General features: G+C 47.3%; 2 protein-coding genes across 2 annotated transcripts; one reads left to right on the top strand and one right to left on the bottom strand.

Moving 5' to 3' along the window:
- Nucleotides 1–20986: 20986 nt before the first annotated feature.
- TSR2 (TSR2 ribosome maturation factor) lies at nt 20987–26225 on the top strand. Its single transcript, XM_045796248.2, has 5 exons — nt 20987–21135; nt 21299–21389; nt 24113–24204; nt 24776–24946; nt 25176–26225. Exons 1-5 carry the CDS (start codon nt 21055–21057, stop codon nt 25308–25310), a joined length of 570 nt encoding a protein of 189 aa, XP_045652204.2. The 5' UTR covers nt 20987–21054; the 3' UTR covers nt 25311–26225.
- On the bottom strand, nt 26186–66919 carry FGD1 (FYVE, RhoGEF and PH domain containing 1). Its single transcript, XM_045796247.2, has 18 exons — nt 65925–66919; nt 48886–49059; nt 48401–48578; nt 47836–48274; nt 46440–46529; nt 45581–45729; nt 44071–44227; nt 43827–43965; nt 35049–35107; nt 34767–34913; nt 34307–34399; nt 34065–34144; nt 30574–30604; nt 29959–30060; nt 29461–29586; nt 29122–29283; nt 27656–27799; nt 26186–27117 (listed from the first exon to the last, which is right to left on the bottom strand). Exons 1-18 carry the CDS (start codon nt 66229–66231, stop codon nt 26812–26814), a joined length of 2883 nt encoding a protein of 960 aa, XP_045652203.1. The 5' UTR covers nt 66232–66919; the 3' UTR covers nt 26186–26811.
- Between the last annotated feature and the right edge of the window lie 3758 nt (nt 66920–70677).

Raw genomic sequence — 70677 nt, 5'->3', positions numbered from 1 at the left:
CTGCTTTTCTAAGAGCAGCTTTAAGGTCTACCAAATATGTAGGTTCAGACTCATTCCAGCCCTGAACAACTACCCCAAGGGAGTGGTAGGGGTGGTTATGGGGGGTTTCTCTTCCCATGGAAAGAAGCTGTAGGCCCTAGGAAGCTTTGACCCCAAGAAAAAATAACAGCCAATAGGCTGCTCTACCCAAGGAGTCCAGGAGCAATTGTACATTCGTGTAAATTGTGAGAAATGAGGATATTAATCCCTCCTTAATGTTATAAGGTTGTTGTGAGGATCAAATATATGTTCAAAGTAGCAAGACTGGGCCTGGTACTTAATAGGTGCTCAGAAAACCTAGGCTCTAGTCCTAGTTCCTCCACAGACGCACCAAGAGATCTTAGACAAATCTCTTTCACTTTCTGAGACTCAGTTTCCTCATTTGTACAATGGATATAATATTCCCTGTAAAGACAGAACTGATGGAGCAGATAAAATGAAAGCCTGGATGTGAAGGAAGCTCTTTGCTGGCTGTGAGGTAACTGGTGACTTCATGATTTTGCAGCCCTTCTTTCCCTCCTCAATGTCCCACTAGTGCAGTTCTCATCCTTTGCCAGAACTTCTGAAAAAGCCTTCCAGCTAGTTCACCTCACCTTTGGTCTCCAGTTTTCCTGAATCTCAGTTCTAGGTATGTCTGCCCTTGTTCCAGGACTTGCATTGGATCCCTAAAGTCCACCAGATTTGAACAGAGAGGTGACAGCTAGGTGCCCTGCAAGCCCTGCCAAGGACTTGGATGTGGGAGAAATGAGATTACCCTAAGAAAGTTGAGTGGAGTGGTATTCAGAAAATGGTGATCGGGGCGTCTGGGTGGCGCAGTCGTTAGGCGTCTGCCTTCAGCTCAGGGCGTGATCCTGGCGTTATGGGATGGAGCCCCACATCAGGCTCCTCTGCTATGAGCCTGCTTCTTCCTCTCCCACTCCCCCTGCTTGTGTTCCCTCTCTCGCTGGCTGTGTCTATCTCTGTCAAATAAATAAATAAATAAATAAATAAATAAATAAATAAATAAATAAATAAATAAATAAATAAAGTGGTGATCATTCTGTCAGGGAGGTTAGAGAAGCTAGTTCCCACTACTTTTCTTTACTCTTTCTTGTCTTCCTCTATTTCTGTCTGTACTTCCCTTAGTCTTTCTCTGACTTTTTCTCCTTCTTGGCCCCCCTATGTGTTGCCCTTTCTCTTCTCTGTGATTCAAATTTCTGCTTTTCTGTTTCTTTGTCTCTCTCTTTTCCTTCCCTTCAATGGGTTGGCCTTTGGGTCAGTCTAATGCTCCACCCACCCCTTAGCAATCTTTCTTGTGACCACCCAACCCCCTCTCTACACTCCTCCCTCCTCCTAGGTTTAATGATGAGCAACTTCCAAGACTCTGGAGTTTCTGCAGCTGTTCAAAGCCACTGGGGCCTCCCACCTCCCAGGGCTGAATAAGGCTGACCCTCAGGAGGTTGCAGAGGGGGAGGAGAAGCAGGAAAAAGGGGGTGTTGTTTACACTTGTAGTCTTCTTTTTTGCCATTCATTTTGGGGGGGGCTGAAACAAATAAGGAATTTAAAACTCTCCTTTTGTGTTGCCTCTGATACAATTAATGATGGTCAGAGTTGGTTTGACTTTCTAGGAAAAAAAAAAACAACTCTTCTAAGAAACCACATCATTGAAATGCTAGGTTTGCCTGAACCACAGCATCTGATAAGACAATAAAACCAGAAAAGGCTTTTAAAACTAATTTAACCCACACACAAATGTAATTCTAGGGAAGAATCAATAGTCTAGTGGATCATCTTTCCTGTGACTCCTTGGAGAAGCTTAAAGAGATTTTCAATCAATGGTGTGGATAGTGAATAAGATGTTCTTTTTGAAATAAATTGAGTTGAATTAAAGATGAAGATTAGATAAGTAATAGCCAAGGTGGTGCTTGATCTTGGCAAACATTCTAAGATTCTTCTCCAGCAGCTGCTGTTTAGCAAACACGGATCTAATGAAAGCAATACATAATGGGAGGCAGCCAAGTGCCTACACAAATTCATCAGGGCTATGAACACATCTGAAGGAAAAATGGTTCCACGGACAACCACGCCCAGCCCTGAAAAGGAAAGATGCTGAAATTGGAAAAGTGCGTCCAATGGACAGTAGTCCTGTCCGGAGGAGAGAGAGTGGGGATATTGCATGTTGATTTGTGGTTGCCCAGACACACTTTTTCCCCTTCCTTTGTTGTCTTTGGGGAATTCTCTCTGACCAACTGTAGCAGGCTCTGTCAGTTAGCTCCCTCTTCCAGGCTGTCAGGGCTCTGCTTTGGTTCCATGGGCCCACTCTTACCCTGTGTGACTCAGGACTAAGTCCTGATTGATTTAAGCCAATGGTTCTGAAGGTGTACTATGGGACTCCTAGGGATCCCCAAGACTTTTTCATACTGCAAGGTCAAAACCCTTTTCATTATGTTCTTTTCCTTTTTCATTCTCATTACTTTACAAGTATATGATGGAGTTTTCTAGAGGTTACATGACATATCATGATGTCATCACTCTGACAGTGAATAGAATGTGTCTTTGTGTATTCTTGTATTTTCTAGAATTTTCTAAGGTTTAACATAAATATATGTGTTTTTACAGATTAACTCAGTTTACTCTCAGTACTTCTACTGTGCTGTTACTAACTATAATCTCTGCAACCTCATTATCATCCAATACACCACTACTTTTATTTTTAATTTTTTTTTAGTATATGCTCTTTTTCTCTTTTAAAGTTTTTTTTAAAGTAATCTCTACACCCAGTGGGGCTCAAACTTACAACCCCGAGCTCAAGAGTCACATACTCTTCCCACTGAACCAGCCAGGCACCCCTCATTACTTTTATAAATCCCAAAGTTTTCTTGCATCTACATGGAAACACACAAGAAGTTAGTACATTTTGTTGTTTTGTTTTGCAACCATATTTTTTAAATTTCTCAGTCTGAATTTTTAATATTATAAAAGTTGTCAACTATTGCTCATATACACAAAAGCTTTTTGAGGTCCTCAATAATTTTTAAGTGTATACAGATGTCCTGAAGCCAAGAACTTTGAAAACAGTTGGTTTAAGCCAATCATAGGGTTCCCATTCCTCTTCCCAGAAAATGGTTAAAGAAGGAGAATGTAGGGGCGCCTGGGTAGCACAGTCGTTAAAGCGTCTGCCTTCGGCTCAGGGCGTGATCCTGGCGATCCGGGATCGAGTCCCACATCAGGCTCTTCCGCTATGAGCCTGCTTCTTCCTCTCCCACTCCCCCTGCTGTGTTCCCTCTCTCGCTGGCTGTCTCTCTCTGTCACATAAATAAATAAAATCTTAAAGAAGGAGAATGTGACACTGTCCTGACTCATGGGACAGAAATGGAGGTCCTCTATGGGGTGGTTTTATAGGAAAGGTTTCCTTGATCTGAAAAGGAAACACATGAAGAAGCAACCATTCCTTGGTTTGTCTTTTAATATTGTCCTGTACGGAAGTGCTGCAGGGACTCAGCAGCCAGCAAGGCAAGGTAGCCTCTAAGAACAAAATCAATGCACTGAGTTTCGCATAATGGTGAGGTAGAAAGGACTGGGTCCTTGAGGTACTGAATTAACCAACCCAGAGGTCTACCCCAGTCATTTTAGGACTTCTTGTTTTGTGAAATAATATATTGCCTCTTTTCTCCCTAATGTGTTGAGGGGAGTAGGCTTATAAACTAAGCTTAGCCAACCTGATGCTACCTTTGAATCATGAGCAAAGGGTACAAGGATGGAAGGAAGAGTGTGAAGTTGTTCATTTCGCTTAGCATTCCTGCAGTCCCTGTCCCCCTTCTCAGCCTGGTCCTCCTGGAGAGCATGAATTCTACAAGCACAGACATGATTCTATTGTTCACAACCAACAACCTTAACAGAGATGCAGGATCAGAGACAGGAATATACCAATCACTAGGAGGTACTGTCTGTTTCATTTTGTTTCATCAGGCAAGTATCACTCAAGACTCTTAATCTCTCTTGGCACTGGTTCTCTGCTGAATCAGGCAGCCACTCCATAAATTAATTAAATGGCATGTGTTTCGTGGAGTAATTGAGTATACTGTTTGCTTGTGTCACCCAGCTCTGAGTTGGATCAGCTTTGTGTGTTCCTTCAAAGTCAGGTTTCTGGATCCACATAGCTGAGGTTCACAGGCCTTGGATTATAGGAGGTAAGGAGCTTGAACCAGCAATGACTAGGTCATTCATTCAGTCAGCAGATGTTTACTGAATATCTAACTGCTCTAGGAGAGGGGTACAGCAGTAAACAAAATAGACACAATCCCTGTCCTTGTGGAGCTGACATTCTAGTTGAAGACACAGACTTTAAACAATGGATTATATAAGTATTTAAGTGCAATCAACATAAGGGAGGAAAAGTACAGGGTGCTTTGAGAATGTCCAGTTGGAGGTTCAGCTGGTCTATAGTGTCAGGAAAGGTTTGCTCCGAGAAAGGGACATTTGACATTAGGCAATAGGGTAGGGGAAGTGCGCCAGGAAAGAGAACCACGTCTTGTCAAAGTCCACAGGTGGTACATGTGGGGAAGAGAAGAAACTCCTGGTTGTTTGGGACACAAAGTAAGGGGAACAATGGGCCAAATGAGGCTAGACAGGTGGCAGAAGCCAGAAGTGACTTTGTAGGCCAGCCCTTCTTTTTTTATTTTTAATTGTGGTAAAATGCATAAAACATAAAATTTGCCATCTTAGGCGTACCCAGCTGGCTCAGTTGGAAGAGCATGTGGCTGTTGATCTCAGGGTTGTGAGTTAGCCCCAAGTTGGATGCAGCGGTTACTCAAAAAATAAAAAATAAAAACTTTTTTAAAAATGTACCATCTTAACCGTTTTTATGTATATGGTTTAGTGGCATAAACTACATTCACATTATTGTGCTACCATCACCACCATTCATCTCCAGAACTCTTTTCCTCTTGCAAAGCTGAAACTCCGTACCCATTAAACAATAACTTCTCATTTTCCTCCTCTCTCCAGTCCTGGGCAACCACCATTCTACATTCTGTCTCTATGAATTTGCCTGTTCTAGGTACCTCAGAGAAGAGTAATCAAACAGCATTTGTCTTTTTATGACAGGCTTATCTCACTTAGCATAATGTCCTCAATGTTCATCCATGTTGTAGCATGTTCCAGAATTTCCTTGGGTCAGCCATTCTTTTTTTTTAATGATTTTTTATTATATTATGTTAGTCACCATACAGTACATCCCCGGTTTCCGATGTAAGTGGGTCAGCCATTCTTAAACTGTAATTCTGCTGCTCTTTGGACCTACTTTGATTAGTAAGGTTGTAGACCATATTAAAATCTCAGGATACAATCTTGAAATCTTAATCTTTGTGCTTTTCTTTTTTTTTGCCTTACCTTTCCTAGCTCTTCCACCAGGAGACAAGAGCATCCATGTTTGTATTGGTTTCCTAGAGCTGCCATAACAAAATAATACATACTGAATGGCTTGAAACAACAGATATTTATCCTCTCACAGCTCAGGAGGACAGAAGTTCAAAATCAAGGTATTGGCAACGTTAGTTCCTTCAGGAGGCTCTAAGGAAGAATCTGATCCATGCCTCTCTCCTAGTTTCTGGTGGTTGCTGGCAATCCTTGGTGTTCCTTGGTTCCTAGATCCATCATTCCAATCTCTGCCTCCATCTTCACATGGCCTTCTCCCTGTGTGTTTGTCTTCTGTGTCTTTGTGTTCAAAATTCCCTCTTCTAATAAGGCCACCAATCATTGGATTTAAGGTCCAACCTAATACAGGATGACCTCATTTTAACTTGATTATATCTATAAAGATAGTATTTTCAAATGAGGTCATATTCGTAGGTTCTGAGTGCACATAATTTTGTAGGGAGGACCATTCAATGCAGTACATTATTGCCTCAAAGGGAATTTGGAATTAGAATTGTTAGAGAAGAAACATAAAGAGAAAGAGGTAGAGAATGTTCAGTTTTTTGTTTTGCTCCTAATTTAGGCTTTTGTGCAAAGATAATGCATTTTGACTCTGTGCAAAAGAGAAATCCTTAATTAGAGCAGAACATATTATAATAAAGATTGAAAAGAGAAGACAGGAAAATAGAGGCCACCTTGTAGGGTTCTCCCCTACCAGATGCCCAATACTACTTGACAGTCACTTAATCTGGTCTGGGGGAGGAAAGAGTAGTGGCAGTGACCTTAGAGGAGGTTAAGAGGTCTAAGAAGAAAGGATTGAATGGGAGGGGGACCATGAAGAAAAGCAGGCACAGGGTAAAAACAGTGTCAAGAACTGTTGGTGGCAGCTCAGGGAAGCCCCAGTGAAAAATGACTGCTCCTGATGTATGTAGCAATGGGAGTGGCTATGGCACCTCGCAGGGCAATGCAAAGTAGCAGAAAATGGGCCCAGAAATCTGGGCCAGAATAAATGAGATTCTGCCAAGAATCTTCCGAGATATCGGGGGAGATACTGGATTTTCTAAGTGGATAGAATTTCAGCCATTTTATAAGAACGTTAAAGAACTAGGAGACCATATCAGGCTGTACTTTGTGGGTACATCTAGGCAGAAGGCATTTAGATGACTTTTAGATTTGGCCAGTATCATTGCCTGTCTTGAAGCCCCACAACACCCCATCATATTCATTCATTCAACAAATGTTTGTTGAGCATCTACCATGTGCTAGGTTCTGGGGTTGCAGGCATAAATAAGACAGGCAAAATCCCTGCCCTTCTTGGTATTTTCTGGTTGGGAAGAAAGACGCTGAACAAATAATTACATAAAAATGCAGGTAGACTTATGAATAGCTTTAGAACTCTTGAGGTGCAAGTAGAGTCATATCTTTTGCATTTCTCCAAAATAAATGAAAACAGGCTTGAGCCTTCATGGGCTAGATTAGCAAAAAATTTAATACCACCCGTTTTGGCTCTTCTCTTCCTCTGGCTTACCCGGAAGGATAAGTCCACAAAGGACTAGACCATAGTCCACAAAGGAGGTTGGCCTGATGTCTATGCCTCAGCAGAGAAAAGTCTCCACTGCCATGCATGACATTGTGCCTCAGTGCCACAATGTATCGCTACTGAACACTGGTCTGTTTCCAACTGGTACTGCTGGTCTACTCCAGAGCAAAGCTTTGCTGATGCCACCTTCCAGCACAGGTCACTATGGTCCTTCAAATATTCCCCAAATTGCAATTCTAAGTAACCATTGTTTCTGGGCTTACACTTAGCTCTTCTTGGAGACCTCACTGCCTCAGAGGCACAGGGTTCAGATTGAATCAGGTATTCGCCCATCACAGAACCTTCTTCTTTCCATTCTCTAGGGATTTATCCCAGGCCTTGGAAGCCTTTCCTTTTCAAGCCCCTGAAATTCCCTTTCATAGGCAAAGTGACTTCATTGCCTGCAAGGAAGAACCAGATCTAATGAACACACAAAGCTTTATTAACCCTTCCTGGGGGGGGGGAATACCTTCCAAACCTCACCCTCCCAAAGAAGACCAAGGTGAGATGGATATTTGTTTGGTTCTTGGCTACCCAGCATTTGTTCCCCATTCTTTTGGTAATAGCACCTTGATTTGAGAAATTTAAATGATCACTTCTCCCACTGGATATAGTCTGGCAGGTCAACCATAGTACATGCCCTCCTCCATTGAGGGAAGGGCAGATGACCCAAACTAGACCAGCTGGATCTTGACTGAGACAGGCTTCTCTGAACTCTAATTTGCATATGAATCACCTGGGAGTCTTGCAGGTTCTGAGTCAGTGAGGCCTGAAATCCTGCATTTTTTAAAACCTCCCAGATGATGCCAACAGATCGACCCTTGGAGCAAAAAGAGAGCAGAGTGGGCAAGTGGCTGGAATACCTTCATCCAGATGCAGCAAACCTTAAAAGACTATCAGTCTAGAGCTGCTCTGGATCCGGTCCTCCTTTCTAGAGGAAGGAAGGAGAGGGAAAGCCGGAGGGAGGGAAATAGAATGGGAGGGAAGTAGGGAGGGAGAGTGAGAGCAATTTCCTTTCAACGCCCAACTGGGTCAAAGTACCATTGTCTCTCCCCACAGCCAGCACCAAGTCTTCAGCCTTTAAGTGCTGCTGATGTCATCAAAGACATTCTATTTTGTGAGCCCCTTTGGGAGACTATAAAGGCTCTTGGGCATCTTCAAGGTGGTTGAAAGTTTCTTTGTCCAGCAAAAACTGGAAGAAATCTTTGGGAAACTAAGAGCATAGATGCATGATTGTTCATCTAGCTTTACTGCTTTGGTAAAGAAAGAAGGTCTGCACATCACTAAGATTCTTCGTATTGATGTCAGAGTCTCCATTAATAATCGTTTTGGTCCATTAAGTTGCTGGAAGGCCATGTTTAAAAGATTCGGCATTACAAAATGCAGTAGCTTATCAAAGGGTATGTGGCAGAAGGGAGATATGGTTAAGGGGTGATCTGAACTCCATGTCCCAAGCTTACTGTTCTCACAATTCAGATACACAGCTTCAAGACAAAGTACGAGCTTCTCAGTGTGTACCCAAGATATTGCTACCAGCTCATAAGGACAATTCAGAAAGTTCCTCCTTAAAAGAAAAATAAATAAATAAAAACAGCCTTAACTTCTCCATGAGGGTTAATCTTTGAATAAAACCTTCAAATGAAGCCCTGGTTCCCAGAAATGGAATGAATGCCTAAGGACATAGGCATTATTGTGGATGAGGCCCAGCAGCTGGGAATTCCAGGAACTGTTCAGCTCTGGTTTCTCCCTGGCAAGGTAACAGGACACTCTTATGGGATTTCCATTTAGGGTCATATTTGGTATGGAGCAGATTCCATAGTGAAGGAAGCAAAAAATATGGGTGAGTTTTGCTTATTTGCATTGTTCTCACAATCAATAGTTTCAGCTTGCCCAGTATTTTGCCCAAATGACTCTGTCTCTAAGGCTCCAGTAATTTTCTGACAGTGAATGGTATAAAGTATTATGTCGACTCAAACTTTGGTTTACAATAGGCTTATTATTCCATATCACATAGTAATTTATTAGAGTCTACCCATAAAGAGCATAACTTGAATCTGTAAGATTGCATTCATTAGTATTCAGAAAGCTATTTGAGGGTCTCCCCTCAAAATCATTCTTATAAAGTTAGCAGAAGGCCAGCCCAACTTCATCTCTCCACTTATAAATGTGGATTTTGATCAGGATTCTTTGGCTGCAAGTAACAGAAAGTAAGAGAAACTCACAGGATTGAAAGGAAGGCTGGACAGACAAAAGCCCTTTAGGGAACTTGCTAATAGCAGAAAATTATGAACAGGTTCCCCAGGTACCACTCCTGGAAGAAATGAATGAACACCAATCATTTTCCCCATCTTTGCACTGCTAGATACAAAGCCCCAACATCCCAATAGAAAAATAAGCAAGGGATATGAACAGACCATTCACAGATAAGGAAATGTGCAGGAATGAGTGTGAGAGTACACTGTGAAAGACATTAGATGACCAGAGGTGGTCCCTACCCACAGGAGGTCACATACACTATCAGCCTGTGCTCCCTAGGGCAGGGCCCAGGTCCCACTTCCCTCTCCAGGGATCCCCATCAAATGCTTTGCACTAAGTAGTTCTTTTAATCCTCACGACAGCCCTGTAATGTAAGTATGATTATGTATCATTCGTCCAATGAGGAAACTGAGGCTCAGAGAAGGGAGGTGGCCGGCTTTAGGTTGTCTACCTAGGAGATGGCAGAGCTAATGACCTCACAGTGGTCATTTCCCCTACACATGCTGCCTTGGCTGCTGTATACGGTGTGCAGTTTATGCATGTATGAGAATACCCAATCTAGAGGCTAAGTGGGGACTGGGCTGAAAGCTAACCTGTGATCCACTCAACAAGGCAGCTACCCCTTTGTGAACTTGTGCCTATCCAGTGGAAGGGGCTCATCTTTGTAATTTGTCCAGCCAGGAGAGTGCCTCTTTCACCACATTCAGAGAACAATACTGTATGGGCTAGTAGCAGCCTTACCTGTTGCATCTCCCTGGGGTAGGTTGTGGAGGTGATGGGTAGGGGTGGCTGGGAAGGATGAGACAACATAGGATGAGAGGATATTAGCTTGAGAGAGACTGAGGGAAACAAGATGAAACGTTGCAGGACACCCAGATAGGTACTCAGGGTAGGAGATTATGTATGAAAAAGGACAAGTTAGGGGCATATCCTCTCCCTGGGAATTTACTCAGGCCTGTGCAAGCTTCTTGGTTCAATCAAGGGGCTTGATTTAAGGGTCGTCGAATCTATGGAGCTCTACCTTAGGATCTCAGTTGGAGGGCTCCATTTGGGGGGGGCCTCAGTTTGTGAGGCTCTTCTGGATGGCTAGGTCCTAGATGTAGATGACCCATCCACCATACTGCCCTATCTCTGACCTCCTCATTTCCAACCTTCCTCTCCAGCCACCTCAGCCTCCCAATTTCATAGTCACAGTCTAACCCTTATCCTCAGCAAAAATGGAACCTCCTCTCCAAATCTTGAGTTCAAACATACCACCATCTAATCATCCTTTCCTGGTCCTCTAGCTGATTTACTTTCATACCTATCTTGCATAAGAATTCTTCAAACACATCTCAACCTCTGATGCTTTTACCCCACCACCTTTTCACTGCCCTGCACTCCCCTTGTGCTCTCACTTCCTTCCTTACCTAGTGTGGTAGGCAGAACTCTAAGATGGTCCCCATGATGTCTACCTCCTGGTATTATACCCTGTATAATCCCTTTCCCTGGAGTATGAGCAAGACTTGTGACTTGCTTCTAACCAATAGAATATGGCAAAGGTGATGGGAGATATCTCTATCTATCTATCTATCTATCTATCTATCTATCTATCTATCTGGCTTCATCTTGCTACCATACAAGGAACTCAACTGCTGGCCTTGAAGAGGCAAGCTGCTATGTCGTGAACTGCCTATGGAGAGGGCCACATGGAAAGAAACTTTGGGCAGACCCTAGGATCCGAGAACCTCAGTTCTATAACCACACAGAACTGAATTCTGCCAACAACCATGTGAGATTGGAAGAGAATATGAAATAATATGTGGCTTCATATGAGACCTCAGCTCTGGCCAAAATCTTGATTGCAGCCTGTGAGACCCTGAGCAGAGAACCCAGGTAAGCTGTTCCTGGACTTCTCACACATGGAAACTGTGACATAATAACTGTGTGTTATTTTAAGTTGCAAAGTTTGTGGTAATTTGTTATATAGAAATAGAAAACTAATACACTCAGCTTAGATTTCATTATCCATCATTATAATCACTCCCTTGCAATCATCCTTACTATTCTAGCCCTTGCGGCCAACAGACCCTAAAGCAACTCCCAGTAACCTCCACTACCTGGTGTTCATTGCCCTGTGTAATCTCTTCCCCTTGACTGTAAGCAGAATCTGTGACTTGCTTCTAGCCAATAGAATACGACAAAGGTGGTGGGATGTCACTCCCATAAGACTGCATCTTAGCATATTAGAATTAAAGACACTCTCGCTAGCTTTGAAGAAGTAAGTTGCCTTGTTGTGAAAGGGCCTGTAGAGAGGATCATGTGGCAAGGAACTTGGCTTCTAGCAGCTGAGAGACATCCCTGCCTGAAAGCTAGCAAGAAAGTGAGGACCTCAGTCTTATACCTTCAAGAATGTAAATTCTTCCAACAGCCTGAGGGAGCCTGGAAGCAGATGTTTTCCCTAGTTCAAGCCTCTGATGAGACTGCAGTTTTAGTTGATATCTGTATCACAGCCTGATGAAACCCTAGGGAAGACCCCGCTAATTTATTCCTAAGACTTCTGATATAAAGAAATTGTGAGGTAATAAATGTATTTTGTTTTAAGCCTCTAAATTTGTGATGATTTGTTCTGTAGCACAGAAAACTAATACAGCCCTTCCCTCCCATCTTAAACACTTGCCTGGCCAAACACAACCCAGGTTAGTCACAATGCCCCACCTACTCTGTATCTGAATGGCTGAATGTTATTAGAGAAAACCAAAAACCACACAACAAGTCAATTAATTTCACTCTAAATCATTGATTGCAGACCTCAAATGGGCATTAACAGCATAGCAATTCTGCTATGCTCACTTTCCCCACTCTCAGAGATTACTATTTTGTACCTTCTCTGCTCCTCCCAAACCTCCCACATTCCAGCCTCTGTTCTCACCTTCAGTTTGTTGGTTTCACATCACCTTCCATTAAGAAGATAGCTGCATTCAAATGGAAATTCCCTTATCTCACCACCAGATATGCAATCCTCTATACACCTTACTTCTTTTTCTTCTGACTTGTCATGTGAAGGAACTATCCCTCTTCATATCAAAGACCAGTCACTCCACTTCTGCTTTACCCTCCTTTTGCCTACTCAAGGTCTTTACTCCTTCAGTTACTCCCATCCCTCCTGTATTACCAGGTTCTCCTCTTTTGGGCCATCCCCATTAGTGCATGAATGTGCTCTGTCATCTACCAGTATTTTTAAAAAGAGTTCTCCTTGAATTCCATGAGCCCCCCCGCCCCGTTACTGCCTATTTCTCTCTTCCTTTCATACCAAAACTTCTCAAGACATGGATTACACATTCCTGTCCCCACTTCACCTCCTATTCACTTTTCAACTAACTCTAGTCTAGTTTTGTACCACTCCATGAAACCTGCTCTTTGTCAAAGTCACGAAAGACTTAATGTTGTCAAATCCAACAGATGGGTACTTGTCTTTGCTCATCCTAATTGTGTTCTCAGTAGCATCTGACGTGGCCGGTCAACCAGTTCCTCCTTCTTGAAACATATCTATGTCTTCTCATCCTCCCTTGCTGGCCTCTAAATGTTGATGCTCTGAGCTTGTAGACCCATTGTTCCCTTGTTAACTCCACTTGAATATCTAATAGGCACCTCAAATTAAACATGTCTAAAACATAAATCTTGATATTTTCCCCAAGTCTGTTCCTCCCACCACCTTCCTCTATCTCAGTACAACTACCAGTTACTAAATCAGAAAACTGAGAATCATGCCTTTCCCTCACTTCCTCCGCACTTGATAGTACTTATGGAGTAGTGTGGGTTTTATCTCTAAAACTTGTCTTGAATTTGTCTACCCGTCTCTGTCTCCACTATCACTAACCTACACCAAACTACCATTGTCTCTTATCTGAACTATTGCAATAACTTTCTGACGGTCTCTTGCTTCCACTTTTGCTTCTCTATAATTCATTTTCCACCCAGTAGCCAGAGTAGTCTTTCAAAAAGCTAAATCATATCGTTTTTATTCCCCCACATAGAAATTTTTCTATTGCATTTTTTAAAAAATTCAAATTTCTTGCCATGGACTAACAAGGCCCTTGCTGGTGTCACACACCTCACCTCCTGTACCTCTTTTCCTCTCATACTAAGTTCCATTATCTTTGTCTTTGTGCTTGTTACCTTTTTCTGGAACCATCTTCTTCTGGCCTTCTCTCTCCTCCTTATGAAAACAATTTAAATGTTACATCCTCAAAAGTGTTTTTCCTGACCACCATATTAAAAACTGTTCCTCCCTCCCCTGTTACCCTACTTGAATGTAAGCTCTGTGAAAGCAGAGCCTTGTTAGCTCAGAGTTTAGTGTAGTGCCTGGCACATACTCAGCACTCAATCAATATTTGGTGAATGAGTGAGTGAACGAATGAATGAATGAGGCACTGAGGATTTAACTGCAATGTACTTCATTTTTTAAAGTATTTTATTTATTTAATTGAGAGAGAGACAGAGACAGAGATAAGGAGAGAGGGCACAAGCTGGGAAGAGAGGGAAAAGCAGGCTCCTCGCTGAGCTGGAAGCCCGATGCAGGGCTCGAGCCCACCTGAGCTAAAGGCAGATGCTTAACTGACTGAGCCACCCAGGTGCCCCGGTGCAATGTACTTCAATGTGAGGACTGAGATTGGCATGAAAGACAAAATACACCGGATAATTAAGGGGATATTTTTATTCAGCCTATTGTAATAGAGACCATGCACTAATGAGAAATGTCTTAAAGGAAAGAGAGGGAGACTGAAATTTCATGGGGGCAAGTAGACAAGGGTGGACAGTTTAGGAGTCTTACAGAGTGATTGGGAAGAATAAGGGTAGGTCTTATCTGAGTCACTGAGGAAAGGGGGAGCTGAGTCTTATCTCAGAATATGTGGAAGCAGGGAAGTCCTTGGTAGTTAGCCCTTTCTGAGAGCACAAAGCGTGGAGGAGTTTTGGACCATGGCTGTTTTTCAGGAACACAAGGCTCAAATAAGTTACAACATTTTCACTGGTTGTCTCAATTTTAGTACAGGACCTTGATCTGAAGATTTCAATCTGTGGAATCAATTTGGGGGCCTAGCCTAGGCCCTCACTTTGAGGGCCTATATTTGGGTTCAATATGAACAGCCTGAGTGGACCACCTAGCACTATCATTGGAGGTGATTTTGGAGTCAGCCTGGGGGACTTGTCCTGGGACCTCAGTTTGGCAGATCAGCTTCAGGGAGATTTATCTGGGAATTCTACTCTGGAGAACTCAGTTTGGAGGCTCCAATTAGGGGATTCTGTCTACTAGGCACAGTGAAGGGGCTTACTCTGGATGTAATGGGCTGGTGCTCCATCCAGTGGTTCATTCTAAGGTTGGTAAGGAGTTTCATTTTGGGGAGCTCAGAGCGTGGCCTTAGTATGGGGATCTGAAACTTTGTTCTGCAGACTATTTCTTGTACACAATCTGGGAAACTTCTTCAGGGAGCTCAGGCAGGATATATGTTCTCAGAGACATCATTTTGCAGGGTTTGGTCTAGAAACTGAACCACTTACCTTATGGTCGCCTGTCTAAGGGCTAAGGCACTGCTAGCTTCGTACTGGGGATCAGTCTCTCCCCTATCATTTAGTCAGGAGCTCTGTCTGGATCACTCACTTTTAGGTGCTCATCAGGATTTGGGCTTAGAATGCTGAGTCATTGTGGATCAGACTTCAGCCCAACAAAGGGAGCTCAGCTGGCATCAGATGCAATTGCATGTAACAGAGAACCAACAAATACTGATGGTTCAAACAAGATAGAAGCCTTTATTTCTCATGTAAAAGCAGTCCGAAGGAACTGCCTCACTCTTCCATTTAAATCTTATTGGCCAAAGCTTAGATCATGTGTTCATCAGTTGCAAGGGGTACTGGGAAATGTAGTCTTTTACTGGACTTATGTCCACCCAGCTAAAAATATGGGTTCTGTTCCAAAGGAGAAAAGGGAAAATGTAAGTTGGAATGTGAAGCTAGCAGCCTTGCTGCACTGATGTTTTAGCCTGGGATTCTCAGTCTGAGCCTCTGATTTTGTGTTTTTGAGTACTCATTCTGGGGGTATGAATTTTGAGTCCATTTTGAATACTCATTCTAGGGGTATGAATTTAGGGTCTGAGAGATTGGAAGTTCATTCTGGGGAATCAGTTTCATGATCACAGTTGGGGGACCTTGGTCTAGAAGCTTACTTTAAAGGATTCAGTTCTATTTCTGAGTCTGCGGACAGTCTGGTAGAATCAGTGTACAGATTCCCATTCTTTGGTCTTCCATTTAGAGGAAGTTCAGTCTGAGGGTGCTCAGACTAGGGGATCATTGTAGTATTTCAATATGAGAGTTCAGTCTGGGAGCCTGATTTTTGATGTTCTACCTTTGGGCTTAGTCCAGGGTAAGTCTGAGCCTCTGAATTGCCAGTCAGGTGCTTCATTCTGGGCCTTGGGTTTGTGAGCCCAGCTTTTGGAGGCTCAATCTAAGAGAACTAGCTCAATTTGGGGGATGGCCTTTACTCATCACTTTTGGGATTCAGTGTGGGGTCCTCAGTCTGAATTGTCAAGGACCCCCTCTCTCTGCATGTCTGGCTGGAGATCCATTCTTGGCATATGTCTTAGGAGCTCTAACATTGGGAGCTCAGTCTGGGGGCTTGGTGTGGGAGCTTCCTCAGGGGAGTCAGTTAAATGGATAATCTAGGAACTCATTCTGGGGCATTTAGACTGGGGGTTCAGTCTTGGAAGCTAATTCTGCAAACATAAACCTAAAGTTTTGAGAGTGGGGGTTCAATCTGGCAGCCTCTGGAGTCCACCTGTTCCCTCTTCCATGCAAGTCTGAGGACTCAAACTGGGATACTAGTTTGAGGCTGAGACCTTGTTAGCTCATCCGGGAACACGGTGGCTCCTGATCTATATCTGTAGGCTCATTCTAAAAATGGAAGCTTAGTCTGGAGCAATTAACCACATAGTCTCATGCCCAGGAGCTTGTGTTAGTCTTGAGAAACAAACAGCAAGGTGGGATTAAGTGAGCAAGATTTTATCATTTACCATGACAGAAAATGGGGTAGGTGCCATGGAAGGCTGAGAGAGTCATCAGAACACAATGTAGTCTGACCCAAAAAAGGAGAGAAGGGGGGAAGGTTGAATGGAAATGTTTAAGACTGCTGTGCAGTGCAAGGAAGGTTTAGCAGGGCTGTCTGAGATTCCTGAACCAGTCTTCAGATTATCTCTGCCATACTCAGGATAGGAGTAGCTTGTGGGAAGCATGGCTTTGCAGAAATGTAGGGATGGATTTCAGAAGAAAGCAGCTGGGGCACTTGATCACTTATGGTCCCTGAAGTCTAAAAAGTCTATGAGAGGGGCACCTGGGTGGCTCGGTTGGTTGGGCATCTGCCTTCAGCTCAGGTCACGATCCCAGGGTCATGGGGTCAAGCCCCGAGTTGGGCTCTGTGCTCAGCAGGGAGTCTCCTTCTCCCTCTCCCTTTGCCCCTCCCCCTACTTGTTCTCTCTGTCTCTCTCAAATAAATAAATAGAATCTTTAAAAAAAGAATTAAAAAATTAAAAAAATTTAAAGTCTATGAGATGCTTTCTCATGGCTACCGTTGGATACATACTGGTGGTTCTCTCTGGGGATTCCCTAGTCTAAGGCTCATTCTGGGCACATTATTTGGGGCTCAGACACTAGGTTTTCATTCTGGAGGAACTTGTTTCAGAACATGGGCTCACTTTAGATGTGTCTGTGGCCTCGGTATGTGAGGTGTCCTTCTGGGAACTCAGCCTTGAACCACTTCCAGGATATCATCCCTATCTTCCTTCAAGGAGCTAAATTTAGGGTCTCAAATTCATGCCTCTGTCTAGAAGTTCATTATGGGGACATGACTTTGAGAGCTTAAACATTGACAGTTCACTCTTGAAACACCTGAGGATTCAATATGGAAGCCTGATTTTTGAAATGAAATAAAAGTTAAACAACACCACCAACAACTAATCACTGAAGTCCAATGATTTAATCAATCGTGCCTTTGTAATGAAGCCTCCATGAAAACCCTGTCAGAGAGCTTCTGGGTTGATGATCACAGGAAGCTTCACAGAGAGCATGGAAGCTCCCTACTCCTCCCAAATACCTTGCGCTATGCATCTCTTCCATCTGGCTGTTCCTGAGTTATATCCTTAAAAAAAATTTTTTTTATTATGTTATGTTAGTCACCGTACGGTACATCATTAGTTTTTGATGTCGTGTTCCATGATTCATTTTTTGCGTATAACACCCAGTGCTCCATGCAATACGTGCCCTCCTTAATACCCATCACCAGGCTAGCCCATCCCCCACCCTCTCCCCTCTGAAGCCCTGAGTTATATCCTTTTATAATAAACCAGTAATCTAAACTTTAGTTTGTTTGTTTGTTTATTATGTATTTATCTATCTATCTATCTATCTATCTATCTATCTATCTATCTATCTATACCCAATGTGGGGCTCCAACTCATTACCCCAAGATCAAGAGTCACATGCTCTTCTGACTGAGCCAGCCAGGTGTCCCTAAACTGATGCTCTAGTAAGTAAAATGTTTCTCTGAGTTCTGTGAGCCACTCTAGCAAATTAATTGAACCTGAGGAGGGGGCTGTTGTGCCCTCCCATATATAGCCCTTTGGTCAGAAGCACAGGTGATAGCCTGCACTTGTGTTTGGCACGTGATGTGTGTGTGGGAGGGGGTGGCAGTTTTGTAAGACTGAACCTTTAACCTGTGGGATCAGAGGCTATCTCCAGGTAGGCAGTATCAGAAGTGAGTTGAATTGGAGGACACACAGCTGATGTCCGAGAATTACTTGGTGGTGTGGGAAAAACCTCCACAACACACTGGAGCTGGTGACCAGAATCTTACCTATTATCTCCATGTACATTTGAGGCCTTACACCCTGGAAACTTCATGCAGAGGTGATTAATCTCAGTATCTTTGTTTGGCTTCTTTGAACTCAATTTAAGTTGTTGAGTCTGTTGGAATGAGTCTCAATAGCTCTGTAGGAGTTTATGCCTCCTGAAGTTATCAGTCTGGGAACGCTCATGGTTATCATTACATACCATGTTGTTTTCTGCCTCTGTCTCTTTGTATATACATTGTTTCTTCAGCGTGAAAGTCTCTCTCTCTCTCTCTCTCTCTTTTTAGTAACACACCCCACCACCCGGCAAAATTCCACTCAAACTTTTAAGAATCAGCTCAAACATCATCTCTGGGAGCCTGCCACAAGCCCCGAGGCTGGGTCAGGGGCCCCCTCTGCTGGACTCTCATGAACCCCTGTGCTCCCTTCTCTAACATTGCACAGAGATGGATTTATTATAGAACTCATAAAGCTTAAGCCTCAGCACCCCATACTTACACAGGCCACTATTGAGCACTGTCAATTTGAAGAGCATTTAAGATTTGTCACTGCATGAGAACAGTTAAAATACTCCGAAATTTTACAGCTCACACGTAAAAGAAACTAGATAGAGGTTTCCCCAAATTTGATGATCTTAAAATTTACCTGACAAATTGTGATGTTGAAACTTTTCTAAACTACCAACAAATTTTTTATCAAGTGAATGACATTGAATTCAATTGAATTCTTTGCATTCTCACTAGAAAATGTTATTATAAAATAACTGTCTTATTTATTTAGAAGAGGGTATCAAGGAGCTTGTAGCCAAAAAATTAGTGGAGAGGTGAGTCAAACAATTGACAAAAATATTTTGTTTTGGGGGTTTGAGAATGTTTATGGTATTTGTCATTTTTTTAAAAATTTTGTAATTTGTAACATTTGTGATTTCTTTTATAAATCTAAAGCAATACTTTCATACCTAATTTGTACTATTTCTCTTAAAGACAGTTTCCAAAATTCTATCTGCTTCAGGCCCTTTATCACCTAGATTCACCCAGAGCACCGATCATTCTCTAGGGTCCTTGGCCAATCTTTCATGACAGACTGTAACCTTCTTAGGCATTTGATCAAACCCCATGCATGACCCAGCAGCATTCAACACAGCCCAGGCACAGAAGTGTCAGTACTGTTTGTTAACATGGTCTAGTCCAAAGTTTGTGACCTTTGCTGTGAGAGGCAATCACCTATGCTATTTTTCTAAAAACAGTTTTATTGAGATATTCTTTATATGCCATAAATTTCACACATTTAAAGTGTAAAATTCAATGGTTTTTAGTGTATTTACAGTGTTGTGCAACTGTATTAGTTTGCTAGGGCTGCCATAACGAAATACCACAGACTGGTGGCTTTAACAACAAAAATTTCTTTTCTTGAAATTCTAGAACTCTGAGATCAAGGTGTCAGCAGGTTTGGTTTCTTTTGAGGCCTTTCTCTTTGGCTTGAAGATGTCTACCTTCTATGTTCACATAGTCATTCCTCTGTGCATCTCGTATCTCCCTCTATGCCCTAATCTCCTTTTCTTACAAGGACACCAATCATATTGAATTAGTGTGTACCTCTAAGGCCTCATTTTACCTTATTTACCTCTTTAGAGGCTCTGTCTCCAAATACAGTCACATTCTGAGGTGTTGGGGGTTAGCTCTTCAACATATGAATGGAGGAGATGACACACAACTCAGCCCCCAACAGCAACCATCACACATCTAATTTTAGAACATCTTCATCTCCCCCCAAAGAAACCCCATTTCCTCCCTCCCCAAGGCCTGGGCAACCATTAATCTATTCTCTATCTCTGTAGATATGCCTATTCTGTACATTTCATATTAAATGGTATCATACAATATGTGGTCTTTTTTGGCTAGTTGGTAGTGACGTCACCTCTTTCATTCCTGATTTCAGTAATTTGAGTCTTCTCTCTTTTTTAGTTCACCTAGCTAAAAATTTGTCAATTTTGTTGATCTTTTCAAATAACCAACTTTTGTTTCACTGATTTTCTCTATTGGTTTTATTTTCTATGCCATGTGTTTTCTGTCCAATCTTTATTGTTTCCTTCCGATTGCTTTGGGATTACTTGTTCTTTTTCCAGTTTCCTAAGGTGAAAATTGGGTTATTAATTTGAGATCTTTCTTCTTTTTTAATATGGGTGTTTATAGCTATGAAATTCCATTTAAGCATTTTTTTTAGCTACATTTCATAAATTTTGGTGTGCTGTGCTTTCGTTTTCATTCATTTCAATTTGTTTTCCAGTTTCCCTCATGATTTTTTTCTTTGACCGATTCGTTATTTAGAAGTGTGTTAATTTCCACATATTCGTGAATTTCACAAATTTGTTATTGATTTCTAATTTCACTCCATTGTGGTGGGAGAACAAACTTTGTATGATTTCAATCCCTTTAAGTCTATTGAGGCCTGCTTTATAACTTAGCATACTTAGCATATGGTCTGTCGTGGAGAATGTTCCATATGCACTTCAGAAAAATGTATATTCTGTTGTTGCTGTTGGGTGCAGTGTTCTATGGTTGTTAGGCTGCCTTTTTTTTTTTTTTTTTTAAGGCAGATTTTAAGGCTATGCTCCCTGAGATTGATTCCTCTGTCCCAAGGCCTGGAATCCGTATCTTTATTAACTTCCCCACATCTTTCAAGAACCCATGGCCCCGCGCGACCTCCACTCCTGGCTTCCTTTGGCTTACTACATAGGAGTAACTGTGGTGATGTCATCTGTTGCTCTGACAGACTTTTCTATTGCTCTAGTCTTACTGCCAGGTCAGCGCAAAGGCTCATCTGCGTTCTCAGGTTCGGCTTTCGTCTCATTCGGTCTGGGCCGTGCTGCGCAGCGATTGGGCCTCCTGGGCATCACGTGGCTGAGGCCTGACGATGGCCGGAGCTGAGGAAGATTCGCGGGAGCTGTTCGGGGTTGGCGTTCGCGCGGCGCTGGAGGCCTGGCCGGCCTTGCAGGTGAGTGGGGCCATGGCTAGTTATCCTAGCTTAGGGTCTGGGGCAGAACCAGAGTTGGCTGGACCACGCGTCTGAGGCTCCACTGGGTCGCATAAGCAGCCAGCCCTACACCACGCCAGGCCGGCTTCCAGGCTGACGTGGTGGGCTTGGGCCTGTGTTGCAGATCGCTGTGGAGAATGGCTTCGGAGGCGTGCACAGCCGGGAGAAGGCCGAATGGCTGGGGGGTGCAGTAGAGGAGTACTTCTTCCGCAATGGTGAGTGAATGCAGGCGCTGCGACCTGTCTGTGGGGGGTGGGGAGGAGGAGGCGGGTCCTAGAGAGCAAGCGCTTCCTCTTGAACAGTTGTGGGATGGGACGTAACTAAGATCCAGGTGGAATGAATACAGGCTTTGGGAGTCAGAATCTTGAGTTCAGATGCCTTACAGACTGTGCCATTGACCCGGGGTATCACTCTAGACAAGTTATTTTACCTGAGACTCTGTTTCCTAATTCCTGAAATGGATATTAAAGTACCTACCTCAGCACTGTCCAATAAAAATACAATGCGAATCACATCATGTCATTTAAAATTTTCTAGCAGCCGCTTCAACAAAGTAAAAAGAAACAGATGAAATTAATGTTATTGAACTCAGTATATCCAAAATATTTCAACAGGTAATCAGTATAAAAGATTACTAATGAGATATTTTACATCCCTTTTTAATATTAAGTTTTCAAAATCTGGCGGGTATTTTACAGTTTTAGCCCGTTCTCAGTTCGGCCTAGTCACATTTCGAGTGCTCAGTAACCACATTTGGTTATTTGGACAGCGAAGATCTACACCTTTGATGTGTCTTGAAGCTCATGTAAGAATAAGGGACCCAGTAGAGGGTCTTTTGCATATAAGATTTTTACAAAATTCTTTATTCAGGTTTTTAGTCTTGGAGATGACGTTAGGCAGAGTTTTCTCAAGGAAGTTTACCATCTAGTGATGGGTCCATTTAAGTAGGCATTTACACTCAGGGTGATAGATGTTCTAATAAGGAGGAGCTCAGGGTGCTTGGGTAGCCTGAGACTGAGGAGGAGGTTTCTTTTGGAGGTTGTTGAGGGAGGTAGTGATTGGATTGAGTCTTAAGGGATGAAAAGGAGTTAACTAGGTGGGGGAGACAGCAACACACAAATAAGTTCTGTGGTATGAGAAGATTATGTGTTATATTTGGAAAGTGGCAGGGAGCTGAGTATTGGAGTAAGGGTGTGTGTGTGCTTGTGGGTGTAAGGAGGGTAGGAGTGGTTGAGAATGAAGCTGAGGGGTGGGGAGGCCCTGGGAAGAGATTAAGACGTGGAAGACCTTACATGCCTTTGGTTTTGTCTGTTAGGCCGGCGTTTGCCAAAATACGTGCTATGGAAGACTAGTTCTGTTAGATGTACAGTGAAGAAAAAGCTTCTCCAGTCAAATTATATAAGAAAAGCTCTTTTCTTCAGCTCCTCCTTAGGAGTCACAATAATCATTAACATAATAAAATCTTGGATAAAGATAAGAACCACAACAAAGCCTGGTTTCCTTTGTTTCCCATTAGCTTTCTATGGATAGCTTTCTTTAAAAACCAGCAGGACAGCTATTTCTGAAAAGCAGGATATGAAACACTGCTGTAGGTGATAAAAATTCATGGGCCCTTTCTAAGGTGAGTAATAGGATGGGATTTGCTGACTAGAAAGTTCAGAAAATAATCAGTATGGAGCATGGACGGGAGAGGGAAAGACTGATGAGGAGGTTGTGTCTGTCTAGAAAATAATGAGGCCAGAACTAGGGCAGTGGCAGTAGCAATGGAAAAGAAGGGGTGGATTAGGGCCTTGGAGATTGTTTGGCTGTGAAGAGGGAAGGAAAAGGAGGCAGGTTTCTGGTTTGAGTCCCTGGGTGGATTAGGTGCCTTTCCTGAATAGAGGAAGCCTGGAGGAGGAGAAGTAGGTTTGAAGGTAAGGTGATGAGTTTGGCTTTAGATATGGAGGGCCTGAGGCATCTGTGAAACAGGTAGAGTGTAGTCTGGGTTGGAGACAGCTTTGGGGGATATTAGATGAGAGTGGTAGGGAAAGTCAAGTGAGTGAGCTCTCCCAGAGGGAAGGGAGAGTGAGGAGTTTTGTAGAAGACCCTCTTCAGTAATTCTCTAATTCAGAAAAAGAAGAGCATGGGCCCAGAAGGTAACTGAAGCCTAGAGGGGAGGCATTAGCCAAAATTTCACACAGTAGGATGTTGGTGTCAAGGCTATGATGATTTCATCATTGGAAGTACTTAACATCTATTTTTTTCTTATCTGTCCTATTCAGTGGAGCCACAGTTGTGAAGGGTTTCTACATTTCAGAAACTTTAGCCCTTGAGTGATGGAAATTAACATGGATTATGGGTCTCTCCTATGCTAGGCATTATTTAGGGGCCTACTCATAACAGACCTTCAAGAAGGCCGCTATTAGCCCCTCTTTGTAGATGAGAAAACAGAAGCGCAGAGATAACTTGCTCAAGGTCACAGAGAGGAGGCTAGTTAAAATAGGTCAGATGAAAGGGTGAGTGTGGTTGGGATGCTGTGGGAATGAGAGGGTTTGGTAGGATGCAGGAGATTGGAAATTAGGTATTTATATTTAGTGTTTGGTTGGTTTTTATTTTTTTAATATTTATTTATTTATTTGACAGAAAGAGAACAAGCAGGGGGAGTGGGAAAGGGAGAATCAGGCTCCCCTCTGAGTGGGGAGCCTGATGCAGAACTCGATCCCAGGACCCTGGGATCATGACTTGAGCTGAAGGCAGACACTTAACTGACTGAGCCACCCAGGTGCCCCTGGTTGGTTTTTAAAAATCATGTAAAAACCTGGAGTACAGAGCACTTCAGTAAATAAAAGGCTCACTGTTTGGGCCTTTACCCACCAATCAGATGTGGACCCACCAAGTAGGTATTGAATGGTAGTGGACAGGAGTGATTCAGTTGGCTGGTCTTTGCTTTCCTACCCAGCTGACTTGGAGCTAGATGAGGTGGAGGACTTCCTCGGGGAGCTCATGACGAATGAATTCGATACAGTTGTGGAGGATGGGAGTCTGCCCCAGGTGAGCATATCATGGACATAACTGCCATTTCCCTGCCCGCAGTCTTTCTTTGCCCTGTTTTTAGGCCAAGACTCTTGGGTCTAACCATTCTTTTCTTGAGTCCTGCACAAGAACCTTCTGTGACTCCCTTTTGCCTAAAGGAAAAAGTCTATTCTTCCCAGGTCTTTCCAAACTCTGCCTCTTCTCTTTTATTTCTCTCCGTACAACATTGTCAACCGGGTCCGTTCTTTACCCCCATCCCAAGGGCATATCAGGCCAGGTACATTTCCACCCCTACTCTGGTTAACATTTCTCCCCATCAGTTCCTGCTGGGATTGCCTTCCCTTTTACCTCTTCTGTCTTTCAAACCAAGTTCTAGTGCCTTCCTTACTAGGAAGCCCTCCTTCCATACTTTAGGCTCTTACCTGAGTCCTTCATATATGGTTCCTTCATTAGTGAACTCCTTGGGAAAGAAAGAGTCCCATTCTCTTCTGGAAAATTCCAAACCCCTCCCTACTCTTGCTGCAGTCACATGCTGGTTGTATTGTAGGTTCTCTAGAAAATCCAGGCTGGTTGAATGTTTTCTTGGTAGGTGAGCCAGCAGCTACAGACCATGTTCTACCACTTCCAGAGGGGTGATGGGGCTGCTCTGAAGGAGATGGCCTCCCACATCACCCAAAGAAAGTGCAGGGTCAGAGCCACTGCAGTTAAAACAGCCAGAGAAACGGATGAAGATGATGCGGACAGCGTGGAGGAGATGGAGGTGAAGGGGGTGCCCCTTGGGTGGGGAGATGCAGATTTCTTCAATTTTCTGGGAAATCAGCTACTTTCATAGGGAAATGATGGGGGGGGGCGTATATTACCCAGAATGGGCAGGAAACTTTCCTAAGGTCACACAGCCAATCCTGGCAAAGCTGGGAAGAGAGCCTGGGTCTCCGGTGGCCACAGCCAGGAGGTGTTGTATTTAGCTTTCTCCTGTATTTTTCCTCCAGGTCACAGCTACGAGTGATGGGGCAACTACAGATGGGGTTTTCCCCCAGCCTGAATCCTTTGGTCCAGACTCCCAGACTATTAAAGAAGAGGATATAGTGGAGGATGGCTGGACCATTGTCCGGAGAAAGAAATAAGTGGGGCTGGAATGGTTTGGGTCCTTGCTTGCTAGTTGTTTTGAGACTTGTTTGTAGGGGTTTTGGGGAGGGTTGTGGACTCCTGGACTGGTTGCCCCATCTCTACCCTCCTCCTGTTCCCCTGTCGAGTTTCCTCCAGGGGAAGAAGAGCCCTAGGGTCCTGGCTCTCGAGGTAGTGTGACCTGGTTCACCACACTCCCTTGGGCCTTAAGTTACTATCTGCATGATGAGGCCTGGTTTCCCAGCACATTGCCTCTCAGGTGCAGTCAGTGTGAAGAGGGAGGGATGAGCGGGTGAGGGTGTGACTGGAGGAGAAGCTAAACACTGGTTGACAGTGGCCAGTTGGATCTGTGAAGGGAGAGGACCAGCAAGAGAACCAGTAGCCCTGCTGGGTCAGGAATGGTGAGATGAACTTGCAAACCAGAAGCGAGATGAGTTGAAGATGTGAACGAAAATAGCTGTGGTACCTCTCCTTCTCCTCCTGCCCATACACACACAGAGCAGCTGTGTACCCCTGCCCAGAAATTGGAACCTCCCAGGAAGACACCCTTTCTGCAGCATAGCCTCCAGCCCTGGGTTCCTTCAGGAAGTCTAAGACTTTGACTAGGTGGTGAGCTTGGGCTTTGTTTTCTGTCTCCTCCAACCTCTTTCTGTACGTACACTTATCCAAATCCAGGGATGAGGCTTAAAACCTCAGTAAATAGTACCTTCTTGTTACTAATCTGCAACTTGACCCATGAAGAGCCTTGGAATCAGCCTTTTAGGAGCTGGGCTTCAGAGCTCAGCAAGGGAGCAGTTTCTGGGCCCACCCTAGCAGCTTGTTACATTGAACAAACAAACAGATGGACAGATGGAACACAGCAGCACTCTGAAAGTTTCCATAAGCCCGAAATAAACTGTATTTTTCTTTAAAAAAACAAAACAAAGAGTATCCATTGTCCTCCCCCCATTCCCCTGTCCTGCCCTGTGGCCCTGCCATGGGTCTGGACGATAAAATACTGGGTAGCCTTGGGGCTGGGTAGAAGCTGTAAGTCATGGGAGAGGCAGGAGGGATATGGTCAGCACCCCATGTAACGTGTGTAAAGACATTGGCTGAGGGGGCAGGGGTGGGCCAGGGCCATGGGGTCAGTGACAGAGCTGGCACTTGAATCCAGATCTCCTGCCTCCAGTGCTTTGGGGAGAACTGGGTGGAGGCAGGATCTGTAGGGTGTTAAGGGGATGGGGACAAAACGGCCTAATTCAAGGGGGTCTAGCAACAGCTCCCACCCTCCCTGGGGACAGGGATTTAAAAAAAATTAACATCCCTGTAGGAATTTTTTTTTTAAAGCCCATGTTTTGTGAAAAGATGAATTAAAAAACCCAAGACCCAGCACTGGGGATTGAAAGTGCCCTTGATGGGAGTTCAAGTATTGACCGAGCTGGGAGGGAGGGGGCTGGGGCCCCCAATTGGACATGGGCAGCTAGAGTGTGGGGCAGGGGGCCCCAGTTCCTCCCAAACCCTCTAGGTCTTGTCTCGGGTCTGGGGGGCTTCGGAGGGTTCAGCTGTGGCTCCTGAAGCTGCCACCGGTGCCTCCTCCAGCTCCCTGTCCTCAGACAGTGTGGGCCCTGGGCAGAACGTGTCCCCACGGCCTGCCCGACCGAGCACTGCCATCCAACGCCGCTGCAGCTCCTCTGTCTCGGGGCTGAAGTACCAGCTCAGGTGGCTCTGGGTGATCTTGAAGACGTGCCTTCTGTCAGGCCGCTCCCCAGCCTCAGGAGGCCCCACCTCAAAGCCAATGAGGGGCAAGCTGCGCTGGGCTTTCACATCCTAGGGAACAGGACAGAGCTGGGGTCACCTTGAGGCTGGGCTTCTCACTAGTTTTGCATCTCCCGAACCCTTCTTTTCCTTCCCCTTCTCAGGAACCTTCCATGGCTCCACTGATAGCAACAGGAAAAAGTTGACACTGAAGCTAGCATGCAGGCTGGTTCAAATACCTGTGTCCTCCCACAACCAAAACCAGTTGGGCTAGTCTCTCTAGCATATACCAAATAATGTTTGTGGGCCTTTGTCTTGGTTGTAGCCTCCATTTACGTGTTCGTCCCCGCTGCAAACTGGACCTAGCAGTGCCTAACCTCCACTCTGGCTTCCTCCAGGAAACTAGCTATGCCAGCTCATCCCGCTTTTCTGTACACATGTTGGCCCATGATCACTCCTTGTCTCTGGTTGGTCTTTGTCTAGGGGTTCTGATTTCCCCTTAGCCTTACCCAATCCCCCAAGGCCAAGGAGAGGTCAAGGACTGAAGGGGAAGAGGAACAGCTTGGTTTTGCCAGGTGGCTGAAAGGGCCTGAAGGAATAGGATGCACACCTGAGGGGCTCCATAGATGTACAGCACCAAGGGTTCATTCTCAGGGACCACGAACCATGCCTTGTGCCAGCCTTTGCCACCTTTCTCCATGTAGTGTAGGAAGCTGCAGATGACGCTGTTCTCCGCAGCCACTGAGGCCTGTTTCTGTGGCCAGAGACATAGGGGACATCAGTGTTGATAGAAGGCCTGGCCTGGCTACTCTTGGCTTTGACACCCCCTCAGCATAGGGATTGATAAAGCTGAAGCTCAGATGGCAGGAGGGATTTGTCCAGTACTACCCTCCCGCCCCCAGTGAGTGAGAATCGAGACTGAAAGCCAGGCTTGTTTGCTGAACTGCCATGGCTGCTGCCTCCTGAGAGTTGGTGGGAGGGGTGTCTCAGCAGGGGTACGTAGATGCCAGGCAGGCATTCTTTCTTCCATCAGTTCATTTATTCCTCAAGTCACTTACGCCTTTATACCTCCCGTGTTGGTCATCTTTCATCATACATCCATGCCTTAACGTTTAGCAAGAGGCAACCTAGCATTGTGGTCAAGAAGACTGGGTAGCTGGGTAAGGCAGTCTGGCTCAGAATCCCAGCTCGAGATGGAAATGTATTGACTTGGAAGGAGAACATACAGGTCTGTTGTAAGGATTAAATGAGTTAATGTATGCAAAATGCTCAGAATAGTGCCTGGCACAGAGTAAGCATTCTTTTTTCAAAAAGATTTATTTATTTATTTTAGAGAGAGAGAGAGAGCGCGCGCACGTGCATGTGAGCAGGAGTTAGGGGCAGAGGAAGAGGGTGAGAGAAGGAATCCTCAAGCAAACTCCCTGCATGAGGAGCTCACCATGGGGCTTGATCTCAGGATCCTGAGATCATGACCTGAGCCGAAATCAAGAGCCGACAGCTTAACTGACTGAGCCACCCAGGCACCCCCAGAGTAAGCATTCTCTAAGTGTTAAATAAAATAAATACCTCAATTTGGTTAAAAAACAAAACCAAAAATGTGTGTATGTGCATGCTACAGCACAACTCTTAGTCGTGGTAATCTAGTGGGTAGAAGGAATATGGTGTTTTTATTATTTTTGTTTATAGAGTCTAATTTTCTTCAGTGCACATATCCTCCTTTGTAATAAGAAAAGATAATTTGTTAATTGAAAAAACATCCTAGCTCTGCCACTTGCTGGCTGTGTGATTTGGGCAAATAACTCCCTGGGCCTCAGTTTCCTCATTTGTAACCCAGGGATAGTAACAGTATGGATAGATTAGTTACTGTGAGGATTAAATGTCTAAAGCACTTAAATAAAAATTCATCTTTCATTCACTCTTGCACTCATTTTACTCAGTCCGAGCCTGGGTCACTTGCTCAGTGGATGCACATGGCACCCTAGCATTTCAGAGATGCCCAGGCATCAGTCACACTGAGTGGGTGGCTGGGGCCCATGTGGTCAGCATAGGAGTGTTAGTCGGGGACCTGGCTCTTACCTCCAGGATAGACCTCCGGCGCTGGGGTGTATGCTGGCTGCAGGCTGGGCTGCTTCCAGGCACCCCATGCAAGGCCACGTAGCAGTCCGTGCACACACGGTTGGAGCGGTTGTTGTCATAGATGAGGCGGGCCCGGAACTCGGAGCACTTCCCACAAACCACCTGGGGTGGCAAGTGGGCAAAAACAGCCTAGTTCCTGCAGGTCTTTCCCTTCAGTGTCCCAACTCCCACAGTGGACTCATGGCCTCCCCCGCCTTGGAGGGTAAACCACTCAGAAGTGGGCCTTTGGGCTGCCAGCCTGTCCCCTCCCTAGCTTTGCCCCTGCCTGCCAAAACTCACATGCCCGCAGGCCTTGCAGTGGTGCCTGCGTTTGGTGATGGAATTGAAGGGCTCCTGGCAGCGCATGCACATGGTGACTTCCTTTTCTCGGATGGGTGTAGGTGCCCGCTTCCCAAGATCCACGTTCTGGAGAGAGGGCCAGGTCCCAGGTCAGAGATGGCTACTCCCCAGCCCAGTCCAGCCAGCCCCTGCCCTCTGTCCCAAGGCTTGGATCATCATTGGGAGGCAGCAGATACATTCAGAAGACCTGCCTTTGAGTCCTTGCTCTGTCCCTACCTTACTGTGCTACTGAAGACCAGTCATTTTTATTTTCTGGGCCTCAGTTTCCCCCATGATTTCTCTGTGGCCATACCAAAAGAAGACTGTAACTTCTGAGGTCATGCACTGGCTCTCTGGTCTTTACTCTCCGGGAAGGGGCAAGGATCATTTCAAGGTAAAGTGGGGACTTGGAAGTCTGGAAGGGGTCCCAGTACAGGGGGAGAGGGTGGGGACTCTTACTGGAGAGTTAGGGGGTGTGTCTTCATCTTCCCTGTTTGTTGAGTTCAACAGTTTGAAGGTCTCCAGCGTCTGTTCATGCTTCAGGAGAGTGGAGTTGATGGCCTATAAAGGAGGTTGTAAGAAATAAGAGGTCAGATCACCTCACAACCCACCCACTTCCACCCTCACCTCACCTTCCTATGCCCTAGCCCGGTGTCGGAAAAGTTGGCTTCTAGGCCAAATTCTGCCCCTTGCTAGCCATACGATCTTGAGCAAGCCCAATCCCAAATCCAATTCTCAGTTCTTAAATTTGTGAAATGGGGGAGAGGATCAGTGGTTGAAAAACCTCAGAAAGTCTTCCCGGCCACTATTTGGGCTTAAGGTTTTATAGGATTTAACTCACTGGGGTTACACCCTCAGTGGAGCCAGCTTTCTAAGAGAAGAATTTGTGAGTTTCTGTTTAACCTGTAGACCTCAGTTTGCTTCTCTGTCAAACGGGGATGGTAAAGTTTGTTGGAAAGCAGGTGTCCGGGCCCATTCCGGTCTGGTACGAGTTTTAGGGGAGAGTCCACCAACCCCAAGGAAACCTGTTAATACTCCTCCAGCCCCCTACCACAAAGCCTTCTTGGATGTTACCTGGACCCAGTCTTTCTTCTCCTCCTCAGTCCTTGGGGAGAGGCAGGGAAAGAAAAATGTTGGGTTAGGCAGGCCAACCAAAAGCAACTGGAGTGGTGAAGAGTAAGTATGTTGGAGTCAGACCAGGGTTTTGACCCTCTGGTCCTTAACTTACTGTATGACCTTAGGCAGGTCATGTAGCCTGAGTTTATTTATTCAACAGTTACTAATACTTTCCAGACCCTGTGCTAGGAACTTGGGGCTTAGAGAGGTCCCTACCCTCAACGAGCTCATGGTCTAGGAGGGGAGATAGACAGGGACAATACAGGGGGATCAGCACTGTGACAGAGTGAAAATAGGGCTGAGAAGCCCAGAAGAGGAGACCTGCCCCAGCCTGGAATTTGGGTGGGGCTGGTAAGGTTTCTTCAAGGCGGTGCTGGGTCTCAGGTAGAGGACTATGGGTGAGGTGTATGTAAAAGTATGGAACATACAAGAAACCATAAATAGTTCCCTGTTGTTGGAATGGCAAATTTGAGAAAGGGGGGCAGCTTGTTTTCCTTTAGTCCATTTTCTTCTCCATTTTACATGGAGAGAATTATCAGTCTGGTTGTTCTGAGCAGTAACTGAAGTGATATGTAAAGTGCCCAGCACAATCCTTGGTCCACTGGGTGCTCAATCAGTGCGAGTTACCTCTTCCTTTTGCCTTTCTTTCCCACCTCTCCTGTCTGCCCTGTAGTCTCCAAGGCCTCTACGCTGGTACAGCGCCTTAAACTGCTTACTAGGAATAGGACCCAGTTTCTTGGCTAACTCCTGCTTGGCCTCTTCTAATCCCCTTCCACATCTACACACCAGACATCAAAAGTATTTTTCTAATATGAAAATCTGAATACGTCCTTAGAACCACTTCATGAAAAATTAATAGGAGTTAGTATTTAGCTACAAGAATGTCCATTGCAATGCTATTTATTATGAAAAATTGGAAGCAGCCTAAGTGTTCAACAACAGGGGATCAGATAAAAAAAAAAGAAATGATGGTACATCATTACTGTCAGACAGCATAAATGGTATAGGAAGCTCTTCAAGATACGTTAAGTGAAAACATATATAAAATACACATAGCATTCCATTTTTGTTTAAAAACGTGACATGAGTGTTTGTATTTGTCAAAACTTACTGATGGTACACACTTAGACCTGTGCATTTCATCGTGTGAATATTTGGCCTCGAGAAAAGGAGAGGACATTGAACAAATACTGAACTCTCGGTAACAATATGCACACCAAAGTCTTTAGGGATGAGGTGTAGTAATGTCCGTAACTTCGTTTGACATGCATGTTAACAAACCAGATGGATTGGTGGATGGATAAAAGGATAGATTTGTGATAAAGTAAATGTAGCACAATGTTAACACTTGTAGAATCTGTATGGTGGGTTACAGTTGTTCACTATATAATTCTTTAAACTTTTCTGTATTTTGGAATATTTTCATAATAAAATGTACAAAGAAAACGTGTGTGTGTGTGTGTGTGTGTGTGTGTGTGTATACACACATACGTGCAATTAGAGGAAAGGCCTGGGGTGAAGTATCATGTCTTTAATTTATTTAAAAATGGTTCAGCCAAAGATATATATACGGCAAGATGTCAATAGTTGTTGACTCCTAAGTCAGTGGTTCTACACCCTGGTGCACACATTGAAACCACCAAGGGAGCCTTTAAAACTCCTCATGTTCAGGCTATACCCCAGACAAATTCAATCAGTCTTTGGGGGTGGGTTTCAGACATCGGTATTTTTTAAAGATTTTATTTTTAAATAATCTCTACACCCAACATGAGGCTCAAATCTCTAACCATCCTCTACTGATTGAGCCAGCCAGGCGCCCCTCAGACATCAGTATTTTTTAAAAGCTCCCCAGCTGATTCCTGTGTCGCCAAGGTAGAGCACCAGTTGTCTAAATGTAGGTATATGGGTGTTTGTTGTATTTCTACTTTTCTGGATATTTGAAATTTTTCATTACAAAATTTTTTTAAAGGGCAGTCCAAGCAATTGCAAAGCAAACCCTCCATGCCTTTCATCTGCCACTAGGAAACCCTACACTGCTTAGTGCTCCTTTCTGGCTCCATTGTCTCTCAGCAGCCCCCTCCCTCCCATCCTCCCAGCAGAAGACCTGAGTCATGTGACTTGTCACTCAGGTTCTGCTGAGCCCTCTCCTGGATGTGCCCAATGTTGGCTTTGTTCTTGCTTCCTGGCCGAAGGCCTCTGGGGATGCTCGCTCAGTCTCCCAGAGCTTCAAAGGTAACCCCCATCTCTCATCCTCCAAGAGGACACCCTCTAGCCCTATTCATTTCTCTTTCCTGCCTCCATGCCGTCCCAGCAATGAGGGTTCTGACTCTTATTTCTCACTTCCTCGCAGCCTGTCAGAAACAGATCATCTATCCATATGCATCCATTCCCTGGCCCTGGCCCTGACCACGATTCCCTACCACTTGGGCCCTCAGAACGCAGCATGAGCTCTATTTCCAGCTCTGCTCCTTTCTAGCTATGGGATCTTGGGCAAGGTACGTAACTCTTCTGTGCCTCAGTTTACTCATCTGTGAAATGGGGTCGATGGTAACAGTACCTACTTCAAGGGTTGTTTTAAGGATTCAGCTAGTCAGTTTAAACTTAAATTGTTTAAGTTAAAATTAACTTAAAACAGTGCCTAACATAAGAGCAAGTCTTCACTAAACGCGAGCTATTATAATCATCCAAGTAGAGGATGGATATGAAATCCCCTTTGTTAAATGGCTAGACATTATTTTTAAATGTTATAATTTTTTAAAGTTTTGTTATAAAAAATTTCAAGCATACAAAAAAGCAGAGAGAATAGCACAAATTCATTACATGCATGCCTACTATATAAATGCAAATTTTAAAAATACTTTGCTATATTCACTTCATATATATGTGTATATTCACATATCATTACATATGTATGTATATATGTGTGTGTATATGTATCTATGTATTTTTTTGTCATTTAAAAATAAATTACAGATATCATGATACTAAATCTTCAGGATGCATCACGAAAAAACAAGGCCATTGTTTTTTCTCCTATATAACCATTATACCATTATCACACCTGAAAAAGTTAGCAATAATTACCCAACAGCTATTGTTCAGTTCATATTTACATTTTCCCTATTGTCTTGCAAATATTATTTTAGGGTTTTGCTCAATTTAGGCTCCTCTCATGGACCAAGCATTGCATTTGGTTTAAGACTTCTCTTAAGTCTCTGAATCTACAATAAACTGTGTTGTTGTTATTCCTGTTTGGATTAATATCTCATTCTTCCCTCTCCTCTAACAAAACCCACCAGAAGAGCAAGCCTACATCTTTGGGAAAAGGTGCCCATCTTTTCTCTGGAAGGATCTCTTCCTTGGGGAGGTAGCCTGGCACTAGGCCTACAATGCCTCATATCTGAAGGGAAAGAGGGGGCTGGAGGGAAGGTATAGGTAAGGGCAAGTACCTAGCCTGGAGCTCCAGGGAGCGCTGCTTTCCTGACACCAGGAAGGTCCGAGGCAGATTGAGGTTGGAGCTTTCTTTTAGCTGAATGGAGGGAGAAAGACGCTTTGTGAGGACTACTAAGCTCCACGGGGCCCTCACCCTCTGCACACATGCACACAAAGACTTGGGGTCAAAGAACAACTTTATTCCTCCCAGCACCAAGGCCCCACTCCAGGTCCCCATCTCCCACCTCCTGGTGCTCACCTCCATGCCATCTACATCAATGCGTGCCCGCACGCTAAACTTCTGGCCAAGGAGCCGCAGCCTGGGCACGCAGTAAAGGAGGCGGTCGTTGAACTAGGAAGGAAAAGTTTGGGGATGTATGTGTGGAGGACCCAGGAGAGGTGTGGCCCAGCTCCCTATCCTTATAGGACTCCTGAATCTTTACAGCTGGGGAATCAAGGCAATAGATAGAGAAAGCACAGCCCAGATTGGGTACAAGGGTCACAAGGAAAGAGCCTAGGCATGGGAGTCGCTGCCTAGTTGGGTGACCTTGGGCAAGTCACTTCTAAGTCTTGTTACATCACCTCTGAAGTAGAGAAAAAAAAACTGTAGTGTAGGTAGTGAAAATACAATGAATTAATAGAGGAAAGAATGGCTAGCAGGAGGTATAGTCTTGAGTGAGTACCAAGCCAATGTGTGCAATCCCACACCTGGCACTTACTAGTATGAGGTATCGGTCTTGAGTGGTCCCATTCTTTGCTGACAGCTTAAGGATATGGCCTTCTTTTATGAGCTCTTTGGTGGGGCTGACAATGTCTTCCTCACCCCCTAGCAGCTCATATACCTTCAGCAGCTTGTGCATTCGCTCCTGGCAGGAGACAGTAAGCAAGGCAGGGTTGGGGTGCTGGCTTCCCCTGACATGTCCACAAGTCACAAGACCCCCAGGACAAAGACACCACAGGTGGGTGGCCAAGGAAGGTCAGGGGCTAGAAGGGCCACTCACCATTTTGCGGATGGCAGCGTTAGAGTGCTCTGCTGCTGTGGCTATCAGCTCCAGAGACTCTGTGGGCAGAGTGGGAGGTCAAGTGGGGGACTAGCAGAGAAGAGGCTCTTGGGGGCTTCTTTGCTCCCTGATACCGCCTCCTGGCCTGACTACACCCTCCCCATCCCAGAAAGCACCAGCCTCAAAGATGTCCATAGCAACATCACTTAAAATCAGAAACTATCTCAATCCCACAATAGCAGAATCATAGTACATGGAATAACTGGCAATGAATAAAATGCAAGCTTAACAGGATTATTATTACCATTAAAAATAACAACAGTAATGGTTACATCGGTAACTGGAAAGAAACACACCCATGTTTAACAAGTTGTCTCTGAATGGTGGGACTTTGGGTGCTTTTTATTGTGTTCTTTAGATTTTTCTGTATTTTCCATATTTTTGACAAAGAGCATGTATTACTTTTATAATCAGAAAAAAAGCCATTTAAAGAAACAAAGGGGGTGCCTGGGTGGCTCAGTCAGTTAAACATCTGCCTTCGGCTCAGGTCATGATCCCAGGGTCCTGGGATCGAGCCCTGCATCAGGCTCCTTGCTCAGTGAGGAGTCTGCCTCTCCCTCTGCGTCCCACCACCCCACTCATGCTCTTTCTCTCCCTCTCCCTCTCTTGTGTGCATTCTCTCTCTCAAATAAATAAATAAAATCTTTAAAAAAGAAAGAGATGAGCCTATTCTTTGTCTCAATAATACTGATTATAGGAATCTATACTAAGAAGATAAACGTTCTAATCAACAAAACCAATAACTCCCTAGCCAGACTCATTGAAAAAAGGGGGGAAAGGACTCAAATAAATAAAGTCACAAATGAGAGAGGAGAAGTAACAACCAACACCACAGAAATACAAACAACTGTAAGACAATATTGTGAAAACTATATGCCAGCAAATTGAACAACCTAGAAGAAATGGATAGATTCCCAGAAACATACAGCCTACCAAAACTGAAGCAGGAAGAAATAGAAAACATGAACAGACTGATTATTACGAAGGAAATTGAATCAGTAATAAAAAAAACTCCCAATAAACAAAAGCGCAGGACCAGATGGCTTCATAGGCGATTTTTATCAAACATTTAAAGAAGAGTTAATATCTACTCTTCTTGGGACACCTGGGTGGCTCAGTCTGTTAAGCGTCTGCCTTCGGCTCAGGTCATGATCCCAAGGTTCTGGGATTGAGCCCCACATTGGGCTCCTTGCTCAGGGGGGAGTCTGCTTCTTCCTCTGCCTGCTGCTCCCCCTGCTTGTGCTTGCTTTCTCCCTCTCTGACAAATAACTAAATAAAATCTTTTTAAAAAAAGAAAAATTATGTTTCTAAAAAAATATCTGTTCTTCTCAAACTATTCCAAAAAATTGAAGAGGAAGGAAAACTTCCAAAGTCATTCAATGAGGCCAGCAGTATCCTGATCCCATTATTTATTTATTTATTTATTTATTTATTTATTTATTTATTTTTAAAGATTTTATTTATTTATTTATTTGACAGAGAGATACAGCCAGCGAGAGAGGGAACACAAGCAGGGAGAGTGGGAGAGGAAGAAGCAGGCTCCCAACGGAGCAGGGAGCCCGATGTGGGGCTCGACCCCAGGACCCTGGGATCATGACCTGAGCTGAAGGCAGACGCTTAACGACTGAGCCACCCAGGTGCCCCTATCCTGATTCCAAAACTAGATAAAGACACCACAAGGAAAGAGAACTGTAGTCCAATATCCCTGGTGAACATAGATGAAAAATCCTCAACAAAATACTAGCAAACTGTATTAAAAAATACATTAAAAGAATCATCCACTACAATCAAGTGGGGATTATTCCTGGGATGCAAGGGTGGATCAATATTTGCAAATCAATCAACGTGATACATAACATCAATAGGAGACAGGACAAAAACCATATGTTCATCTCAATAGACGCAGAAAAAACATTTGACAAAGTACAACATCCATTCTTGATAAAAACATACAACAAAGTAGGTTTAGAAGGAACATACCTCAACATAATAAAGACCATCTATGAAAAACCCACAGGGAACATCATACTCAATAGGGAAAACTGAGAGACAAGGATGTCCACTCTCCTCACTTCTATTCAACACAGTACTGGAAGTCCTAGCCACAGCAATCAGACAACAAAAAGAAATAAAATGCTTCCAAATTGGTAAGGAAGAAGTAAAATTTTCATTATTTTCAGAAGACATGATACTATATAACGAAAACCCAAAAGACTCCACCAAAAAACTACTAGAACTGATAAATGAATGCAGTAAAGTCACAGGATACAAAATCAATGTTCAGAGACCCACTGGATTTCTACACACCAATTATGAAGAAGCAGAAGGAGAAATTAAGAAAATCCCATTTAAATTGCACAGTACCTAGGAATAAACTTAACCAAAGAAGTGAAAGACCTGTACTCTGAAAACTTTAAAATACTGATGAAAGAAACTGAATATGACACAAAGAAATGGAAAGACATTCTATGCTCATGAATTGGAAGAACAAATATTGTTAAAATGTCTATACTACCCAAAGCAATCTACACATTTAATGCAATCCCTATCAAAACAACAAGAGCAGTTTCCACAGAACTAGAACAAATAATCCTAAAATGTGTATGGAACCACAAAAGACCCTAAATAGCCAAAGCAATCTTGAAAAAGAAAAACAAAATGGAGGTATCACAATTCCAGACTAGAGGGAAGAGGGTGGGGGATGGGTTAAGTAGGTGATGGGGATTAAGGAGGGCACTTGTCTTGATGAGAACCGGGTGACGTGTAAAATTGTTCAATCACTGTATTATATACCTGAAACTAATATAATACTGTATGTTAACTATACTGGAATTAAAATAAAAACTTAGGGGAGCCTGGGTGGTTCAGTAGGTTAAACGTCTGCCTTTGGCTCAGGTCATGATCCCAGGATCCTGGGATTGAGCCCAGCGACGGGCTCTCTACTCAGCAGGGAGCCTGCTTCTCCTTCTCCCACTCCCCCTGCTTGTGTTCCCTCTCTCTGTCAAATAAGTAAATAAAATCTTTAAAAATTAAAATAAAAACTTAATAAATAAAAAAGAAAATACATGTTTTGTACAAACACACTTTCATTGCAGGAGTGTTTACAACAGTGTCAACCAGAAATAAAAATGTCCAACTCTAGGGGCTCCTGGGTGGCTCAGGAGGTTAAGCGACTGACTGTTGATTTTGGCTCAGGTCATGATCTCAGGGTCATGATCACAGATCAAGCCCTGTGTCAGGCTCCACACTGTTTGGTGCTGCTTAAGGTTCTCTCTCTCCCTCTCCCCCCACTGCATGCGTACTCTCTTTCTCAAAAAAAAAAAAAAAAGTCCAACTGTAGGGGTTCAGTTAAATAAACTAATGTGCATTCGTATGATGTAATACTGAACATCCTTTACAAGTGATACTTATGTAGAGTTTTTCATAATTTGTGAGATGCTCAGGATATTTTAAGAAAAGGATACCAACTTGCGTACACTGAATGATCTCGATTTCGCAAATATATGTGTATAAAAAAAACCTGGGAAGAAAATATGTCAAAATGTTCATTATGCTTATTCTCTGGGGGCTTGTATCACAGGTGATCTTTTTCCCTACCTCTTTTGTCTTTTCTGTTATTTCCATATTTCCTATAGTGACCAGGTATCATCAGGGGGAAAAAAATCTTGAAATAAGTCCCTACACATCCCCCACACTAACAAATCCTGCCCACACTTGAGGCCCTGCTACAGCTTAACTGCATCCCACTCTTGTCTGTATGGTGCTGAATTTTCCCACTGGAAAATCTGCCTGTAATGGAGGAGTACAGGTGCTTCTGAGGAGGGTCCATATGGCTGGCAAAGCAACTCTTGCTTTTCTAGGAGGCTCTGCCTCCATGACCAAGTCTTGGTACTCAAGATCTGTAGCCCCTGTCTCAGCTCAGGCCTTTCAGGAGTCTCTAATCTTCAACCCTTCTTCCACCCTAGCTCCCAGAGGGATCTTTCTCACATGCAGCTTGCTGTCACTCTTCTGCTTAAATCTGTCAATAGCTTCCCTGCATCTGCAGGGGAAAAGACCCAGCCCGTTAGCCTGGCCTTGAAAATCCTTGGAGATCAGGCTTCTGCTTACCTCTCCAACTTTCTCCACTTGTACCTCCCTAAACATGTCCTGTCTTGCTTCATCTGGCTAACTGCCACTCAGTCTTCTGGATTCAGCTTACCTCCTCTAGTAAACCTGCCCTGAGTTCCCAGGCTGGGTCGGGACCCTGTCTCGGTTCCCACATTCCTCTGCGCTTCCCTCTGTCCCACTAGTCACACTGTGTATTCATCATGTACTGACAAATCTGCATCCCTCAGTAGACGAGGAACTCCCTAGGATGGGGCCAGGGTCCCCCCACCCTCTCCAGGGCACCCCATCAGATGCTTTGCAGAAATTAGCTCCTTTCAATCAGAACAACTCTGTGAGATAGGCGTGATTGTGCCCTGTTTGTCCAAAATGAGGAAACAGACTCAGAGAGAAGAGGTGGTGGTCTTAGGTTGTCCACCTGGGAAGCGGCTGAGCCGACATCAGACATGGAACTGTTCAGCCATCTGTGCTCTCTCCTACACATTCTGTATCTCCCCCACCTCAGGGCAGGGGGCATATTGGGTGGTAGTGGTAGGAGGTAACCAGGGAAGGGTCAGGAAGAACACTCTGGTAAGCTGTGGGCATACACACTTAGGCCAGTGCAGGTCACAGGACTCAGACTGGAGGCTTTGCAATCAGGACCTCTGTCTGGAGAGGCCTTATGTGGAGTACAAACTGGTATTTCCAGGGGTCCAGTGTGTGTAGGCTCTGTCTGGGATGTCAGTCTAGGATTTCAGTTGGGGGTTTGGACTAGGGAGTGCAGTTTGGGGAACTTAGTGTAGGGGCTTGGTCTGGAAGCTTTGCTGGGGCTTTGGCAGCCTGGGTTTAGGGTTCAGTCTTGGGCTCAGGGTAGGCAGTTCAGGCCAGTAGCTCCACCCGGCCTGGTTTGAGGAGCCCATCTAGAGTCCAGGTTCCAGAGTTCAGTCTAGGAAGTAGAAAGTGGGGGGAGTGAGTCTAGGGAACAAGAGATATGATTCAGAGGGGCTCAGACCTTAAGGCACTTTCTGGGGATTTTGTTCTGAGGGGTAAAAAATTGGGAGGTGAGCTTAAGATCTTGGGCTGGGTAGCTTAGTGAGCATTATTTTGGACTGGCTCTCATTCACAGATTCTCATTCTGAGTGGCTCAGAAAATTAGACTGGAAAATTCTTTCTTGGGCGGGGCGGCGGGGGGGCTCGTCTTTGGGCTTAGAATGGGGAGCTCAGCTGGCAAAGCTCAAGCTCTGAGGTTCATTCTGGAGACTCAGATAGGGTTGAGATTGGTACAAAATAGGAACCTAAGTTAGGTACACTCAACCTAGGGGCTGGTTTTATGGGCATTCAGTATGGAGGGCATCAGCCAGGGCAATCAGTAATAAAAACTGCTAACATTTATTGGGCCTTTGCCATGTACTACTGTGCTAATAGCTTTACCTGTATTATCTCATTTATCCTGAAAACAGCTCTATGAGGGAGGTATCCTTATCATCCCCCTCCTACACACGAGAAAACTGAGACCGAGCAGCTTGCCCAGGGACAGAGAGTTGGTAAAAGGGACTCTATCTGGTGCCCAGTTTAGGAATATTACACTGTCAACTCACTTTGGGGGTTCAGTACAGGGAGCTCATTTGGGGAATTTCAGTTTGGAAATGTCATGCTAGGGATCCAGTGTGGAAATAAAATTGAAAGAACTTAGTCCTGAAAGCTCAATGTGGATATGTGATTCTGTAGAATCCATGGGCTCTGAGTGGAGAAATGAGCCAGGAGGTTTCTTCTGGGGATCCCAGTTAGAGGGTTATAGAATGTGGAGACTCAGTGTGGCAGTGAGGTGTCCTTCTTGGGTTTTAACATGGAGCCCAGTCTGGAGACCTTATTCTGCAGGACTCAGCCTGGGAATCTCAATCTGTGAATCCAAGGCTGGGATGTAGAAAACTAGGGGGGGGGGCGTTGTTTGTGGGGAGTCAGTCTGGGAGTTAAGACTGGGAAGATTAGACTTGGAGGATCAGACTTAATTTGGGGGAAAATCTAGGGCATTAGCCCCAGGGCGCAGTGAAGGCGATGGAATACAGGGGTCTTCAGTCTGGGGGACTAGGGTTAGGGAGAACACAATCTGGAGTCTCTGTTTGGAGCTCAGACTGGGTAGCTTCATCTCAGGGTTCCCTGTGTGGTTCACACTGGGGAATGTAGAAATCAGTCTAAGGGCTCAGTGGTTTCAGTCTGCGGCATGGATCAGTCCCTGACAAAAGAGTCAATCTTTTGGGCTCAGGATAGATGTCCCAATCTGAGGGACAGTAAATGGGGGATGAATCTAGGGTGCTAAGTTTGGCAATACCTGTTTGCAGAATGGTGGCCATGGAGATAAGACTGGGAAATTCTTTTGGGGGACTCTCCCTATGGGACCTCAGGCTGAGGGCTCTAACTGGGAACCCGCTCTCAGAGCTCAGGGTGGGGAGAGCATTCTGGAAGCCCAGATCTTAGTTTGGGGAAACCAGTGTGTGTGGGGAGGGGTCCTTTAACTGGGACCTCCTACTGGATTCAGCCTGGGGACTCAAGTTGGATATGTCAGCCCATGGAACTGCTCCCAGGGAATCAGTCTGGAAGGCTTTTTCTCGAGGTTTAGGTGGGGGCTTTCATTTGGGGAGAAGATTGAGGCACTTAGTCTGCAGATGTCTGTTTGTAGAGTTCAGCTGTCAGATGTTCTAGGGTTCTCGCTCTTTCTAGAGGTGCTGGCTTGGTAGCAAAGTGCCCCATGTGGTAGGGTGGAGGGGGCTCAATTTGGGAAGTAGACACTGCAGCAGACACAACTGTCTGCTCCTGATTCTTGCAGCTTCCAGCACCCCATACTTTCCTAACTTTCCTCCTACCTGTAGAGCTGCTCCTTCTTAAGTCCTTTGCTGATTCCACCTCCCTCAGCTTTGGCCTTGGCCCCCATTTCTTCTCCATTTACATTCACTCTCTTGGTGATCAGGGCCAGCCGCACAGCTTTGAATACTGTCTATGAGCCAGTGACATCTAAATCTCTCTCCCTGGGATTCTAGACTCATCTAACTGCCTACCTGGCAGCTTACTTTGAAAATGTCCAAAATCAACCTCCTAAGCTCATCTCAAGAACCATTACCACTAGCCAAAAATCTGCAAGTAATTCTTGACTCTTTCTCCCAAGCCTCGCACCCACTCCATCCTGGTTCTTTCAGTGCTGCTTCCAAATATAATCCTGAATCCAATCATTTCTCTCTACTTCCACTGCTACTACCCTCGTCCAAGCCAACTTTTCTCACTTAGATTATTGCAAAGGCTTCTTACTGGTCTCTCAGCTTCCCAAGTAATCCTGATCCAAATCTTCCCTTGGCTACCCACTGCGCTCAGAATAAAATCCATCTCCTTATCCAGGACTTTAAAGTCTTGCTCCTCTCTCCAACCCTACTTCTACCATTCTACCCTCACTTAACATGCTCAGGTCACACTGGCTCTCTTGTTGGTCCAGAGATAAGCAAGCTGCCACCTCCTCCCCCCTAGGAACTCTGCACCTGCTGTTGCCTCTGGGGAATATGTTCCTCCCCTGTTGGCACGTGGCTCCCTTCTTCTTGTCATTCAGGTCTGACTCAAATATCTTCTATTCCGAGAGGCCCCCCAACCTCAAGTAAGCCCCCTAGTCCCTGTAACATCACCCTCTTATTCTCTGAATTACATGTAGCACTCATCAAATGTTCTCCTGTGTATTTATTACTTCTCTTTATTATCTGCTGTCTGTCTTGTTCACTTCCATATCCCCTGTGCCTACAACAATGCACAGAACTAAGGTGCTCTGTAAATAGCTGCTATAGAAATGAAGTAATGAATGGAAATAACACTCTGGGGAGAGAAAGTTGGGGAGACTCTGGGGAGGCACTCTTTGAGGTGTGACCCTGGGGGCGGGGAGTAGGTCTCATACTGGAGCAATCAGAATGAAATACTCTTCTAGTGGGCCAATGTGTGAGGACTCAGTCTGAGGAGGCAGTATCTCAGCCTAGAGATCCAAATCTTGGAGGTAGAAAATATGGGGTCCAGTCTGGGGTGCTCAGTTCTGAAGACATAAGTCTGGTTGGGCTCTGACCGGACTTGGGAGGTTCTTCATGAGGTTCATTCTAGGTAGCAACTGGTGACACAGAGTGCAGCTCTAAATGTGGATGATGGAAAGTCAGGGGCTCGATGAGACAACTCTCTTTGTGGGGAGCTCAGCTGTGGAGATTCAGTAAAGAGGGCTTGGCCTGAGGGGTCAGTCTGGGCTCTCAGTCTGGGGGCTCGGGCTCAGTTTCATTTTGGACTTGGGACAACTTCATTTGAGGATGAGTCTAGGGATGAGCTTTGGGGTCTTGGCTAGAAAACAGATGGCTCCCTCTAGGGGATCATTCTGGGTATACTCTTCCAACTCTGGGGTTCCAGTTGGGGACTTCAGGCTGGGGGATTCCTGAGGGCTCTGTCTGGGTACTCAGGCAGAGACTCAACCTGGAGGTTCATCCTGGGGTCTTACTCCAGAGCCTCAATGTGGGCCTTTCAGTTTAGAGATCCTATTCTGGGACCTCATTATGTTGCAAGGCTGACTCGGTGAGTTAAGTCTTAGGGGATGGGGTGGGGCAGGGCCCGGATGTGTGCACTCACTTTGGGCGTCCTTGCTGTCCGGGGAGCCGTGGGGCAGCTTTAACAGATAGTCCTTGAGAAGCAGCTCATAGCGGGGAATGCGCTGCACGGGCTCCAGCATGTGGTGCTGCAATGTCAGGTTGCCACAGGCTTCCTCCTTCTGTGACAGGCAGAAGCAGAGGGGCTCAGGTCTGATCACAGACCCCTCACTGGGTCCCTGCAGACCTCTCCTCCCCAGTCTGTCCTATCCAGCTTTGCTCCTTACCTGCACCTCATGGATGATTACTTTAAACTGGGTGGAGCGCTCTGTCCAGGTGTTGACCAGCTCCACAGCCCGGTCAAAGTTCTTCACATACTCGCCATACATCTTGAGGAAGGGTGCCAGCTTCTGCAGGATGTCTCCGATGCGTGGGTAGCGGTCCCTGGGGTGGAAGCGGGGGCTGGCACGGTCCTGCTGATCCTTGTCCCCCAGAATTCTCCCAGGGTTCTTTCTAGGTCTCTAGTCCCAGGGAAGCTACTCTCATCGCATTCCTGGAAATCTGCTTCTCAGTCAGTTCTGCTCCTCTGGAATTGCTGCTTATGTTATAGGCCAGTTAGGCCAAGAGGCTCAGCTTGACCTGAAACCATGGCCCGGGCTGCCACCTGCCCCAACTGTGCCCTTCTCAAGTACCAGGAATAACATGTCCTGAAGTACCTGCCCTGACCTCACTGCAGGGGCCACTTCATACACTTCTTACTGATTCTGTGCCCAGCCTTATTCTGGGTGATTTTGAAGACACAAATGAGTCAGGGTCACTGTCTAATATGGGACACAAAGTGAACAAGCCTGCTCATACTCCTCAGGAGTCACAGTTCGCTGAGGGACACACAGGACTAGACCTGGTCTTAGCCCTCACTGGTGATGGTCTGCTGGGGGACACACAAGAACCAGGCCAGCCTATCCCTCAGGGGTGACAGTCAATTGGGAAGATGTAGGAACTGGCTTCATGACAGCCCTCTGTGGCAACAGTCTAGTGAGGGAGACATACTTTATCCTGTGGGTGTGGGGAGCATGGAGATGATTTTAAGCAGGAAGTAACATGGTCTGATTGTTCAGAAAGACAATTATCGCAGGTGGTATAGACTCTAAAGGATGGATTGGAGGAGGAGAGCCTGGCGGCTGGGAGATTGCCTGTAAACCCTGCCCTTCTACCTCAGGACTCAGCTCAGGAATCAGCTCCTCCTTCTCTAACCCCAGACTAGGTTTGGTCCATTTGTCTGGATTCCTACAGCCTCCCATTCTCAGTGCTATCATAGGTCTGATAAAAAAACAAAAAAAACAAAAACAGCTCACATTGAGCACTTATTATTTACGGGATACTGTTCTAAGCTCTCGACATGTGTCAACTCATTTAAATCCTTCAAACAACCCTCCAAGGTAGGCTCTTATTATTACCCTCATCACGTAGAGGAAGAAGCTGAACCACAGTAATTGAAGAAACTTGCTTAATATCACAAAGCTAGCAAATGGCAGAGGTGAAATTTGAACCCAACCAATTTGGCTCCTTACCTCATACTCTTAAGGGCTGTGCTATTCTATTGTAATTTTCTGAGTCCTGGTCTGTGTTTCATATTAGACTGGGAGGGCAGAAAGGGTGGTCTTTTTGGTCTGATTCTCTTTGTGAAAGGCAGTAAGAGGAGAGGACGGGCGGAACGAACTCTAGTGCCCACTTGTGCCCTGGGCTTGGTAGGCACGTGGACAGGAGGGCAGGCAGCCTAGATCTGGGGTCCCTCACCATTCTTCCATGCGCTTCTCTAGCTCAGGCAGCAGAAACTGCTGGTGGAAGCAATAGATGGAGCAGATGTTAGAGAAGATGCCATGGACAACGTCAGCAGGGAAGGAACTGCGGTTCCGAGCTTCTTCCAGTAGCCGGGCACAGAACACCTGTGGGGCAGGGCAGGCATGTTCAGCCTAGCTGGGCCTGGGCCTTGGCTGGGGAAGGGGCAGCTTGTAGGTGAGGGTAGTGTTTGTGGGCAGCTCTGTGGAGCTTTGGGATCAGCACTGGTCTTGAGACTGAGGAGAGTGGAAATGGAGTTAGGCTTCTATGTGGGGTTGGATTTGGGGTTATCGAGGTTAGGACCTGGAGGTAGGCATTGGAACAATGAAAAGTCAGGAGCAGGATCAAGGTCAGAATTAGATTCAGGGTCAGATCCAATCATTTAACACATATTTTTGAATGCCTACTGTGTGCCAGGCACTGTTGTAATGGCTGAGATAACATAGTGAACAAAGCAAGCAAAAATTCCTACCCTTATGGATTCAAGTGGATTTGGGGTCAGGAATAGGGCCAGGATTAGAATGAGGATCAGGGTCTGGTTTACAGCTGGGGTCAATTCAGGATCTAGGTCAGAGCTGCAGTCAGGGCTGATATACCCATCCAAAGTTGGGAAAATGAGGGTTGGTAGAAAGATCAAGCTTGGGGTCATAATCAGAATTGACTTCAGAGACAGGATGGGGGTCAAGGTCAGAAAGGGGTCTTACCAACTCTAGATTGGTAATAGTAGGCTTGGGCTCAGGCCCTATTACTTCCTCCTTGGTACCCACCTACCAAGTCCTGGGACCCTGGGACCCTGGGACCCCAAGGGATCATTCACCTGATCCAAGAGATGGAGCCTGGAAACGTAGGCCTTCTCGGTTTGCAGGAGCTCATTGGCAATGTGGAACACCTTCTGCTGCACGGTCAACTGGAAAGGAGAAGAGGCAACCACTCATCTATCACCCTGTACCCTAATCTTCACCCAAGCCCTCAGAATTCTCAGAACAGCTCAAATGCTACTCTGAGCCCAATGCTACCCTGGGATAACCCTATTCCCCCATCTCTGGACCCATAAGCCTCCCAGCTTCAATCTCTGACTCCCCAGAGTATCACAAAGGCCACTCCGCAATTCCGATGATACATACTCTCTCACTTGGCTGCTCATGCACCCAGGCATGTGCTCTCTTTATTCATTTAGCATAGCACAGTGGTTAACTGTGTGGGCCAGGAAGTCAGACTTCCTGGGTTCAAATCCTAGCTCTGCCGTTCATTAGCTTGCACAAGTTGTGTAACTGCTCTGTATTTAAGTCTCCTCATCTACACATATTGATAGTAATAGGACCCAAGTCCATTTGTAATTGACATAATTAAATGATTTACTATAAGTAAAACATAGCAGACTACAGATTCAGTAGTCTATAAATGTTATTTATTCACCCACTCAGTTCACTGTCAGCAAAGGCTTGCTGAGTACCTGGGGTGTAAAGAAAACACGAAAGTACAAAAATGTATACAACTCATCGCCTGTTGGCCCAGTTTCCACATCACTGGACACATATTTGCTGAGTCCCTGGCCTCAGCCTCCACATTTGAACTGGGTTCTGGTGAAGAAGGTGTTCTGGCTGCAACCTAACTTAAGTGCAAGGATGCCTTTGAAAGCAGACTTAGGCTGCCGGGGCACAGAAAGGGTTTCCTGCGGCCAAGAGCCTTCAGGGCCACAGCTGCAGGTCCTTTGGGCAAGAGGAGCTCTAGCTCTTGTGCCCCTCTGGCAGCCAACTGCTGGGAAGTCTCTCTGGATGTGAGAGACTTTCCATTTTATAAATAAGGAAACCGAGGCTTGTGGTAGGGGAGTGGAGACTTGCCCGCTGTCATATAGCTACTGAGTCTTGGGATTTTCCAGCTGGAGTAGGACTTTAAGGATCCCCAAGCAGGATGCACATCTTTAAGATGGAAAAACTGAGGTCCAGCCAGTGGTTCTCTGATGAGGGTAGAACAATTTTCCCAGTGGGCATTTGGAACTGTGCATGGTCATTTTGGTAGTTACAGTGAAGGGGGGTGGGCGAGGTACGGGTTTGCTACCGACATTGAGTACCAGGGGACCAGGAAAGCCAAACATCCAAAGTGGAAACAATGTCCTGTTTTGAGAAATAATGAGCTGGGGAAGAACCAAGTGTAAAAGCCAGGCTCCTGGTTTTTCCACATGGTCCTGTCTCTTGGTGAATATGGGTCAGTACCTCCACAGACTCCTGTCTCTCTATCGGGGGCACTGGGATTTCTCTGTCCTTCTCATCCTCCTCCTCATCGTCCTCCTCCTCCAGGTCGCTGTCAACTTCCTGGGAGCCAGGCCGGTGGGGGTCAGCCAAAGCAACAGGGACACTGGCCAGGGCAGGGGGCCCAGGGCACAGGCTGTGGCTGGGGGGCCCGTCATCACTGACGAAGCAGGTCTCCTCACTGTTGGATGGCGAGCTGATGCTGTCAATGCCGCTGTCCCGGTTGGGCACCTTCTCACCATCCCGGGGCCCAGGGGCCAACAGGAACAGGCAGCGGGAGGCCTCGCCCTCGGGAAGCTGGGGCACTGGTGGCTGCGGGAGTGGCTGTGGCAACACGGCTGGCTCTGTGGGACCTGGGCTGGGGCCAGGGGCTGGCCTGTCCGAGGCGACAATCACAGGCTCTCTGAGGTGGGTGGTGAACACACATGGAGGCAGGATATGAGCTTGACTGAGAATCCCATCTTATAGCTGTCCTTCCTGTCCCAGGCCCACCCTCACCTCCACAGGGTCCCCCAGGGACTAGACTCACCTTTCAAATTTTTCAATCAGTGAGGATACTGCTGCAGAACTGGGACTGGCCTCCGCCCTGGGGGCCAGGCCCTTGGCCACTCGGGGGTCTGCAGGCAGCGGGCGTGATGGTGGAGGAGGAATGGGCTCAGGTGGGGGGGGCATCCGGGGCATCTGCAGGTAGCTGGGCTTTGGGGGGACTGGAGAAATGGACAGGGAAGAGAGGGGAGATCCCAGTGAGCTGAGTTTGGAGGTGGCTGTCATGGTCAGGCCACAAGGCCCTCCACAAACCCCCAGTCTGCACCCTTGCCCAAGGCAGGTACAGAGAAAGCCTGAGGCAAAATGCCAGTATGTATGCGTCAGCCCCGGGCCACAACCCTCTGCTGCTGCTAGACCACAGTGCTTCCTATCCTTCTAACAAGACTTCTCCTCTGCCACTGGTCAACATTTCCCCTCCGTTATCCCCTCTCCTGGGCCATTTCTCCACCCCTCGCTGGAACCACTTACCTTGTGGCTTTGGGCCTGGTGTCCGCTTCAGCGGCGAAGGACGCTGGCTGGGGGTTTCAGTGGGGGGGCCTGGGTCTGAGCGAAGCCGCTGGGGACCTTCTGGATGAGGTTCAAGGCTCTGGCCAGGGTCAAGGGACAAACTTTTAACCAGGATCCGGTTTCCTTGGTGCAGCCCTGCAGAAAAGGAGAACCTGGGTGTGAAGCAATTGATGTTACCCCAAAGAAGCCTGGGGAGTTGTATGTCTTAGCAGGTATTGGAGTATTGGGTTTCCCTGAGCCCCTTTCAAGGGCACACTGCCTTTCTGGGAAGCCCCTACCACAGCCCTCAGATGGGGAGCCAGGCCCAGGGCTGTGGCTGTCTGTTTTCATCAATAGACAAGGGTTCTTTGTGATCTGTACCTTGATTCCTTGTATCTCAGCAGGCATTATTATTAGGGCATTTAACCAGGCTAGGGGTGGGTGCGAGCACCCTACAGTTTGTGTATGTGTTTGCAGCCCTTGTTTATATAGCCATGGTGAGTATGCTGAGACTAAGCCATTCTTCACCCTTTTTCTTAAGGTCCTGAGGATACCTGGCCTTCCTTGTCTATAATTTTATACAGCTGAGTGTGCTCAAAAATGACAAAATTGTATTTCATAAGCAAAAGTTTTGCTCCTTAAAATCCCAGCCTCTCACTAATCTGTACTACCCTCCTCTACTTCCACACTCACATACAACCACACACACCCAGCACCCAGAGTTCAGGTCACAAGAATGGCTTTAAAACAGCAGGCAACAAATGCAGAAAATGGGAGGCCCTTTTGCACTGTCCATCTTCCCTCAGTGTGGGCTCCCTAAGTCCACCTCTGTCTTTGGTCCTAGGGGAGATGATGGTTGCCTTTGGGAGAGAAGATTCCATCTGGAAGACAATGAGGGACCCTTCAGGATGACAATGTCCCAAAGGGAAGGAGGGTGGGGCTCAGGTGGGCCTGGCTGGGCAGAGAGCTTTGGAGGATCTCATCTGACGGAGAAGTTAGTGTGGGGTGGGGGTGGGGGACGGAGCAGAGAGGGCGAACCCTGGAGGCAGGCTGAGGAGCTAGGTGGCCATCCTGTGGGCAGAAGGAAGTCATGAAAGGCCACAGCTGTAGGGAAGGACGCAGGCAAACAGGTGTGAGGACAAGAGAGTGAGTGTCAGCCAAGCACTCTCAGAGCTCCCACCCACACGTGGTGTTGGTTTTGCTGGGCCACAGCCACATAGCCTCTCATAGCCACAGGATCTGTTACCCTGTGTTACAGAGTCTCATACTGACCAGTCACAAAAGGGCCCACTCAGTTACAGAGCCACATGGTGTTATTAAGACTGTTTCATACAACTGCAGGGCCACGCAAATTCAAATATCCAATCACATGCCATCACATTCCTGAAAGCTGGTCACACACAGTCACCAAGACCCACGGTCACAAACTCAAATATTATCACACGGCCCCGCAGTATTACATACACAAGCAAACATAGTCATGCACAGTCACAAAGACAGTCACACAGTGGCAAGCCTATCATTTTATGCAGTTTCATACAATAATTTCCCAACGACTTACCATCATATATGCTCCTCAAATATGGCTACACTGAGTCACAGAGACATACAGTGTCATTTATACTGTATCTCACAATCACAGGGCCACAGCATGTCACACATACCATAATATGGTGTTACAGGTTCACACACCTGTACGTGGTTCACACAGTCAGGAGGACTATAGCCACACAGGGTCATTATACCATGTTAGATACAACCTCACACAATGGGATGACATCACGAAGTCACACACCATCATGTAACCAGAAACACACGCAATCACAGACATCTGGCCTACTTTACTCTCATGTCATACTCATGAAACAAACATGTCCAAGGTGTCCTTGGGTCTTAGGGGCTCAGACACACATTCACACCTGACATTTGCCTACTGGTCTAAGTGGTCATGGTGTCACAGGTGGCCTCTGTTGCAAAAACATACAGCTACAATATGCAGAGACACCCTATGGGGTCACATGGGCAAAAAAAGTCATGGGGAATTTTAGGTCTCCCAGTCCCGGAGGGAAGGAATAGCCCAACCCACAGTGTTTCAGCAGCTTCCCTGGGTCCCTGGCCCCACTCTGGCCCCAGTCCAGCCAGGCAGGCCCCAGGGAACTCGGGCCGTGGTCCTCTCCCAGCCCTCAGGGAACACAGTGCCGCAGTCCCCAGGCCAAGCCCCACTCCTTCATCCTGTGCCTTGCCCTGGGTGCAGTTTCCTCACTTCCTTTCCCACCTGAGCAGGCAGGGCCCTGACCGGGAGCAAGGACGTGCTCCTCTCAGTTCCGCTTACGCTGCCCTGCTCAGCACATCCTGGCCTGGTCCTGCCCTGCCTTCCCCCTGGGTGTGGGGTTGAAGAGGATGAATCACTTGGAGGGTGGCACGTGAGGAGACGCAGTTTGAGAGACACATGGCCAGGGAAAGCGAGAGACAGAGTAGTTGACAGTGCCAGAGATCCAGCAGGCAAAGCCAGGCACCCCACTGTGCAGAGACACCCCCCCCTCTGAGATACACACATAGGTGCCAGGGTCTCAGGTACCCCTTGCCTGCCTCCTCAGGGCTCCACCTCGCCCTGTCTCCACACCTCAAAGCAGGCAGGCCTCACTGGGTAAGTCCTCCTTACCCAGTCTGTACAGAACAGTTGGGGGGCCCCTGGCTGGGCTTCTCTCTCTTCACTCCACTGCTTTCTGGGGAGAGGGTGACCATACTATTCTTTGTGGCCCTGCTCTGGCCTACCCTCTACTCCCTTTCACCCACCTCATCTGGGAGCCCACCAGTGGGCCGCTCTCCTTTCTCTCTGCCTCCTTGCGGGCAGCCCTGCAGAATGGAAGGCTAGATAAAATTCAAATATTCTGGGACACTCTGGATTCCCAGGAGAGAGGGGCAGGGACTGTGAGCTCAGTAGCTAATGAGGAGATGAAGGCAGAGAGTGGGGCAGCGACTTGCCAGAGGTCACACAGCAAGTCAATGGCAGAGCTTCAACAGATTGGTCCTGCACTGGACTTCTTTCTTAATCCTGCTCTTCAAGGGGAAGCTGGAGGGGCAGGGTTGTACCCCAGTGCTTCAGAAAGTCGTAAGCTGCAGTGTGCCTAGTGAATACAATACCTCGATGCCCACCTACAGGGAGATGACATCAGGGTTCCAGTTCAGGAGCCTAGGCCGGGCCAAGAACCTGCTAAGGCTCCACGGAAGGAAGAAGGTGCAAGATCCCTCTCTCTCCTGTTTTGGTGCTCCTGACGTGCCTGTCCCTCTGCCTACATTTCCTTGTCTCCTCCTATGCCTTCCGTCAGTGGCTCCCTTGTCCCCAGGCCTTGCTCCCTCCATGTGGGTAGATGGACTTCCAGCTCAGGTCATGACACTTACCTCCACAAGAGCCTTCTGTGACTTCCCACTGCCCATGGGGAAGATAGGAACTTCTCAGTGAGGCCTCCATGGCACCCCACGATCCTGTTGAACTCTCTGGTTTCCCTAGGCTAACTCAGTTCCCCCGGATACTTCTGAGCCCTGCTCTGAGCCCAGTAGACTCACAGCTAGAAGATATGAAAATCCCATCTCTGCCCCTAGGGAGCTCCCAAGGGAGGCCTTCTCCCTTCCTGGACATCACCGCCTTTCCCACTGCCCCATCCCATGCCCTCCTGGCTGGGTCCTGCATTGGTTTTCTCCAGCCCATTTTTTACAGTTGACAATCCATGACATTATCTCTCATGCACACACACCTACACACCTGATGGAGTCCTCCACCAGCACTGCCCCCTCCACCACTAGGTTTACCAGAGTTTCCAGGGCCCATGAGAGCAGAGGCCACAAAGGGCCTCACCCCACATACAGAAAGTCACACCACTGAACCTTACAATACTTTGTGAAAATGTACCCAGCCACACACTGACAATGCACAGCCCTCAAAGACCCAGCGAGAGCTGCAGAGTTGTTCACATTTCCATATGCAACGTGCTCGGCACATTAGGCTCGCACACAACCATTGCTGCCATTCTGGCATCTCTTGTCACTGACCGGAAGCACCCCCTGGGCACCCCAGGAGTGCCTGGGCACTGCCCCAGCTCTTCAGTGGGGATGGGGGTGGGGTGTGCAGTCCCAGCAAGCATTCAGCAGGCAAAAGGTAATCATGATCTTAACCCTCAGGGAGCTCCCAATCTCAAAGACAAGAGACTCTCACTCAGGAAAAGCTAAGTGAGGCTCAGGAAGTGCAAGGGGGGTCAGCCTGTTGGGAGTGGGGAAGCAGAGGGGAGGGAGAGGCCAAGGACAGGGCGACCAGATAAAGTACAGAATGCCCAGCTAAATTTGAATTTCAGATCAACAATGAATAATTTCTTAGAATAAGCATGTGTCGTGCATACTTACACTAAGAATTTATTATGCCTTACTAAAACATTGTTTGTCGAATATCTGAAATTCAAATCTACCTGTACTTTATTTGAGCAAGTTTTAGCAACCTCAGTCAAGGAGGGCTTAGAGTGTGGGGTGCCTGGGTGGCTCGGTCATTAACCGTCTGCCTTCAGCTCAGGGCGTGATCCCAGAGTCCTGGGATCGAGCCCCACATCGGGCTCCCTGCTCTGGTGGGAGCCTGTTTCTTCCTCTCCCACTCCCCCTGCTTGTGTTCCCTCTCTTGCTGGCTGTCTCTCTCTCTGTCAAATAAATAAATAAAATCTAAAAAAAAGGAGGGCTTGGAGTGAATGAGGCAGAGCTGGGCTTCTGAGGCGGCACCTGGCAACCAGGGCCCCCTAGTCTCTTGACCGTTTAAGCCTCCAGAAAGCTGTGGGCTCTATCCAATTTCCCTGCAATGGGCCCCTGAGTGCTCATGACAGTGACATTATTTCAGGGATAACCTTGAATTTGGTCTTATTTATTAAAAAAACAAGGACAATCATTTAGAACCTGTGGTATATGACTCTACCAAAGAAGGGTGGCATGACTGCATTCACTGACTGGACTATGTGTGTTGAGGTGTTGTGGCACCTTCGTTAGAAAGAGTTGGTTCAGGGGGCGCCTGGGTGGTTCAGTTGGCTGGGCGTCTGACTCTTGATTTTGGCTCCGGTCATGACTTGTGAGGTCAAGCTCTGTGACAGGCTCTGCACTGGGCGTGGAGCCTGCTTGAGGTTCTCTCTCCCTCTCCTTCTGCCCCTCTCCTGCTCTCTCCCTTTCTTTAAAAAAAAAAGGAAGACCTGGTTCAGGAGTCAGAGAGACCCTAGTTTAATCCCAACACCCCCACTTACTAGTTGTGTGACCCTGGTCAAGCCTCTCTAGCTGAACCTCAGTTTCCTTGTCTGAAAAATTGGATAGTAATCACAGCCCCCTGATTTTGGGGAGTCTGTGAAACAAAGAAGGGAAAGAGTGTAGTGCCCCCCACCCACACAGCAATGTGAATGAAACTTGAAAGCCAACAGAACCCCACATCCGCAAAGACACGGAACTATGCGCACAGATACATAAACCCACAGGCCGCAGGCTGCAACCCAACACAAAGCTATTGACACACCAAGAAACACGAGCAAACTCAGCCTGAGATGGACACAGAATCTAGCCCCACCCTCCTCGACAGCTCCTCCGATCAGGGCAGGATTCCTACTAGAAGTGCAAAGAAAAGACCATGGTACCCTGTCCCATAATTCAAACTCAATCGAAAATACAAATCATACAAAACTGTAAAATAAGTGTTCAGAAGTATAAGAGAGTTTTGAATTTTTCCACGACAACTTAGTGTTATTGAAATAACAAAATCATTCCAAAAACTGTCTCTGGTTGCTGCATGCCCCTACTTGGCAGGTGCCCTGAGCACATGCTTTGGGGCTCCTGGCAGAGCAGGTCTGTCCTCTAGCTGTTGGAAGATAATGACCCTGCCTCTCCCTCACCTCTTTCTGGTAATTTCAGCTCCCAGCATGCCCCTTCCCTGGCCAGCAACACCCCCTCTCCCATCCTAGTTGTAGCCTTGGCTTAATCTCAAGTTAGCTAATAGGGCCTCAGACTGGACCTCAGCCATTAACTCCATGGTGACCTGGGGAGTTGCTTCACAGTCCTGGAACCCAATTTCCCCATCTGCAAAATGGGGGAGAATATGTGTGTGCTCCTCATTTTGAGGACCTGGTGAGATGCTAGAGTGGGCAGAAGCTGGCCCCAGCACTCAGGCCTCCTGACCCCCGACTGCTTCTCCCTGCAGCCCCCAGATCTCTGTCTCTCCAGGCTAAGAGGTAGGCCCCAGGGACAGTTGGAATTCCTGGGGGTGGGGTGGGGTGGGGTGGGGTGGAGAAAGGGAACAGAGGGAGTGGAGAAGAAAGAACAACAGCAAATAAGAAAGTGCCTTTTGGAAAGCCAGCTCTGCTGGGCAAAGGGGAGAAGAGGAGTCCCTCATTTGAGAAGAAAGCAGGGGATAAAGGCATAGCTTCCCCACTTCTCCCACTTTCCACTTGAATGTGAGGTCCAGCCTGACCCAGGCCTTGCTTGGCCTGACAGATGTTCGCTCTGAAAGTTCAAACACAAAGCTCTGTCAAGTGTGAGACGCGCAGGGGGAGCTGTCTACAGGAACCCTGTGGGTAGATCTGAAAATTCTTTCCCTGAAGCGGACTGGTCTTCTGAACATAAGGATTCTGCAGAAAAACAGAGGTACCTTCTGCAGAGCGAAGGCACTTTTGGAAAGTGGGAGCCACTTCCAAGAGTGTCCTAGAGTGTTTCTTCCTGCAAAATAGAGAAACTTTCAACAAAATGGAGGTTTCTTTGATAAAAAGAATGCCCCTTCTGTAAAGGGAAGAAATTTCTACAAAGCAGAGAAGACTTCTTCAAAATGGAGGGACATTCTGTAAAGCGAGGAGAGTTCTATAAAGACCTTTTTGTAAAACGGATGACCTGTCTGTAAATGAAGGACTCTCTGCCAAACAGAAGACTCTTCTGTAAAATGGAGGAAGTCTTTCATAGAGTGAGGCCCCTTCTGTAAAGTGAAGGATGTTTCTGTAAAGTGTGTACACTCATGTAGAGTGAGGACCCTTCTGTAAAATGGAACAGTATAAGGCATTAGGGAATAGTAAGGACTGGGGTAAACCAGAGACCACATGCCTCACCTGAAGTAGGGACAGTAGCTCCTCCCTTCTATCTAATTGTCACTTCGCAGGAACAGGGCCCTGTGTTTTCAGATCTTCCAATATTTTAAGAGAATCAGAAATCTGGACTTCTATGTGAAATCCCCTAATTTTGAAAACAGTGAGTAGGCCAAACAATATTTGTGAGTCAAATTCAACTTGTAGGCCACCACTTTGTGGTATCTGAATTAGATGGTCCTTAAGGTCCCTTCCACCTCTGCCGTTTATCTCCTGCCCTATCTAACATGTTCTGGCCTTTGGGGAGCAGCCTTGGAGGTCCCTTCTTCCACCCTCTGCTAGGGCCCAATCTTCTCCGGGCCTGAGCAGGCTCATGCAGTACTTGTCAGCAGTCCCCTGAACTGGAATCTGCCTGGCCCAGTTTACACTTTGTCCTGTGAAAGATGCCTAGAGAAGAGAGCAGGGGATTTCAAGAACCTTCAGAACTCTCTGGAACTCAAGATGTTCACTTTTTTAGTGGAGGATATAAAGTATGGGGATTCAACTATTTGTTAAGCACCTACTCTGGGTCAGGCTTTGTGTTGATGCTTTCCTGTATGGCATCCTCCTAACAACCCTCTGTACTATTAGCTCCATTTTATAGGCAAGAAAAGCAAGACCCAGAGAAACAAAATAACTTGTCTGAGGATACACAGAGCTGGGACGGGATCCCAAGCATGTCTGTGTCCAGAGTCACAGAGCACATCCTCAGCCAATGTTTGCTGAGTTGGGAAAGAAATCACATTTGGAGGGGGGAGTGGGGATGACTTTCTAAAGGAGGTGGTTTTCAGCCATCCAGGATGGGGTGTGGTTTTGTTGTTGTTGTTTTGGTTCGGTTTTGTTTTGTTTTTGATTTTAGGTGGACTGGATGTGGTCCTGCAGGCGCAAAGATGTGAATATCAGGTGGGAAGGTGAAGAGTGTGTTTGAGGGCACAATGAACAGAGTCCTAGGTTTGTAAAAAACGTTCCAGGAAAGGAGGAAGGGGGCAGGAAGGGCCAAAAGACAGGCAGGTGTCCCTGCCCACACACACACAACCACAACCACAACCAAGATACAGAACTCGTAGGGGGCATACAGAAACAGACATTGGCAAAGAAACACACACACACACACACACACACACACGCACGCACAAGATCTACATACAGAAACCCGCATGCAGAAACATCTAGAAACTCCCAGGGGCTTAGACAGAACCAGGGTGACACACAAGCAGGCAAACAGGAACATACAACAAATACAGACCCAAAGACACACATAGACACACACAGATATATACAGACACACAGTCAAACATACCGATAGACATACAGAAATAAGAACATTAAGATACACACAAAACAGACCCTTGGGGACAAAGACAGCCAGGAAGCCAGGCACATGTGTACACATGCACATGCGTGCACACACACACACACACACACCACAGCCACATGGGAGCACAGGCAGCCCATCCCTCTTCCAGTTGCTGGATTGCTGTAAGGGCCTGGCCACCTCCTCCTTGTGCCTCTGGACCTGAGGCCAGAGAAGGATGGGGGCGGTTGCTCCACCCCCAGGAGGGGCTGGGGACTTCAGAGGACAGGAAGGGAAGGGAGTGGAGCTGCAGCTGGGAGCACTGGGGGCAGTAATTACCCAGTGCTGGGGCTGCCACGCTGGCTGGGATTTCCCTTCCTGTGAGAACAAAGCCACTGTGGGATGGCCCCGCTGACCCCTGCTGTGTGTGACCCCAGGGGCCCCAAGATCCACCCATCTCCCTTCCCCTCTCACCAGAAGCCTGGTCAAATTTGAGAGTTCGTAACACAGAGAGATCATGAGGGAAAAAGGCAGAGAGAGAGAGACACTGGAACCAAGACAAGGAGGGAGAAGACCGGAAGGAAGACTACAGAGAGCCCGGAGAGACCGACGGCTAGAGAGGGAAACGGTGAAAGGGGGGCAAGTCAGAAAGGAGACAGGGACAGTGAGGGATGCAGGCTTAGAGAGGCAAACGGACAGAAATAAAAAGGGCAGAGCAGGGCCATGTGCTGAACATGGCTACAGGCTGTCATGCTGAGTGCTGTGGGGTTTTCTTTACCTGTGGCAAATTCTTAAGACAACACTAAGAGGTGGGCATGATAACCCCATTTTACAGATGTTAAAACTGAGGCTCAGGGAGGTGCTGAGACTTGCCCAAGGTCACAGGAAGCTAGAAAGTGGCAGAGCTGGGTCTGGGGTAGGGGGGCCTCTCACCACTGCCTGACCCTGCCAGAGACTTAGGACCCAAACAGAGATACCTGAAGGAATTCTCCAGAGAACAAGAAGCGGTCAGTGAGGCATGGAGACTGGAGCCCCTAAGAGATGCACAGTAAGAGAGACCCACACCTTCCCGGCCCTACTTCCTGCCACCCGGTGGGGCTGTGTCAACACCTGGAATGCATTAGGCAGGGAGGCCCTGCTTAGGGGATCTGGGAAGAAGCTAAGGCGGGGGAGCAGGGAAGGTGAAGGTGAAGGCAGAGGTAGTGGTGTGGGCAGCTGCTGCATGCCTAGCAGGCCCAAGCGGAAGGACTGCTATGCCAGCTGCAGAGCCCTGGGGCCAGCCTTGCCAGTCCCGCCTTTCCCGCTTTCTACAGGCGCCTTCCCTCTGTGACTTAACCCCTTCCATGCACGGACTACAGGAAAACAACACAGAAGGCTGAAAGCTGCCCGCACCAGGAAGAGCCTCCCATTCCCTCTGGGCCTCAGCCCCACACCTGTGCCCCTCACCCTCTTGCCCTTAACTCTAGGGCTCAGGGGGGCACAGCTGATGCCTGCTGGATGCCCCATCAGGTCTTCAGGCTCACTAAGACTCAGTGCATCCCAAGCCACACCCAGCCCCTAGTGGCTCCTCCTCCTGCCTTCCCCATCCCAAGAGTGGGACATCCATCCCCGAAGTTCCCCAAGCCAGAGGCTGGGCTTTCTCCATGTCTCCTCCCTCTCCCTCAACTCACACATCCAGCCAGACCCCAAGCCCGAGCAGACCTGACTTTCTTAGCTTTAGAATCCATAAGCTTTTCCCCACTGTCCAGCTTCCTAACTGGTTTCCCTCCCATCCTCTCTACAAGGCATTCTCCACACCACCACCAGCTTATGAAAACAGTCTGCTTCAATTCCTGTGGCCCTGTGAAGGGCTCCCCTTGCCCCCTTGCCTCCCGGGTGAACTCCAACCTCCTGAGCTTGGGGACAAGTAAGGCCCAGCTCAAGTACACTTCTTCCCTGCCCCCACCCTCCAGCCACAATGGCCTCTTGTCTGTTCCTCGAAAGTGTCCTCTTCCGCCTGGGGCTTTGGCACATGTTGTTCCCGTGGCCTGAATGGCTTTTCCACTTTGCCTTACCTCTGGACTTCCATTTACCCTTGGAGTCTCAACTCAGGTGTCCTCTTTTCCCTGCTTAGCCCCTTCCTCATATGTTCCTGCAGCATCTGTGCTTAGAATTACTTGTCATGTAGATCTTCCCTGCTAGGAAGAAGCTCTGAGAGCCTAAGAATTGTGCCTGTCTTGTTGCACACCAAGCACCTTGCACAGGGCCAAGCACGTAGTACATCTTCAACAAACATTTGTTGAATAAAGAAATGCCCTTCTTCCTCCCCTTTCATTTTCCCTTATCTGCCAAGTATTTATTACCAAGTATTTATTGATGCCATGTTACATGCCAGACAAATGCGATGATCAGGTCCCAGGGTTATAAATGGGGAAACTAAGGCTCTGAGAGGGGAAAGGAGGCCCGGGGGGGCACAGTGTGCCAGTGGCAGAGCCCAGAGTGCTGAGGTTCCTTCAGCTACTGTCCTGCATCCTTGTCTTCAGCTCTGTGTGGGTTTTGAAGCACCTTGTGGAGATGTGATGCCTTCCAAGTCCAAGGAACTGGGTATTAGAGCCCAGAGAGGCTGGACTTACTGCTCCAAGGATGTCTGCTCTCTCCGGAAGAGGGAACATAACTCTGCAGGGCTGGCCAATGGCAGACTGTGCTTCCTGCCCTCATTCCAGACAGGTCCTAGCCCCACCCAGCCAGGATCTGGCCAGCTCCACATCTGCCTAAGGCATTTAGCTAACTAGCCCCCAGAAAGCAATGGTTGGTATCTGTCTCAGACACAGCTGCCACTCACCCTTGAGGAGGCAGGTAGCTCCAGCCAGGCCCTCCCACAGGGACAGAGGCACCCGAAAGGGCTGAGGAACGGGGGTGCCAACCATCTGCAACTTGGAAGCTTCAGTTCCCTTAGTCCTGTCTGGGGAAGACCTTTCCCCAGCTATCCAGAGTCTTTACATTTTGTTGCATTTGTTTGGAAGGCCCCAGCTGACTGAACCAAATCTGGGTCTTTTCCCAGACATTCCCTCAGAATCTCAAACTGCTGCTTTCCAAAAATCCCCAGCGCCCACCACTCCCTCCTGTCAGGAGCCCCCTCCTCTTTCCATGAACGACCTCCCTCAGGATGCTCTCAAAAGGGAGAACATTGAGGGAGCCACAGGAATTTACCAATGTTTGATTTGCTTTTCAGGAGTATTGCTGCAGTTCTTTGCAATAGCCACTACCCTGGGTATCTGAAAGGAGTTTCAGCTTTACGCAAATGTGCTTTAAAAACTGCCCTCCCTCCCCAAGGCATTTCTAAGGCAAAGTTTGGGCAGGTAATGAACGATCCGCCAGAGTGTGACCCTGCTGACCTCACTATCTGTCTTCAGGGATGGGACTGGCCCCCAGAACCACACACACTTCTCCCCATGAGCTGCTTTGTGATCCATGGTATGCATTGGTTGTAAGAATTCCCAAACATCTCTGGCCCAGACCTCTCTCTTTTGAGCTTTCCAACCCTACCTACAGATGACTGCTGGCTACTTACACCTGGATGTCCCCCAAGGCCTTTCAAACTCAACATCCTCCCTCAAACCTGTTCCTTCTCGTGCAGGTATATGGTCCCAGCACCATCCACTGGGTCACTGTAGTTGGTTTCAGACAACAACCCAGACTCATCCTGGACTTTTCCTTCTTCTTTGGCCTCTACATCCAAGCCACCACCAAGGCCTGTCCACGTTAGCCTCTAAATATCTCTCAGATTTTATTGTCCTTATGTACTGCCATCACTCTAACCCAAGCTACGATCACCTGTCACTGGGATGACTATGACCCACACCTGCCTGTCTCCCTGCTCCCATTCTTGCATCCCTACCATCCACTCTCCACATGCAGCTCTGGGGATCTCCCAAACACCCACATCTGAGCACATCATTCCCCTGCTTGATAAACCCCTCCACAGTTCCCCTTTGCCCTCAGGATAAAGTCCCTTTCCTAGCCTTATCCCTTACTCCTCTCAATACCACTCCCAGTTTCCAGCATGCCCCAAGCCTCAGTGCCCTTGCTCCCACTGAAACTCTTACCTGAACTGCCTTCCATGTTCCTCCTAGCTCTACAAACCTTGCTGACACCCTTTGGAGCCCTTGCTTTGGGCCAGGCCCTGTGGTGGGTGCTGTTGGTGCTGAGGTTTCCTTGACCTAGAGTTCCAGAACTACAATTGCTTTCCAACTTGAAGTGCCAAATGGCAGCCATTCACTGGAGCCAGGCATAGATGGTAAACTGAGGCAGCCGGTGTTTGTGCATATGTGTGAAGGGTTGATTCACTCCCTTTAGCTTAGATCCCCTGACTTCCTTTGGGTTTGGGAGGGAGGGAGGTAGGCCCACACAGGATCCTGAGAAGAGGGCCTCAGAGGGGAGGCCTATGCATCCTCCAGGCCTTCGCCATACTGATTCACTGTAGGACCATGAATAAACTGCCTCTCTGAGCCTCCGCTGCACCAACTAAAAATCCGTTCCCACTCTAGGCTGTGCATCAGAATTACCTGGGAAGCTTTAAAGAGAGATTCCTGGATTGCAACCCCAAGATTCTGGAGCTCTGAGGTGGAGACTGGGAAACACATTAATTTTTTCAAAGTCAACCAGGGATTCTGATGTTCACCCAGTTTGGGAAACCCAGAACCAGATGGTGTCCAGGGCCCTTTCCAGTTCCCATTCTAACTCTAGGAGTCTCTGATGATGCCCTAGACTCCAGATTAGAGGGAGACAGCCCTATTGCTGCCCCCCTCCCAATTGGCTCAGTTTTCCTACTACCCATGAAAAAACTCCTACATCAGGTGCAACTATTTTGAGTGAGACAGGCCCCAAGCTACTCCCCACCCAGCATTCGGAAGGATATTCTAGGCCTCAAAACTGAGGAATAGGGTAGGGTTTTCCCCAAATCTCTGTGAGCAAACCTACAGCTTAGAACTCCTTTCTGACTCTCTCAAAGCCCTCTCTGGCATCTCTTTCCAGGTTTTATTAACCTGGAAAATGGGTATAAAAACAATTGCCCCCTCCCCTACCAGAAATCAGGGTAACCAAAAGAGAAAGCACTTTGAAGCATGGATAAGACATAACTACAGTGGTCCCTTGAACAACCCTATGAACTGCACAGGTCCACTTATATGTGGATTTTTTTCCAGTAAATATACTATAGTACCATAAATATTTCCTCTTCTTTATGATTTTCTTTCTTTTTTAAAAAGATTTATTTATTTATTTTAGAGACAGAGAGAGGGAGAGAGAGTGTATGTACAAGTGGGGGGGGGGGCGCAGAAGGAGAGAGAGAATCCCAAGCAGACTCTGTGCTGAGGACAGAGCCCAATGTGGGGCTCAATCTCACCACCCTGAGACCATGACCTGAGTTGAAATCAAGAGTCAGATGCTTAACTGACTGAGCCACCCAGGCGCCCCTTCTCTTCCTTATGATTTCTTAATAACATTTTCTTTTCTCTAGCTTACTTTAAGAATAAAGTATATAATACATATACAAAATGATTTGTTAATTGACTGTCTATGTTATTGGTAAGGATTCTGGTTAAAAGTGGGCTATTAGTTATGTTTTTGGGGAGTCAAAAGTTATACACAGATTTTTGACTGTGCAAGTAGGGGCATGGGGGTTCATACCCCTAATTCCCCCATTGTTCAAGGAGCAACTGCATTATTTTTAAAAGCACCCCCCCACACCAGGATGGGCCACTGGTCCCTAAAGATGGTGATTCAATAAAAGCCTCAGCAGTCTGAGGGAGGAAGTCTGCAGGCACACAGAAATCTTAACATGTAGACTAAAATGTTTCAACCCTTTAATTGAGAGGACTCTCTTTCTTTCTCTCTTTCTCTCTGTCTCTCTCTCTCATACACACACACACACACACACACACACACACACACACACCCAACAACCACCAACCCTGCCCTCTTTGGGCCAATTATAGGCAAGTCCTGTGGAGACAGAAGCAAGTCACTTGTGCCTACCCCTGGGCCGGCTGGGCAGTGGGGGAGGCGGGCCTCTCACACCCTATGCTGCTGTGAATCACATGGCCCAGCGCCTGCTTTGCCAGGGCCTGAGTAATTCCTCCGCCTCCTCTTCAGAAGGTTTTTCCCTTATTTTTAAAAAATTTTATTTAATTCTGCAGGCGTCTCACCAGTATCTCATAGACTCCTCATGGCATTCTCCAGATGAGGAAATCGAGGCTCAGAGAAGGGAAGTCACTCACGCATGGTCACACAGTGAGTCAGCTAGGAATGGCTGGTTGGGAAGCCAGGTCTTTGCCTAACACTCTTCTTATTCCTAATCCCCATCTTGGAGTGTGTGTGTGTGTGTGTGTGTGTGTGTGTGTGTGTATACATATATATATATATCAGCCAGCAATTACAGACACAAGGACTTCATTGGCAAAAACTAGAAACTTTGTTTTGCTTTTTGGGGAGGAGGGGAGTAGTTCAGGATGGGTATTGTGATTGGTAATTTGTAAGGACTGGTAGAGTGGGAAGGCAACTCAGAATCACCACCATGGGGGTGGCAGCAGTGACAGTATCAATCAGAGCCTAGAAACCAGGGGTCGAGACACTGCCCAGCTACTGACTCTCAGACCAAGAGCATCTGGAGGGCAGGAATTCTGTTGTCCTTCTCTTAGACAATAGTTACTGAGGGCCTACTATGTGCTCCATTCATATTTCTTCAGGCATTTGTTCAACAAGGATTTATTAAGCACCTACTGTGTGCTAGGCACTGCCCTACTCCCTGGGGATACGACAGTGAACAAAACATACAACCCCCTTGCCCTCACAGAGTTCACATTCTAGTGGAGGAAGATGGGCAATAAACAAGTAGACACATACAATAAGATAATTTCAGACTGTACTAAGGGCAAGGATGGAAGCTGTGCCAGAGACTCACAAGTGCCCCCCCCCCTGCCCAGAGTGGTCAGGGAAGGTCTCTTGGAGGAGGTGACATCTGAGCTGAGACCTGAAAGATAAGAAACAAGCCAGGTGGAGAGCAGAGGAAAGAGCTGCCAGGCAGAGGGAAAAACAGATGCAAAGACCCTGAGGTGGGAGTCCTTGTGGCATGTTTTGGGGCTTTGAAAGAAGGTGCTGCAGTAAGGCAGGCAAGTGGCCTGCTCCACACAGTATCTGTTGAGGGGTGTTTGGAAAGCCAGCAGGAGCAACATGCAGGGCAGGGTGTTAAAGGCCTCTTGTCAGCTGGATATCTCCACCCCACACTGAGGGAGACCCTGGAAACTCCCAGAGGTTCCATCACTAGCCCAAGGTCACAACAGCACTACTGCTAACTGTGCTGGGCCAGAGTCCCAGCAACCTATGGACCCTGGGGATGTGAGCCCTGGAGATGGGGGTGGGGTGGGGGGCTCGGAGGGGGGTGGTTGCAGGGGCTCAACAGCTCTGTCAGTGTTGCCCAGTGGAAGGCAGACCAGAAATACACTGCTCTTTCTCTGTGGCTCCTGGGCTCAGGTCCATATGGGGATGTTCCCAGATGGGGGTGGCTCTGCTGGACTCCTCAGACACTCAGGTCTGTGCAGTGCAAATGCCTCTCCAGGCAGTAGTCTGTGGCCCCAGCCTGACCTAGAGCTGCTCCACCTCTGCAAATCCAAGTTCAAGCCTCTTGATTTCTCTTCACAACCATCCTTGCATCCCTGCAGCTCTACAGCTCTGCTACAACTGGCTTCTGCCCCCCACCCCATCTGCTGTCTCCCTACCTACCAGCCCTTCCAGCCCTCTCCTCCAGCTTGACCCCCAAGGCCCACCTCCTCCACCTATCTCGCCCATCAGCACCTTCTACTCCCTCCTTCCCTTGTCCTCCTGCTACACACACCTTGGCAAAACCCCAATCTTGGATCAATCCACCATCCCTCTTTTTTTTTTTTCCACTCATACTCCAGAGCTGCAGAACAGTACAGGAGAAAATCACATAAGCAGAAGGCTTGGCATTACTTTCATGGTCTCCAACCTCAGTTTGGGGAAAGAGAACGACCACAGACTTTGGACTCAAATATATCTGGTTTTGAATCCTGGCTCCATTCTAGCTGTGGGACCTTGGGCAACTTACTTAACTTCTCTGGGCTTCAGTTTCCTACCCTACAAAATGGGGCTAATGATACCTACTTCACAGGAGGCTCCTGAAGATGAAATGAGAGCCCATATAAAGCACCCAGCCCAGTGCCTGGCACAATGTAGGCGCTTGGCAAATGGGAGACTCCTTTCCTCCTATTCCCCCAAGCAAACTCGGTTCCCCCAACCAAACTCCCCTTACTGTCTTGCAATTCTGCCCGTTTTTCTTGGAGTGCTCCCTCTCCCATTAGTCTCAGCAGATAGACAAGAAGGGGGTGGGAAGGGTTGAGGGGGCAAGGAGACGGAGTGAGGAGATCGCGGACAGAGGTTGAAAGGACTGGACGGAAGAGGAGCGAGGGAAGGGGGTGGGGGTTGAGAAGACTCAAAGGGCCCCGGTGAGCGGGCCGGCTCCGAGGTGGGGCTTAGAGGGCCTGAGAACAAGAACCCGCTCCCAGTACCAGGCCCGTGGCCCGGGCTCCCATGCTCTCTCGATCACTCACCAGGCCGGGGCTGTGAGCCCTCCAGGTGGTAGGAGAAGCGCAGGGCCCGGTGGTGCTGTGGACTGGGGCCGCAGGGTAAGACCCGGGGGCCTGCAGTAGCGCCCAGGCTGGCGTCCGAGGGTCCGGCAAACTGGGGATCCAGGGGGCCGCCGAGAGCCGAGCCTGAGCCCCTAAACACCGGCAGTCCGGTCTCAGAGGCTCCTGGGTCGGTGTCGGCACTGACCGGTGGAGCGGCGCCGGGGGCGTTTGTGGTTGGGTGTTCGGGCTCGGAAGGCCCGGCGCCCCCCGGGGCTCGGTGGCCGTGCATGGTCCGGGCCTGGGCGCGGGGCCCGGGCTCCCCGCTTGGCTCCAGATCCTGGGGCGGAGGCGCGGGCGGAGGAGGCCCGGCGCCCGGCGGAGCAGCGGCCTCAGGCTCGGGGGGCGGGGCTGCGGGCTCTGCCCCACTGCGGAGATTCAAGCCCCCGGCCCGGGCCCGGGCCAGCAGCCGTGGCAGCAGTGGCAGTACCAGCAGCAGCCGCAGCCACCGCCGCTGCCGTGCCAGGCATCGCCGGCCCGGGCCCTGCGCGGGGTTTGGGCTCGGCGGGGCCGGGGGCCCGCTGAGGAGCGCTGTCTATGCGGCAGCGGCTGGGTGAGGGTCGGGGGGCTGCGCTCGGCGCGGGCTCTCTCTTAGGAGGAGAGCCACTTCCGTGGCCCCGGGGCGAGCGGTCCGTCTGTTCGGTGTGCGGGGTCTCTTTCTCCCCGAATGGGAATCGATCTGGGCTCTTCTGACTGGTCGGAAAGGGTTCTTCCTCCCGCCGCAGCGGAGGCTGGGGGGCGGAGGGGAGGGGAAGGGAGGGCAGGGGAGGGGAGGGAGGGAGGGAGGAGAGGACGGCGCTGGCGGGGGGCGCGCGTGTGCGTCGCGCGCTTGGGCTGCGGGGCTCGCCCTCAGCCAATCCCTCTGGACGATGCTTCAGCCACGGGGGCAGGGTAACAGCTTCGGCCTAGGTCTCCGCGGCGGCGGGCAGGAAGGAGACGGAGAAGGGGGGTGGGGAGGCGGGAGCCGTCGCTGAGGCAGGCGCAGCCACAGCGGCGCTGGGACCCAGTTACGCGGGCCCCGCCCCCTTGCCCGGGATTTGCGCTTAGCCACGCCCCCTGACTCGGACCCGCCTTGCTTCTCCCTGCGACCGCCCCCAAAAGCCCTCCTTCCCCTTAAACATTCCCCTCAGCCTTCGTTCCCCATCCCTCCGTGGTTCCACACAGGCAAGTCTCTGGGCTCAAACCCCTAAGCTGCCTTTCTGCCCCTCTCTCAGGTCTTCCTCTGACTGCTCGTCCTTCTATCTCTTTTCCAGAAACCTTTCCACAGGTTCCAGAGTCTCCCTAGTGCTTGGCTCATAGAGGACTTGTCTTTGATACGCTTCACTCTGCTCAGACCAGACCTTATGGTCTTTAACTTCGCTACTCTCTTGCCAACAGCCTCAGTTGTCAGGATTGTTGCTTCTGCCTGGCAACATCCCAACCTTGGATCAGTCCAACTGTCCGCTTTTTCCATGCCTGCGCAAAGGCAGTTAAACGCTGCTGGAGAAAACTATTCAGTCTCACAGATTTGTGCCACTATAAACTCATGGTCCCCAGCATCTAGGAGGCCCTCAGTACTGACCCACAACTCTACTGTGTCCCTTGGCTGCCCTTTCCCCCATGCTCTACAGCAGCCCTTTCAAACCTCCCCTCCTCAAACCCCCAACTTCTCCATATGCCCCCAAGCCTCAGCAGATGACCCGACCTCCTACTTCACAGAGTAAACAGAAGTCATTGAAAGGAAGTTCTGGACTTCTGGCCACCAAACCTACAGAGTCCTTGCTCCTTCCCATCATCATCTAAACATATTCAGGTCGGTCTCTTCCATCTGAAAACAATAAACAATTGCTGAAAAGTCTCCCTCTCCAACCACCACCTTCTTTTCTCCTCTCCATAAACTCTCAAAAGAGTTGCCTAACTTAACTGTCTTCATTTTCCCACTTCCCACTTATCTTTCAACCCACTCCAATCTGACTCCACTACTTGCCTAATACTGCTCTCTCATCAGGGTCTGCCATGGCCTATGTCACAAAATCTAATAGAATCTTTTCAGAGGTTATCCTACTTGACTTCTTGGTAGTATCTGGCACTTATGACCACTCCCTCCTCCTTAAACCACTTCCATGACAGCACACTCTCATTTTTTTTTCTATTGCCTTGATTAAATTCCTGTTTACTTTCCAGACTTCTCTTTGTCCAACCCTTAAATGGTGGTGCTCCTTAGGGATTTGGTCTGAGCTCTCTTTTCATCTTTCTCTATGCTCTTTCCTGCAATTATTACATTTGCTCCCATGGCTTCAATTATCATTTCTTTGCTGATGACTCCCAAATCGATACCTCAAGGCCAGATATTTCTCCTGACCAATGCATTCAACTGGTTATTTGACAGCTCTACCTGAGCACTCCAGAAGCACCTAAAACCTCAGTTGTTGTTTTTTTTTCCTTACCACCTCAAGCCATCCTCCTCCCAACCTGTTTGTCCTTCTTTGTAAATTACTTTTGTGAATGACCCCAGTCAAAGCAGAAACCTGAATTATACCCTGACTCTTCTCTCTCCTCCACCCCCATGCAATCACCAAATCTTGTCATTTTTACTTCCCAAGTATCTCCCAAATTTATTTATGCAGTCTCTCCATTTCTGCTGACATGACCCTAGTATAGGCCAGCACCACATCTAAACGGCAGTACTGTCACGGCCTCCCTGTTTCAGTCTTGCTCCCTGGAATCCCTTCTCTACACTGTAGGCAGTGTGATCTTTCCAAAAGGTAAATCAACTCATATCACTCTCATGTTTAGAATCCTTCATTGAGTCCCCACTGGCTCAAAAGAAAACCTATCTTCTTCAACAAGGAAGATTAAGCTGCACCCTTGATGATTTATTTGATGCCTGCCAGCCTCTCCAGACTTCATTCCTGAGTCTAGGTTGAAAGTCTTAAACCATTCCTTAGTCTCTCTAGACTCTGAGTTTTTGCATATGCTGTTGCCTCTGTGTGAAACCACATTTCCCCAATTCCACTTCATTTGTTCTTCAGATCTCTGCTCATTTGATGAATGTCTTTTTAAGCACATACCATGGTCCAGGTGCCATGTGAGGCACTAGCTATGCAGCAGTGAATAAGACAGACATGAACCAGACCATGAGTTTGTGGTCTGGTGCTGGAAAGGATGTGAAGTAAACAAACACATAATTGCAACACATAAACACACACATAATTACAAATTGTGATAAGGCTGTATAAAGAGATAGAACAGGGTGATATGAGGGAGAGTAACCGGTGGGGGCAATTAAGTCTGAGAGGTCAGGCAGAGCCTGATATTTAAACTGAGATGTGAAGGAGTGGAAGTTAGCAGATGACGAGTGGAGGTAAAAGTGTTTCACACAGAGGACACAGCAAGTGGGAAGGCCCTGGGGAGGAGGGAAAATGGTATACTTAGGAACTGTAGGAAGGCCACGGTGGCTGGAACATAGTGAGCTGAGAGTGAGAGGAGTGGGATATGAGGTCAAAAAGGTAGGCAAGAGCCATATTATATAGGGCTTTATAGACCATGGTAAGGAGAATGGATCTTAGTCTGTGAGCAATGGAAAGGTATTGAAGCAGTGCTTTTAAATGTGGGTCAAACTGCAGAAGGTACTGAAATCAAGTTGAGAAAAGAATAGAAAATATTGATGGATCATAGAATCATGTAGGAAGGGTAAGTTTGTTTCATGAAACTTTTGTTTCGGGTTGTATCATATGAACTGAAACATGATGAAATAGTATCTCTTTTGTGGATAATTCACATCTCCCAAATGCTGAAATATGCTACATTGAAAGGTTTTTAATTTGGGATTGAAGTGGTATGATTTATTTTTTTAAAGATTTTATTTATTTATTTGACAGAGAGAGAGACAGCCAGCGAGAGAGGGAACACAAGCAGGGGGAGTGGGAGAGGAAGAAGCAGGCTCATAGCGGAGGAGCCCGATGTGGGGCTTGATCCCAGCACTCCGGGACCACGCCCAGAGCCGAAAGCAGACACTTAAGGACTGAGCCACCCAGGCGCCCCTGAAGTGGTATGATTTAAAAAAAGTACTTTGGCTGCTGTGGATTGGATTGGAGGTGGGCAAGATTAGAAGCCTACTGCAGTCAGAGATACTGGTTAGTGGACTAAAGTGGTGGCTGGGGAGATGGAGAGATGTAGACAGATTTGGGAGATGTTTAGAATTGAAAGGGGTTGCTGTGGTGGCTTGGGAGAGGGAGGGAGAGGGGGGCATCTTTGGTGGCTCCCACAGGTCTGATGTGGGCTAGGTCATTCATTGAGATGAGAAAAACAGAAAGAAGAACAAGTTTTCAGAGGGAAGATCAAAGGTTCAGTTCTACACTTCCTTAAGGTAATCAAGTGGAGAGGTCAAAGCAAGTAATGGTATATATATTCCAGGGAAGAGGTCTGAGTTTCAGGTATAAATGAGAGTTGTCACTATAGAGACAGCATTAAAAGCCATGAGAGAAGAGGTCAGTTTAAAGAGAGCAAAGAGAAAGGAAGAGGATCCTTGACTGAGCTCCAAGGAACTCCAACTTTAGAGACTGGGCGAAGGAGCAGAAGGTGGCAGGGAGACTGAGAAAGAGATAAAGAGATGGGGACATAATTAGGGTTGTGTTGGAGATTTTTAAAAAGAGTACTGAGAAGTCAACTAAGATGAAGATTGAAAAGGGTCCATTGG

This window comes from Ursus americanus, chromosome X (genome assembly GCF_024610735.1).
Source record: "Ursus americanus isolate L20-20 chromosome X, mUrsAme1.1.p, whole genome shotgun sequence".
NCBI classification, from domain to species: Eukaryota; Metazoa; Chordata; class Mammalia; order Carnivora; family Ursidae; genus Ursus; species Ursus americanus.
This window is presented reverse-complemented; position numbering and strand designations above follow the sequence as displayed.

Bases quoted from the DNA above. Each gene is read 5' to 3' on its own strand.
- TSR2 (XM_045796248.2), top strand. From the start codon at position 21,055: ATGGCCGGAGCTGAGGAAGATTCGCGGGAGCTGTTCGGGGTTGGCGTT. The intron at 24,205-24,775 runs GTGAGCATATCA...TTTTCTTGGTAG, and splicing joins AGGATGGGAGTCTGCCCCAG to GTGAGCCAGCAGCTACAGAC. The intron at 24,947-25,175 runs GTGAAGGGGGTG...TTTTTCCTCCAG, and splicing joins ACAGCGTGGAGGAGATGGAG to GTCACAGCTACGAGTGATGG.
- FGD1 (XM_045796247.2), bottom strand. From the start codon at position 66,231: ATGCACGGCCACCGAGCCCCGGGGGGCGCCGGGCCTTCCGAGCCCGAA. The intron at 45,730-46,439 runs GTGAATGATCCC...CCTGCCCCACAG, and splicing joins GGCTCCATCTCTTGGATCAG to GTGTTCTGTGCCCGGCTACT. The intron at 27,800-29,121 runs GTAAGAGCCAGG...CTCTGGCCACAG, and splicing joins GCCGGAGGTCTATCCTGGAG to AAACAGGCCTCAGTGGCTGC.